At 37.7% G+C, this 72,089-nt stretch overlaps 2 protein-coding genes, 1 long non-coding RNA gene and 1 pseudogene across 6 annotated transcripts in view; 2 read left to right on the forward strand and 2 right to left on the reverse strand.

The window, feature by feature from the left end:
- Positions 1 to 3,596, forward strand: part of LOC137828728 (RING/U-box superfamily protein) — a 6,496-nt gene extending 2,900 nt beyond the window's left edge. Inside the window, exons 4-8 of the mRNA XM_068635415.1 lie at positions 931 to 1,512; positions 1,761 to 2,073; positions 2,606 to 2,771; positions 2,957 to 3,059; positions 3,206 to 3,596. Of these exons, the coding sequence (XP_068491516.1) occupies positions 931 to 1,512; positions 1,761 to 2,073; positions 2,606 to 2,771; positions 2,957 to 3,059; positions 3,206 to 3,323 (1,282 nt within the window). The 3' untranslated portion in view covers positions 3,324 to 3,596. The remainder of the gene's footprint in view (positions 1 to 930; positions 1,513 to 1,760; positions 2,074 to 2,605; positions 2,772 to 2,956; positions 3,060 to 3,205) is intronic.
- Positions 3,597 to 4,546: 950 nt separating this feature from the next.
- On the reverse strand, positions 4,547 to 13,940 carry LOC137829637 (uncharacterized). Of its 3 annotated transcripts, XM_068636487.2 has the most exons (8): positions 10,878 to 10,966; positions 10,535 to 10,673; positions 10,270 to 10,464; positions 9,921 to 10,043; positions 9,147 to 9,184; positions 8,897 to 9,053; positions 4,925 to 8,225; positions 4,547 to 4,835 (listed from the first exon to the last, which is right to left on the reverse strand). In XM_068636487.2, exons 1-8 carry the CDS (start codon positions 10,889 to 10,891, stop codon positions 4,825 to 4,827), a joined length of 3,978 nt encoding a protein of 1,325 aa, XP_068492588.2. In that variant the 5' UTR covers positions 10,892 to 10,966; the 3' UTR covers positions 4,547 to 4,824. The 3 variants fall into 3 exon arrangements, 1 of the variants encoding a protein (XP_068492588.2); XR_011084053.2 differs by lacking the exons at positions 4,547 to 4,835; positions 4,925 to 8,225; positions 8,897 to 9,053; ... (3 more) ...; positions 10,535 to 10,673; positions 10,878 to 10,966 and adding exons at positions 12,525 to 12,948; positions 13,194 to 13,237; positions 13,354 to 13,428; positions 13,830 to 13,940; XR_016523587.1 differs by lacking the exons at positions 4,547 to 4,835; positions 4,925 to 8,225; positions 8,897 to 9,053; ... (2 more) ...; positions 10,270 to 10,464; positions 10,878 to 10,966 and adding exons at positions 13,194 to 13,237; positions 13,354 to 13,420 and having other exon boundaries at positions 10,610 to 10,673.
- Positions 13,941 to 18,499: 4,559 nt separating this feature from the next.
- Positions 18,500 to 20,290, forward strand: LOC150025934 (uncharacterized). 2 transcript variants are annotated; one of them, XR_016523387.1, is made up of 3 exons: positions 18,506 to 18,784; positions 18,934 to 19,006; positions 19,871 to 20,290. It is a non-coding gene; the product is annotated as an uncharacterized LOC150025934 (long non-coding RNA). The 2 variants fall into 2 exon arrangements; XR_016523388.1 differs by lacking the exon at positions 18,934 to 19,006 and having other exon boundaries at positions 18,500 to 18,784.
- Positions 20,291 to 31,201: 10,911 nt separating this feature from the next.
- Positions 31,202 to 31,307, reverse strand: LOC150025935 (small nucleolar RNA R71; annotated as a pseudogene).
- Between the last annotated feature and the right edge of the window lie 40,782 nt (positions 31,308 to 72,089).

Consider the following 72,089-nt stretch of genomic DNA (forward strand, 5'->3'; position numbering starts at 1 on the left):
CTGTCTCATTATTTACTCAATCTTGTTAGGATTTTTAGAGTCTAAACTGATACAAAATAGAACTGGTCCTCACCCCCTATATTTTAGGCTTCTCCAAGATAAGACAGAAAAATGTTATACTATCCTATAATTTAAATGAAATTGAATGTTCTCTTTTAAATCCATGTTTTGGGTGTTTCTTCTGCCAGTACTCATCTTTGATAAGGAGTTGTAGCTTTTGGTATGGAAATAAAATATAAGTAATTGAGATGCTCTAACATCTGTGGCAAGGAGTAGTAACTTAGGCACACATTGGTGGAATTTTTATGGACTCCATGTCTTGTATTATAATTTCGTGCACAATGGTTGATTTTCATTCTAATTTATTATATCTGGGAAATAGTCTTGGTATGGGGAGGAGTATAATTTCTTTTGATATTTGTTTGTTGATGGTTTTAAATGAATATTTATATTTATTTATTCTGCAAGAAAAATGACATTTTTGGTCATAATGACAATGCACAAGCACAAATGCAAATTCTCAGCTAATTCTTTTTTGTGGTCGGTTACTTATAAAAGATTTCTTCTGTTCTGAGTGGCATTATAAATTAAAATTCATAATTAATTTATTATTTGTTAATCCCTGTTTATTTGTTTATGTTTGTTAGCACTTTAGTTTTTGTTCGTAAGTTTCTTACTCTATTTTCTGAGCTCTATATATTTATGCCCTTCGATAAGACACTGGGCTATACCATGTGTGTTCACTTGGCTTGTTTTGTTTATTTCCTTTTAACATTTTTATTTAATATATGTTTATAATAAATATTTGTATGATTATGCTTCTATAGTTTTCTATTCAAATATGGTATGTCGATGAATACTGTGTATACAATTTGTTCCTGTCATAGTCTAGTTCATTGTCATGCATTGATTCTTAAATATGTAATTCAGGGAGGGGTTTCGTTCAAGATTAGAAAATATTGTTCGTGGTCAAGCAGGCACCAATCCTGATACCACATCAAATAGTAATGCCTCTGAAACAAGAGGGGATGAAACCCAAGCAAACAGTCTGGTAGATGGCCAACAAGAAAATTATGAACAACTGCAGATTAGGAACCTGGAAACTGATCTGCGTCAGTTACCTAATGGAACAGGAACTTTGGAGAGTAGCACAAGTGAGAGTATTAGTTGGCAAGAAACTAATAACCAAGGAGGGAATTGGCAGGAACAAATTGCTGAGGAAGGGGGAGGAAACTGGCAACAGAGTCCATTCAATCAGACGAGAGATGGAAGGGCAGTCAGTGATTGGCCGCAGGAACCTCCCAGAAATTTAGCTGGGGAAGATCCTCATCCAAGGGAATCTCAAAGAATTTGGCACGAGGATAACACAAGGGAAACTGCTGCTAATTGGTCCGAAGGATCTTCTGGAGTTTCGAGGAATCACCGTGGGGTTCCTGTTAGAAGATTCAATAGATTTCATCCACCTGATGATGATAATGTATACAGTATGGAGCTTAGAGAACTTCTGAGCAGGTAATATTTCCTTTTGGATCTCTTGCCTCAGATGGATTTCAAATTGTCCCAATTGGCCTTTATGAAAAGGAAATCAGAGGAGTTTCTGCCAAGAGTGTCTTGTTTTTTATACAATATCTGTTTTACCCTTTAACAAATCTGAATGAGTAGGCAATTTATACATTGAGATTGTACTAAATGTGGTTGATACCTCATTTATTCTAAGCCGCTAAGCCTTATGATTGTTATGGATTTTTGAATTCTTTCAGGAGAAGTGTTTCTAATCTTCTACGCAGTGGTTTCCGTGAAAGTCTGGACCAACTAATACAGTCATATGTGGAAAGGCAAGGTCGTGCACCAATTGACTGGGATTTGCATCGGAACTTGCCAACATCAACTCCTGCTTCACCTGAACGGGACCCAGACCAGCAGGCTGGCGAACGAGACGAGGGTCAGCGTGAAACAATTAACAGACCTTCACTGGTGTTGCCATCTCCACCAGTGCCTCCGCCACAACCTCTGTGGCACCAGGATTTACATCAAACTGGATGGTCTCGCCATACCATGCATCGTTCTGAAATTGTGAGCATCTTTCAAATCTAAACTCCTTGTGGACTTCCATTCATGGAATGTCAAGTAGAATAGTATTATGTTGCTTTGTTGCTTTTACTCGCAACGCAACCAATTTAGGCATTTATTTGCTGAATTTTCAGTGGTCACTGCTAAGCTAGTAAGCAGTCACCTTAAGCTAGAAAATTATTAAATTTGATTGGGTTTAGGATGTTGTTCATACCTCTTCCGTTGCATTTTGTGTATTGATTACTACAGTGTTAAATGATGCCACATATATTTAGTAAGGTGTCCAAGTAAAATTATTCGTTGAATCTAACAAAATTATACTAAAATGAATTCTAAGTAGTTTATAAACTTAGGCTAATTATCGTTTGAGATATTTGATGTCATTCAGGTATTGAATATTGTTTTGCCTTTTTGACAATAGGTCAACTTATTTTACCTCTCATTTCTGGAGTTCTTTCTTGGCCTAAATAGTTTTCATACTGTGTTTTATTGAAATCCTTTTTGAAGTACTGGTATTGTTTCTGATTGGGAGCAGGAGTGGGAGATAATGAATGATTTAAGATCAGATATGGCAAGACTTCAGCAAGGCATGAATCACATGCAAAGGATGTTGGAGGCCTGCATGGATATGCAACTGGAGTTGCAGCGCTCTGTCAGACAGGAAGTATCAGCAGCTCTGAACCGTTCAGCGGGTGAAAACGGTGTGATTTATTTTCTCTTCTATCAATGCAGTCATGCTTTTGTTTTTTGTTTTTACTTCGTATGAAGGGTTTTATTCTTTTCATGATTGTTCAACTGTATCGGTTGACTTTATTTAAATTCAATTGTCCGTGCTTATCTTTCTTTATGTCCTGTTGTTCATATTATACATTAATTTATTTTGTAGGATTGGGTGCTGAGACATCTGATGATGGGTCTAAGTGGGGGCATGTGAAAAAAGGAACTTGCTGTGTTTGTTGTGATAACCATATCGATTCTCTTTTGTACAGGTATTTATACATCATACTGTACATAATCTGTACTGATGAAAAAAAATACAATCCTACATATAATTTCGGGGTCTGTACTTTATACTTGTAACTTTTCTGAACAATGGTTTTGTTTCTTCCTTGCTGCAAATTGCAATTTCTTGCAGATGTGGGCACATGTGCACTTGTTCAAAATGTGCCAATGAGTTAATTCGTGGTGGTGGTAAGTGTCCTTTATGCCGAGCACCAATTGTTGAGGTGGTCCGAGCATATTCCATACTGTAAAAAGGAAGTTAAAAGGACACGGAGATGAAAAAAATATATGAGGGAGTTGATGTCAATTCTCAAGGTCTCGAGGTTCTTATTTATAAGTGTTCAGTAGATGCCATTGTTTTTCTGATTATATATGGAACTCCACGAATTGTATATTTGGATTAACAAATGGCGCTGTTAATTCATCATTCTTACGTAAATAAATAGTTGCCCTGATTATTCTTTCCAAAAATATTTCGTTCAAAATTCCAAGCTTGTATATGAATAAAAACAGAATTACCATTAGGAACTGGTTATTTCTCATACTCTGCATATTTTCAGTATATTTTTCCTCAAATAATTCTCAAACGGCTTTGGCGAATTTAAAATAACTGGTGTTCAATTTTGTATGTTTTTGGTTTCTTTTAATGGTTAATTGATATTGTCTACATTCTTATTCTTACAATTATATTCAAAAGATTTATATGTTACTTATGCCTATGCCACACCAAAAGTATATTAGGTATTATATTGCTTGCCTTTTTATTTTTCTTCTGTTCTCTCTCGAAGTAGGCACATTCGTTCTAACAAAAGAAATGTTAATCTTGATTACCAATTGATTCAAAATAAGGGCTTGGATAAAATTTAATTTACTCTATTTTGGCCTTTAGGTCAATTGATTACTGCAATAATTAGTTTTATGTGTAATTTAAGCATTCCCTTGCGTTTTCTTAAATATTGTAGTAATTTAAGCATTCCCTAACGTGAACGAACATATAAGTTCTCTATTACAACAAATAAATAAATGCAAGAATTAGGTGAAGAAACATGTTGGAACAACCCAAGTTAAACTGTAAAATAACATTTTACCTCCTTTCAAGATAATACGTACACATCCAAAGCTATTTGCCTGCTACCTTACCTAAACGAAAGCTAATTTCCCGTGTGCTTATTTGATAACGTGATGTTGAGAAAAAGGATTTGCTAGGATGGCGACGTTATAATATAGCTACCACTTTTCTTGTTAGGATATTGATCGGCATGTCACAATATTGTTATTTAATTTTGGACGCATGACAAGAGTGGTTCCTTCCTGTTACTTTAACTTGTACAACGATCATCATTGAATCTTAGTAAATTCTCGATAAGTTCAATTAAATAGTTATTGCTGATTAGCTGTGAAGCGTTGCTCACAAGAAATTTTAACAAGATAACGCACGCGTAATTGGTGGCAAATAAAGTGGAGAAAACTGTGTAAAGGAGAAAGAGAATATGTATCCCCTGCAAGTTTGAAAGAACTAGTAGTAGGAATGGAGTTTCATAGACCTGAAAGCTAGGTTCTATGGCTTGAAAACCCATAGAATAATGATCTTCGAAATTAAGAAAAGTTAAAATCAACTACATTTTGATGACTTGCAGTCTTGTACAGAAAACAAGAAACAAAGAGAATGGTTTTAGTGTAAAGAGTGAGAGAACCCGCTAAGAGGAAGGATCTGGCAAGAATGGCCCTTCACTGGATTTGGTTCTGCTTCAATTATCCTGTCTCTGCAGTACCAAAGTTATGAACCCCATTATCTTTTTGGCGCCAATTTGAATGAATAAAAAATAAGTTAACTATTTTGTTCTGTGCATACCTTTAAAAGTGCTCAAATCATGTAGGGCAGTGGTAGAAGTACTGCAATCTTTGGCGTCATATTGGTTTTCTTTTACATCTTTCTTTTGTTTCAGCCTTTCTTCGAAATCTTTAACCTTGTTCTTATACTCTTCATTCTCTTGTTGAAGAAAATCTTTCTTCCTATGTAGCTCAGCATTGTCTTTTGTCATTTCGGCAATTTCATACTTTAACCGAGCATTATTGAGACAAGAAGCTTCTTTTGTTTTTAGATTCCATTGCAGCCGTAGGATTTTTTCCTCTAACTCAATTTTACTGCGCTTGCAGTCCTCCAACTCTGATGTAACTTTCTCAGTGGTTGAGATTCTTCGAATGTAAGATACATTCTTGGCCTTCAGCTCTTCAAACTCTAAGGATAGCGTCTGATATGAAGCTTCCAATCTTCTGAATTCAAATTCTGCTTCATACAGTGATCTCTTCAGGATAAAGATTTCATCCTGAAGCATTTCTGTTTTCTGAAGTTGAACTTCTAGTTCAAATATTTCTTCAGTTGCGTGTAGCCTCTCAAGTTCAGAGGCTTTCAGTTCTGCTTGGAGCCCTCTAACAGTACCCTTCAGTTTCTCCTCATTTGATTTGACGGTATCCAACAAAGCAACTACGTTTTCATGATTAACCATAAGAGTTTCTTGGTTTGCCCTGGAGGCTGCAAGCTCTTCAGTATTATTTTGCATCATGACTTTGTATTCAGCTTGAAGATTATCAAGCTTGGCTTCATGTAGCCTTACATTCTCCTGTTCTTGTTGAAGAGCAGCTTCAATCATAGCTTTATCAGCACATAAATCATAGACCTCAAGTACAGTATTAGAAGCCATCCTCTCGTGTCTATCATAGATACCAGATATCTGGTCTCTTAGGTGTTCAACCTCTCTCTGTAAGTAACCTACCTCAGCTGTTTTTTCTAAATTCATATGAATTAAAAATTTCTCTTCATTAATGAACTTTTCATCTTGCTTTCTGCTTTCCTCAAGAATGCAATCTATATCTACATTTATAGTTTTTTCTTTCAAAGCAATTTCTTCCTGCATGGAAGTAAATTGGTATTTCAATTCTTCAACTAGTTTTAACATATCAGAAAATGCAATATAGGATTCCCCCAGTTTAGAATCCAATACTGTACATTGGCCATGCAAGTCCAAGTTTTGCATTCTTAAGTCATCATTTGTTGTTTGAAGAGCTTTAGATTCTTCAATCAATTTTTCATTTGTAGCTTGTAATTCTAAGTTGGCTACTTTCAGAAAGCTGCACTCCTCGTGAGCTTCTTTCCATTTTTTCTGCATGCTCTCCTTTCTTTTCAATTCAACTTCTTGTGCCTCATTCAATTCTTCCATTCTCCTGATCTCAGCCTGGAGATTTTTTACAACATTTTCAGTATTCTCCAGTGCCAAATGAGTTGACTCCTTTTCTTCAATCAAATGTCTCATTTCAGCTTCTAAGTCAAGAACCCTTTCAGATAACTGTACCTTTTCTGCTTCTAGTCCAAACAAAACATTGCCTTCATCATCACAACTTTCAAACGATGGATTCCTTACATGATTTTTGCTAGAACCAACCTGTTGATTTTTAGTGTGTGGTGGAGAATCAGACATCAATTTTGCCTGTATATTTCTCAATTCCTGACTAGAAATGAGGAAAATATTTTCCTTTACACTGCAATCTGTAACTTCATTCTGATGTATAGTACCATCTCCGATTTTTCTACCAACCAACTCATCTTGAGAATTAATCTTGCACTCAAAGGAAGTAGTTTCAAGAAACTTCTTCAACAGGATAATGGTACATAGGATTGCCTCAGTCAATTCTTTCAAATCTATTTTTCCTGCATCTTTTGAAAGATCTGATAAACTGAAACAATTCTCATTTTTGGTCAATGTCATTTGACCCAGAAGATTCTCTTGACCCCTCAATTTCTCTACTGAAAGCTTCAGCTGCTTATATAACTCAAGGAACACTTCAGTGATGTTGATGGTACTACTATCAGAGCAAAACAGCGGAAAGTTAGAAGAAAATGAACTAGAAATGATCAGATTCTTTCTGGACTCTCCATGCTCACAATATTCAGCTTCAAGATCTTGCACCCTTTGTGTTAAAGATAAGATTTCATTGCCAAAAGCATAAACACCATCAGACATCTTCTTTTCAAAGTTGATGATTTGTTTCCCTTTCTCAAACAGCCTACTCCTCCATTTTGCCTCATTTTCTTCTAATGTTTGAGACATAAAACATCTTGCAGTTTGCATCTCTTGATCTTTGTCAATCAGAATTTTCTCCAGAAACTGGATAGTACTTTCCATATTTTTGTGCTTCTTCTGCATAAGTTGGTGCTCAAGTTTCAAGTTCCGGAATTCCTGTAGTTCAATCCCTTCATGCAGGCATCTTATTGCATTTTCGTAAGTGCCAAGATCAGCATCTGAACGAGAAAACTCCTTTTTCATTTTCTCTGGTAGCACTTCTTTGCTCAAACTAAAATCCTCTACCTCACTGTCTTCAAGCGCATGTCTATTAATTCCATCATCTTGAAACGGAAAGCAATTCATTGATAGACCAGAAATCTTCATTTCCTGCTTTTCTTTTATCTTTTCTAGTTTCTGTAGAATGGAAACAAGATCAATTTTTGGCTCCTGAGTTTTCTTTATCAACTCCAACTCACAATTAAGTCCTTTCTGATAGTTGATCTCATCCTTCAACTCCTTTATTGTATTATCCATCTCTTCTATCTGGAGCTTAAGATTTCTGCTATCATTTTGCTTTATCGTTGAGGTTAGCAGTTGAATTTCATCCTTCAATGTATTGATCTCTTTGCGTGATACTGACAACTCCATTTCAAGTTCTTTTTTATTCTTCGATTTCTTGTGTAAATGCTCTTGCAGTCTCTCCACATCAACCATCAACTTCGTAGCATTTTCTTCCCACATCTTTGCTTCACCATGAAGTAAATCAATGGTTACTTGTGCCACACCCAGGAGATCATTAGATGAACCAACACTCCTTGTCAACCTCGTGTCACTAGCATGTGAAACTTTCCCAAGCTCTTCAATTTTTCCTTGAAGCCGTGTCCCTGAACTTGAGGTTACTGGGGATGAATCTATTGATCCGGAGGTATCATATAGTGGATAGTTGCTATTTTCGGAGTAAGTTGAATATTGTCTCTCATTCATATTCTTCTTCAATCCACTGACATTACTTTGTTGGGGGAACTTCCCTATCCAGAAGGACAAGGAGCTCCCAGTGTCGTGATCTGAACATGTTGCCAGTGGACTTATTCTCTGTAACGTAGGAAAGACATTTTATCAATTTATTGTCTTAGAAGAAAGCCAACTTGAACAAGAACTTATCAAGAGAGGAAACAGTACAAAAATTAAAATGAAAAGGTGATTAAACTACGGTAAAAGAATCTAGTTAGACATTAAAAGGGAAAATATACTTGTATACACTCTGAGAGTTATGGGAATAATTAGTATAGTTCTTTTAAAAAAAAATGTTAGATTGGGACCTGGAGGTTTGCACAGGTGCACGTGAATATATTTTTGTAAGTATCATGCCTAATGATTTGAAGCAACTAGTAGGTTTGCTTTTATGAAAGTAGCAGGGTGTGTTTCAGATAATAAAGTGGAGACTAATTATTTCAAGGGAAAAGAGAAAGCATAAAAACGAAGGAATTGCAATACTAACACTTTTGCAATCAGTTTCGCTGCACACCAGCTGCTCTAACTAATTGTCCACACTTTTCGAGTTGATTTCTATGTTATGTACTGAAAATGATAGTACTTGATGACTTGTACAAAAGTACAAGAGTTTTCATTTACCAACTAAGTAGAAATATTGAACATTCCACTACTAGCATGTACAATTGATTGGCTAAAGACTGAAGCACATAATATTGGAAGGTATAAAAGGTTGATTACATGAAAGTTGATTAACTAAACAATCCACATACCTTGCTGCTGAGTTCTCTTCGATGATATGTATTTTCTAAACGGTCCCAATATGAAGATCCACTAGTCCTGCTGAATGTATTGTCAGATACATCAGATATACTGTTTACATCATCAGAGCAAACACTCATTTCTTCCACTAATGAATTTGCTTCCTTCCTGTGTTATTCCATAAGAATAAACACATGAATATATTTTTTATAAAAAACAAACATAACTTAAATCAGAATAGTTATTCTATAAACAGAAGACCTGTGTTTGCTTCTTTGGGTCAAGCATTGAATTTTAACCTGAAGAAAAGAGAAAGGATAAGATTTTTGACAGTTGTACAAAAACTTGGGTTGTACATGGAACAACTGATGGTGGGAAATAGTTGTAAATTTGGGATGCTAATTGTTTCCACTTGGTAAAGGAAATATTAGAGTGTGTTAGGTAGTAGGACTATAAAATGTTTCTCATACCTAGTTAGTGATACAAAACCTTGAGCTTTAATGTAATAGCTAAGTGAGAATCCTTATTACTTGGTAGAAGAAGTGTATTATGAAAAGTTTTTTTTATACTCATTTCTTTTAGCTTAAAAATATGAGCAAAGAAAGAAAGAGGAGAGAATGGGAGACAAGGGGAAAGAGGGGTAGATACAAGAAATGCAAGCCAGTTTTTATCTAAAAGCAGCAATCATGACTTTAGACAACAATCTAAAACCTTTTATTAATTTATAGATGTATGAATTGCATCTTAAAATACCTATGATCTGGATTTGTTATTGAGTATTAAAGTTCACTAGCAATTGAAATTAAGATGCTGTTCTTAACCACTGAATACGTTTTCAGATATTTTGGGAATCTTGGAGGTATTTGTACAAAAACTAAGCAACTTAGTTATCAAGTACTGTATTAAAATTCACTGGTAATTATAAAAGAAAGTATAAAAATGATGGAGTAAAACTTGGTGAAAACTGGTAATAGCCCGAGGTTATTAAGAAGGTTGTTGCATTTAATGACGTAATTCAAGAAAGAGAATTCTTACTTGTAAGATTGTCCCATGGGAGCAATGTTGTCTCAAAGGCAATGATGCAGTACTAACTTCTGGTTTAATGTAACTTGCTAAGTTAATGGTAGCCTCCCCAAGGGTCCCAAATCTTGCAGATCCCTAATAACCATGCAATTTCAGGTTCAGTATGTTATACTGCACAACATTTAGGGTGACCAAACACACTGCTAATAGGAATTTACCTTAGCACCAATAATGAATAGATTAAAGGTCAAATCTTATGATATGTTCGTATAAAATTGTTTTATACCACATATTAAATAAACAAAATGAAATGTGAAGCATGCTGACATATATAATCAAGCAATGAATGTAGCCAACAGACCATGGCAACAACAAGCTTAAGGAGGAAGCTTTCATTAGGTTGTAAAAGATCATGAGAAATCCACATGGTACTTAGCATGGAGTCTTCCCAATGACACTTTCCATTTTGTACTGATGCTTTGCCAGACTTGGCTATGGTTTCCCCTGTTTCTACAGAAATAATGGAAACAAAAATATTGTTCCACCCTTTTTCTATCTGCAAGACAATAATAGTAATAAGTTACCAGGAACCTTTTTACTACTAAGAACTAGAGTTAGAGAAAAACCTGCAGAGCCTGGAAGTCAAAGAATTTGAAATCCAATCTCTCCTGGCATTGATCTCTGCCATGCCTGCTCAAATTGCATGCTTTCTTTTTCCCCTTTCTATCCTTCAATTGTTTCCCGTTCTCATAATAGGCTTCAACACTGTCACATTGAATCATGTCATCTCACATAATTTCCAACAATAATGAGATGTGCCGAGCTTACATAATAACAGGAAAGAAACATGTTCTTCCCTATACAATTATTTATATATAGTATAACTAACGATTCACTTTAACAAGAAAGAAACTTGCTTAATTTTGGATTCTGATTTAGAATCATTGTGGATGTGGTTATGAATTATACCTTGACATTGACATGGCCCTTCCACTTGTATATGCAGTGCAGAGAGTAGTTAAGTGTGATATTAGCACAAAGGTAAGTAAGTTGTGAAAAAAAACAAGGTTATATAGAAATGGTGCTAACTAACCCGTTCCTTAGACGGCAAGAACTTCAGAAAGCAGATTTGAAAAAAAGTTGATTGAATAATGAAGTGAGAAAGGGAAGTAAGTAGTTATGATTTGTGATTCCATGCGGTCCAATGGTTACAAGTTTCGGTTTCTTCCTTTTCATCACTTTCAAAGATGGATGCTATGTATTAAATTGCCTTACATAATATTTATTTACAGTTAGAAGTCAGAATTATGTATTGTAAACGATTTAAAACCTTATTTGTAAAGTCTTAAACCATGGTTTAAGCAAACTAGACGACTTTTTTTGGTTTAAATTATGGTTTTAAGCCTTCCAAACACAAAACCACGTCAAGTAATTTTTATTTATGTTTTAAAATATCGCTGATTCAAAAATGAACCATTCAATATTAATCGATGACAAACGTGATTCGGAAAGGAAATTGAGCTAATGAGTTAAGTTTTCTCACAAAAATTAGTCATCAATAATGTTTTTTGATAGCTATGACACATTAATGATGATCAATATATATTCAAAACTTTGAATATAAATTGGTAGATAAGAAGATTACTGGAGATCGCAATGTTGTGTCTTTCATACCATTGAAGAGATATTAACAAGAAGGATAAACTAAAATAACTTATATATATACCACTTAATTTGAAAATCTTAGTTTTTATGATTAAATGTATTTTTTTAAATTATAAAGTAGTTGGTAGTTAATTAGATATTAATTTAAAAATTAGTTTATAAATTTTTATTAATAATAGAAAATTAGTTTATTAATTATTTTTTTTCTCTAAAATTAGTTTTCATTCAATATTTTTTATAAAAAAATATAAATAAATCTATCGTTTTCTTATATGATATTATTATATTTTATTTTTTTTATATAAATCAATAAGTATTGAAAATATATTACTGAACAAATTATATTGAGTATACAATTTCATGCCAATATATACATTATTGAAATAAACATTAAAAAGTGACTGTTTCCTTTTAAATGATTTAAAAATTATTTAATAAAACATATTTAAAAAAAACTCAAATATGTATTTATATAACATAAATAATTTGTAGGTAAATTATAAGGAGAATCGCTGATAACTTTCCTAGAAAAAAAAATCCAAAGTAATTCTGCTGATATACTAAATCCGTAGCAAAGGTTTCACAACTAAGTACACAGAAAAATCAACAAGTAATTTTTACGGAAAATATTGGTGAATCTGCACGAAAATTTCACAAATAATTTTTTACTCTATAATTTTATTATTATGTAAATAATACATGACTCTATAAGTTTTAAATTTAATTATTATTTCTTTATTATAATAATATTTAGTTTACAAAATTTAAAAAAATATTATTATATCATATATTTGAATTAATGGCTTGTTCTAAAATTTGACATATAAGAGCAATGATATAATTAATTTTAATTGGGTAAATAATAACGAGTTAATCTTCACAGTAAAACCTATAAACTTATATTAAAAATTTATCACAATATAATATATTATTTCAATTACACATCTGGTATATGAAATGCAATCGTATTTTATATATCATAACCAGGAGAGTCATTCTTACTGTTGCAATGAAGTAGCGAAGATGAAGAAAAAGAAGAATAATAAATGTTAAGATGCAGGAGAAGAAGAACCCACAGATCATTAGTGTTCCATTAAAGTCAGTACTTGTTCTTTAATCTCCTCTAACTCTTGTCTCATTTGTAGTTTCTCTTCTTCCTGTTTTTGGAGTGATTTATTTAATGCTTCAATTTCACTTCTTAACGCATCCACATCCTTTGCCTTTGCATAAACCTTTGATTGTTGAAACAAATATGTAACGCCAAGACCAAAACTCTTTCTTTTGATCTTTACGGTTGAATCTACCCTTCTACTTAAGTCAGATGGAACATCATTTTCAGACAATCATTATCAACTTGATTCTCTTCTGTTGTAATCTTATCATGAGAAAAACAGTGGAGAATAGTGAAATTTGGAATAAAAAGATGACATGCAATGCAACACACCAAGAGAGAAGGAGATTATGGAGAATGACTGCATGATCTAACAAACATTCAATTTCACCAAGAAGAATCTAGACACAAGATGAAAATGTATCCAGAAGCACCCAGAAGAGTTCATAGTGCTAAAACAAAACCAGTCATGATATAGAAGGTGTAAACCTAAAACATTACTTAATTACCTTAATTTCTTCAGTGGACTTCCGTACAAGGTGCTTTAAAACTCCTTTAAAACAAAGTTGCATGTCAGTTTGACAAGTCTTATATAACTACAAATAGACAACAAGACAAGAGAAGACGTCGTGCAGAGACACAACACAATGAAATAAAACGTTTGTTCACCTTTTGCGTAGTCTTAACTTGGCTTTACTACTATGGCTTGAAAGTTTTAACTCATCATTGTTCTTCCTCTGAAAGCTTTATTTCATCACAGAATATTGAAACCAAAACATCCAACGTCAATTCTGAACACTCCAATAAACAATAACAATATCTGATTTGAAGAAAATTTTTAACTTCATTGCTCCAACACAAAAAAATAAAGATATAATTTCACACACACGTGGATTGTTGACCGTTCATCTACATTTACATCCTGGCATTTAGTGATCAAGAAAGTACAATTGTTCATGGTGAGGATTTAGGGCAATATGCTTGGAATTGACAAATATGTACTAAATTAGGGCTAAGCTGCTGATTTTAAAAGAAATATGCTATTTTTATATGGAGATTCTTGACAAGAAATTATTGCGAAGAAGAAAGTTGTAGAAATATTCAGAAATGCGTTTGTAGTATAACGTTGTGGGGGAGAGACTCACAAGGTAATGAAAGAAAGGGTATGGTGAAGAATACGTTTCTTGAATTCATCGTTTGAACTTGTCACTGCCTCTTGCCTTTGGGTTAAAGCCCCCATATCTCTTTTTTCCTTCTATTATTTCTATTTTTTCATTCCAACACTTCTGTGTACAAGCCTTCTTTATATATAGAACCTGTCCTTGGCTTGTGATGGGTGCAATTGGCATAGGATATTGTAATAAGTTTTTCGAACAATTTAATCAAATACTTGTTTATTGTAACCTAAAAACGATCAATAATTTAAAAATGTTGTAAAACTGACTATTATATAATCCCTTTTCACTTGTTCATGTAATTACCAAAATTACAAAAATATTATTGGGTCACATTCATCTATTTTGTCTTTTAATATGAACTTTTCTTTTAGTTTTTTTTTTAACTCCTCCTTTCTCTTTAGTTGTCGGTTTTCTAATGCAATGACAAAAATGTCTATTAAAATGAGAAAATAAAAAACAGTAAAATAGATAATCATTTAAAATTACATTAAATTACTTTGGGTAAATAAACTTTAAATTACTATTATAAAGAACATAGAGAGTAAAACTTTTGAAATATGATAATATACAAAGTGCAAGGGATTAACATGGAAAGGCATCTCACAAAATATAGATGCAACGAACATCAAGTACACATACAAAAATTTCTGTTATTTTTTTATGATAATTAATGAATTAAATTACATAAAACATTTCAGAGATGTTTTAAGAGATGAGATTACTATAGATAACTTTTTAAATAGATAAATAATATAAAATTTATAAATGTTGTTTCTTTATTTTATTAGATTTTTTTTTAATTTTAATTTATTTGAATTTTATTTAAAATAAGTATAATTGGAATATTGTTTCTGTTGATAGAGTATAATCCTAAAAAGATAATAAGATGATAATTAACTTGTACCGATTATCAAAACTTTTATTCTTAGTATAATTTCCTTAAGTTGAATTGTTCATGTGTATATGTACTGGACACGAGTGCTCGTGTGCTTGGGAACTCTATTCAAGTATTTGGGTATCGTCAACTCGGCTTTGACCTCAAAAACGGATCATGGGCTCGGTCCAATTTCATTGGTAAGCCCGCTGGTGAATAATTAGAATAGAGAAAATAATAAGTTTGGTCATATATTAATATAAAGTTGTTAGTTAAATATATATATCGATATATATTAAAGCTGTTAAAATAGAATATATGTGAATATACACTGAGTTGTTAGTTAAATAAATATATGCATAAAACTGTTAGTTAAATATATAAAGCTATTAAATAAGTGGAGAGCACCCGAGAATAAAGGTGCACGAAATTCTTTTCTATTGTTAGCATAGTTAGTAAAGGTGCCCGTGAACATAATATTTTCCTGTTGTTAACACCCAAACATGAAAGGTGCACGTGAGCAGTGGTTTTCTGTTATTATTTTATGCTTTCATTAGAGATTATATTCTCGTCAGTGAAATATGTTAGAGAAATAAGTATAAAAGGGGCTTGAGACCCCGATAAAGGTATGATGTTTCTGAGAACTAGAAACTGAAATCGAAGTGTGATCAACAGGTAGAATCCCTCTGTTCCAATGGAGCGTTGTTCCAGTACGTCAAAAGGAGACAAACTAGAAGCAAAGTTTGTCCATCCAGTCAACCTGAGGTCAATCGACAAGAACAATATATATTATTTCTTGTTGATAAAAAAAATCTCAATATATCCAATATATGTGTCAAAGAATAAAAAATTTATAAAAGTTTAATATGGGATTAATAAAATAGATTAAGGGATCAAGTAACTTAGCTAGGGTTATAGGAAAATCTGACCAAATTTAGGGCATTCGTGAATTATTTTCATGTTCTTCCTATGTATTATATATTGTAAATATTATATTAATACAAATTTTAGTTGTTGATAAAAAAAATCTTGATTTGAGTAAGTAATGCATTGACTAAAGGCTTAACATGTTGTTTTATTAAGAAGAGATATCAATATAGGGTTTTATACTTGGGATTCATGAGAGTTTAGCGAAGTTTCTAAACATGATAAAAAAATGTTTGCTAATAAATATGTTACTTCTAAGTAAAAGAAGTTGATTTTAGTATCTATTTTAATTATATATTAAACTAAAAATATGGATGCAAGAATTGCATGTATAAATGTGGATGCAAGAATTACGTAGGAAGCATTAGGTGTTTGTATTAATTTTAAAACACAAGTGAAGTGATGTGTTTTCTGGTGAAAATATGTTTTTTAAGTTGATAGTATTTTTATGGGAGTGTTTATGGTATGGATACCTAAGATCATATTGTTGTTCAGAGTCATAGTTATTAAACACAAAATATTGTTTAATAGTTGTTTTAGTTTTATTAATTAATTTATTTTAGTTCTTGTTACTATAAGAAAATTATTAATATATAAATTTTATTAATAATAAAAATTATTTAGATATATGTTGTAGTACGTTACATGATATATAAATTTGCATAATTTAATTGCTTTTATAAAAATATTAATATTTAATTCTTTATAAAATAAAATATTAAATATTAAAGAAAATATATTATTATCTCCCACTCTATATAGGTAAGACTTTTTAAATATATATCATTACAATATACTTTACAAATTATCTCTTACATTATATTTTTACTAAAATATCCTTAATTATTTTATTATAAATGATATAAGTTAATAATATATTTTCTCGTCTCCTAGATGAAGAAAAAGACTAGCACAAATTAAATATTAGGTAGTATAAAAAGTGAGATAATGAGCCATAATAGTTTTAAAATTTCAAAAAGCTAATATAAATTTTATTATTTTTAAAATTTTATATTTAGGGAGGGACGTGGTGTTTTTTAATAAAAAAATAGAAAACATTTTTTATTTTGATTTTTTTAATAAACAGCCTTAAAATACATTTTAACAAATATTTTATATTGACAGTATGCTAACATATATATTACATATTTTTTTTATCGGCAACATATATATTACATAATCTACCTAAATTCTATATATACTAGTATAACTTATATTGACGATGTAAATATTATATATATATATATAAAAGATGACTTTATATTAATTTAAAAATTATTCTTTAAGAGAATTTTAATTTACAACTAATATAAAAAAATTACACTCATAACAGAAAATTTACTCAATTTTATACTTACGTGAGTAAGATTAACTGTGATTTTTCAATAGGGTTGTCTTCTCGTGCTTCCAATTCCAAATTTCTTATAAATTTCTAATAATTGGGATTTGGAACACTCTATTAAGTAAACAAAATCTCTTGGGAGATAATAAAAGTTGTTTGGGGCAATTTTCATATTTGGTTGGCTCTTCATGCTTCCAATGCCAATAATTGGGATTTGGATTACTTTAGAGAACAATGCAAAACAATCAGTTCTGATCTTTAAAAAATTATAATGCCTCCTTTTGTCGATTAAAGTGATTATGAAAAAAATTATTACTAACACTTCCCTAATTTACTAATGTTTAAAGTTAATCAAAACACAAATTAAAGAATATCGAAGGAATATAAAAATATCCCTTAACTGCTTTTCAGATGTTATATCTTTGTTTTTTATGCTAATTTTAAAATTTAAGATAACATTAGTTAAGGTTTTAATTTAACCCAACAAACCACATTATTGATCGCGCGTGTAAATAACGGGTTAAGAATAGGTCAAGGCAGAAGAATCCACAATCATTTTCTTTTAAATATTATTAATATCCAATATTTATAACATATATAACTACAACTTTTTCATTTAACATACATAATTTATATTCCTATTCTTTTAACTATGTTTTAAAATTTCATGATTTTGAATCTCAATCTTTTCACATTTATAACAATAGAAAAAAAGAAAAAGAGTAAAAAATCTACTAAAAATAATTATAATCTTTTCATATAAATACTTTGTTTTACTTCTTTAATATTATTTATTTTTAAATTAAACTACACATAAAATATATAAAATAATATTATAATTTTTAAATAAATAATCAATCAATTATTTTTTTTATAATCAATCAATTATAATAAATATTGACATATTTTATTTTTAATACAGACAATAAAAAAAATATTTTAAAATAAATTTTTTATAGCTTACTACTAAACTAAAAATTGATGCTACCGAAATAAAAATAATAAGTAACACGTTGGATCGACCAAGCGAACGTAATAAAATAAAAAAATTTAAATATACAAAAAATATATTATGGACCTAGCATACTCTACACGCTACCTCAAAAAAACAAAACAAAATAATACAATAACGCATTGTATCGGTCAAGCGGATGTATTAAAATATAATTTTTTAATTTTTGAGATTGTTAACCTCCAATGAATGTGTACTAATTGAAAATTGGATTGCAACTACTAAGAATTGGAGGTGTAACAAGTGTCAATTTGTACTTATAATTTTTTATTTTTTAATCAATTAACAACTTTTCTATACATTCAAATTAGGTCCTACTAAAATTTGATTTAAGAATCCAATGTAATTAGGTTTATATTTAGGTTCATATTTGCTAAGAAACACAGGTACCCATTATACTTGTAATGGGCACAGACAAGCAACCAATAATATATATTTTTTTAATTAAACCACCGTGGGCTTAGCCCACGGCTGCATTGATTTTTTTATAGTTTCTTCTTGCATCCTTACGTTTTTCTTCTTGCACCCCACAATGTTATGCAAAGATAAAATTTTTCCTATTATTTTTAAAAATCTTAAAAGGCATTTAAGACCTACACTATTATTTTCTTATTCCTTTGTTACAGATTGCACAACCACACTCCACAGACTCCATTCCTCTCTCAACGGCATTGTTCAATCTCGTGTTTCTGTTGGTGGTTTAGGTGGTGTCTCGATAACTTGGTGGGAGAAGAGTGATTTCTCTTGACGGTTCCCTGGATAAGAAGGTAAGTATTTCGGATTTGTAGTTCCATTTTATCTTCAGATTTTTCGTTTTTGCAGTTTATATGTATTATTCCAGACAATGCAGTTCGGTAGTTTAACGGAATAGAGAATCCGTATCTTTTTTTCGCATTTTGGATTATGGAATCTGCAGAAATTTCAGATTGGGGAATTAGTAAATGTACCGGATTGATGCTTCTAGTAACAATTCCGGATTGATTCTTCTGGTAACATTCTGAATTGGTGCTTCCGATAATTATGTGTTTTCAATCAAGGTTTTCTTTTTTTTCTTAATCATGCAGATTCACTACCAAGTTTAAGGTGATAAGGGTATTTAAGCAAATTGACATTTTCTTGCCCCTGATTTAATGAGATGAAATAGTTAATCTGATCATCCATTATCTCTTTTTTTTTAAAGTTTTTTCTTTACTTTACTGCTTGTGGGACCTGATTTTTGTTGAATTTGATCAGAATCTATTCTGAAATTTGTATTGGCTCGAGCTAGAAGAGTTTTGGGGTTGGACTAGTATGCACTCATTCATTAGTTGTAACCAAACTTGCAATATATTTTTTCAATTAAGGTTTTCTTTTTTCTTAATCATGCATATTTTCTATCATTTTACTAAGGATTAATTCCAGTGGAGATAATAAATTTAATTAAGGGAAAAACTTTGTTAAACTATTTTTTTATTAGTAACACTTTAAACATTAGAGTTAGACTATTAAATATTTTGTCAGAAAGGAATCCTAGTCCACGCCACTTAAACCAATTTCATTGGTTTTATATGCTTTAGGACGACTTCAAGCATTTCAATCAAGATAATACATTTTTTTAAATAAGTGATTTAGTTTCTTTAGTTTTGATTGTTTAAATGAAATTCTTATTTGTTTTTAAATGAGTGATGTACTTTATAAAATAGTAAAATTTAGTTTCACACTTTATTTGTAGTTAAATTTATAACTATAATGTTAGATGATTAACATTCTAGATTGGTGGATCTGTAGTAGGTTTTTGGATTTTCGAATACGTAATGTGCATTGTTTGTAATTTGATTTAACTTGAATGGTGTAATTGAACAAAAATGGTGAAGACTAGGGGAAGAGGTTCACAAGGTGATCATCTATGTCCCACAACCTCTGTTCGAAGAAGAAGAAGATATGTTAATGAAGAAGAAGACATGTTAATGAAGATTAAGAACATGTTAAACATGAAGATGCAGAACATGTTGAACCTGAAGAAACCGAACCCTAAATGGAGGTGGAGGATGAAGGCGCACCTCAAGTAGAAGGTGAAGGTTATCCCGGAGGTCTAGTGGATGGGTTACTGTTGACCATGTGGCCAAGCAATTTAGTTGACGATGACATGTACGGTGATGATGATAATTTTAGTTGTTGCTATGTTTTTGTAATTTCATGAAGAAACACTTAGTTTGCATTTTTTTTAATTTGATGAAGGAACAATTTGTTTACATTTTTTATGAATTTGATGAAGGAATACTTTGGTTATGAAATTAGAGAATTTATTCTTCCGCATTTATAATCAATGTTAACATATTCATTTATCAATGCAATTACAACTACAAATGTCGTCTAATGGACATAATTTGTGTAAAAACTTGCATCTGACTAGTATAATATGAACACCAAGCTTTGGCAATTAGATAAGAGTGAGTAGACCATAAAATATCTGTTGGTGAAATTGGACAACCTTCTTGCAACTGAACCTGTTAAAAGTTGTAAGCAATGCCATTAATTATGTTTTCCAATGATTCCTAAATTCATTAAGAAGGAAGTTCAACAAACCTGAACAAAATGATTTCCATGAACATGTCCAATACAGATGATGTGGTGATGATAAAATCTATTGGAGGCTGAGATCTTAATGGGAAATATTAATGATTGTTTAAGAGATAAACACACAACAATCACATTATATTGATTCACAATAACGTATCCCATATCTAGAATTGTCATCCACTTATCTGTACTAATTTGCAAATAGAAGAAAACATAACAAGTTAATCCAACTCATATACCATTTTACAATAAATAACATCATTCAAAATGAATAGAATTACCATGTGGTCAACTAGAATTGAATTTTTTAAATATTCATATCGTTCATCCCTGCCAAACAAATCAATATATTCTCGACGCCATTGACAAAGTTCTTTATGCAAGTTCATGTGTACTATAGCCTAAAACTCCTCTCACATACCCAATAATGCAACAACCGCATGATAGCCACAATGATCGTCAGCCTTAACATCAACAATAGCAACAATGTGAGGATGAATTCCCACAAAAAATTGATCTAGCATTGGGTTTGATTTGGTCGGAGGAGTCTCCAAAATGAATCCCTTACTATATTTCAAAGTAGAAGAACTATCATGTTGTGGAAGAATGACATCAACATGTTCAAAGTAAGAAGGAATTCGCTTTGTTGATCTACCAAATTTACTCCGACGCCCTTTTTGTGCACCTTTTGTTTTGACTTTCTCACTTGGTGGACACAAAGATGTCTTATCTGGATAGGCAATCTCACGTAATTTGGCTTTGATGGTAACTTTACTAGCCATGTCAACCTCATTGAACCGATTCATGATGACAATCCACTCTTGTTGGATAGACAACTTTGCTAAAGTATCACCACTTGAAATATCTAAAAAGCTTGATCATGTCCAAATGAAATGCATTGGCTACAATGGTATGCTACCTTCATGAAAGGAAGCCAATTCACGAGCACAAGGAAGGCCATGAGTAGATCTAATGGTGCACCCACAATGAGATTTATTTAAACCAACATATTCAACTCGATCACTCTCTTCTGCAATATACTGCAAAGCATATTTCGATACAAAGCCAACCAATTTCTTATATCTTGTTACATTAAGGACATGACTCACCACATTCAAACTCTTTTCAAATGAAGATTTAATTGCATTATGTTTCATGATGATCATCTTATTCATGGAATCCCAACAAAAGCATGTCTCCCATTAACGTCTCAAGGATCCTCTTTAAACTCCAATGTGAAGCCTCAACCCTGTTACTTGTCATGTTATCGAAGTGCATGAACTTATTCGTCCAAGTCTTAACAAACTTTTCTTTATGTGGATTTAACCAGGTACTAATCACATATTCAGTAAATATAGGTCATGGTGAACAAAAAACATTAAATGCCTTTGCAAGATGTTCATAGGACTGTACATTTCGACAATCAACAATAGCTCCCCAAGATTCCATCACTTGGTCCCATGCCTCTTTTGGATGAACAATCATTTTACATTTTGCTTTAACATTTTTATCAATGTGGAAACGACATAACAAATGAGCAGCTTCAAGAAACACAACATTTATTGCATTCATTAGAGCAATATCTCTATCACTAACCACAACCTTTGGGTATGAATCAACTCTAAAAAACAAACCTCTCAACTACTCAAGGGCCTATACAAAGATATGATGACATTCTAATGCGAGTAACATAAATGCAACACTGAAGGTTAATCTTGTTGAGGTAACACCAACAACTTCAAACAAGGGCATCCTATACTTATTAGTTTTGTACGTATTTTCGATCATCAATACAATGTTAAATGCATTCAATAGCTTCACTGAATCAGGGTGTGTCCAAAATAAATTTTGCACAACATTCGTCCCTTCCTCAAACCTAGACCATTGGACATACATATCTTGCTCAAGTAACATCATCAATTGTTGCATTTCAGTTCTATCATCTCATTATGATTTTTTGTACAAATATCGTGCATTGTAAACTTGCTTTATTGTGGTTACATTTTTCTCATTATGCTTTTTCATTGTTAGTAAACTGTTTATGGGTTTCACTGCACTGTTTGTCATGTCCATAAGCATTAACTTCTCACTGCATGTGAACCTACCAGCATATGGATGACCAACCAATGTATTTGCCAACTCATGATTATAAGACCCACAAATTAATTTCAATATTCATCCTTCACCACTCTTTACTGGATACCCTCGAAATGTGAAAGACAATCACATTTCCTAGTTCTACTCTCAGTAACTTGTAAATCCTTCTTATATCATCTATATTTACCTCCTCTCTCACAACCTAATAATAGAAATGTCTTCCTTCCTCCTTAACCAGTTAAAGTATCCGATCTCAATATCACAATAAAAAAACCAATGTGAAACATAACTTTTCTAACCCACATCAAGAGCTCATCCCGAGTACGAAATATCTACAAAAGTTATCACAACAAATTAATTTATTTACCAATTAATAAACAACCTAAACATACTTTACAAACTTAACTTTACCTCATCTGTAGTAAAAACATTTGTACATTCATATCCCTTCGATATATTGTCTAAAACACCCCGTCACCCAGAAAACAAAATGATTCACTTTTGGATTGATGAATCCATAGCAGACTCCTGGATCCCGATTTCAGGTAACCATAAAAACTCCATAAAAACTTAATTCTTACCTCTAGAAGTCAAGCAACACTTCGGGAACGCAACTCACTCCTCCACCTTGCTCCATACAGCTAAAATCACCCTCCACCAGCGCTTGAAATGAATGAAGAAGAAGAACAGTATCAAACCAACTCCACCACAATATCCTTTTTAAATAAAAGGTCAAGGCCAATTTTAAAATTTTTAAAATTGGGAAGATTGAGTAAGATAAAAGTAAAGATACAAGAAATAACTACCATTTATTTTATATGTTAATACTGCATCTGGTAAGCGGATACTTAACGTAGTCATTAGCATGAACTACTCACGCCATTTTATTTTTTTAATTTATTTTTGGTTATGCTAAGTGGTATTATAAATTAGTAATATATTATCAGTAATGATCCACGTTATTATTATTTTTTTTTAAACAATATTATTGCATTTGTTTAAAGAACACTAGAACCTTTTCTATGTCCTCTTTGTGTGGGTTCATAGAATGCTAAACTTAAGAGTTATGTGAATTTAATGTTGTTTTTATTGACCTTACTTACGTCTGCTGCTAAGATCCACTCTACTCCATTAGGTTCCGTGTTGGAGGCTAAGTCCATGCAATGTTTGGGTTTGCATCCACTTTTTTTTTTTTTCTCTATTTAACTCCCTCTAACTTTTCTGTTTGTTGTAGTGTATATTAAACTTATTTATTTGTTGTACTAAAAATTAAATATACAAATATTTATTATATTGAATTGATTATTTATTTTAATTTTTATTTAAATGATGTATAAAATTAAAATTAATATTAACATAATAAAAATTTGGAAACAGTACAATAATGCCTATTTCTTTGTTAGTTTATATAATATTAATATTTTGTTTTTCTATTTATTTTATAGGTAAATTATTATTCCAAAATGCAAGATAATACATTTTAATTTTTAATCAACATTTATTATTTAATATTTAGTAGAAATAAAATTAATTAAAATGTTTTCATATTTTAACGGTTGGCCTTTTCAAGCTGTAATTCATCTTTATTTTATGGCTTGTCAGCTCTAGCATAACCAAAGAAAAGGATGAAAGTTGCAACTTCTTTAATTCTTATAATTTTGTTTATAATATAAACCTTTTCTAAGTTTTAATTTTATAGAAATCCAATCTAATTTAAAATATATTTAAAAGATGATTTAATATTAAATCCTGTTGAATAGTTGGAGAACTACTTCTAAATATATTAACAAACCTAAATTTATATGTAGGTTAATATATTTAAATTTTAAACAAAATAATAAATATATAATGTAAAAATATTATGGTATAAATTTAGTATACTAAAACTATAATATTAATACGATCATACCATATATTTATTTTTCTTCTTCTAATAAATCCTATATAATATAGTTTTTAAACAATAAAAAGAATTTCGAGATTTCCTCGCAAAAAACAAGGTATAATAAAATAAATGTAAATAAAAAATATAACATAAAAATAAAAGAAAGTTTTTGTAAAAAATAGGAAATAAGAAGGTCGGATTGTATTTTTAAAAATTACGCAGTTTTTTGGTAATATCGTCTATCTGCATTGTAATACAATACAAAGGTGAACAAACTAATAAAATTTTTCACAAAATTGATTTTAGTTTTTCTTTCATTCTTTAGTTAGTTAGAATAATATATAACATGTAACATAAGAAATTAAAGGAAATAAAATATGCTCATTATTTTTATATTGGTTTGTGTAATCACATTTTTATATTGGTATGTGTAATCACATAGATTATGTTTAGTTCTTAGTCAACCAGTGAAATTTGACTAGCATACTCATACTGCTAAGCACATGCAAATATTCTTTTCACAAGTCACTTTTGATTTAACTAAACATTCTTTCAACAAATCACTTTTGATTTAATCAAGTATCTTTCACCAAGTCACTTCTAGCCTAATCAAGTATTTTTTGAACAAGTCACTTTTGCCTTAACGAAGTGTTCTTCTAACAAACCTTCTAGCTTTTACAACACAAGGTTTGAGTGATCAACATATCACGAGCTTAACTCACTAGAGAGGTGATATGAGTTGATTTTAGGATTGCACATTTTAATTGATTGCTATTTGTTTATGATTTTTTAATTTAGCAATTATGGTGAGAACCCTAAGAAGATTCCCACTGGACACGAACTTAACCAAGTGGTTAAGTACGTGTGAAGGTTCACTTCAGAGGGGTAAAGAGAAAAAACAATTATAAGGTGACAAATGATGCAGGACAAACTATAGACAAGGAACAATAAAGAAGAAGGAGAAAGTAAAGAAAAAATTAAAGAGGAGAAGAAGGTGTATATGGAAGGGAGGATGGCGCAAAATAAAGAGTAAAAGTGGAAGGGATGAAGAGAGCTTATGAGAAGAAATAAAGTCACGCCACTTCGAATAGAGGGACTCCAAGATGAGTGATGCAAGAGCCGCCACTTGAGATATTATTCACCTAAGATAAAACCCAAATAACTTGAGCCGCCACTTGAGATATTATCCACCTAAGATAAAACCCAAATAACTTGAGCCGCCACTTGAAACCCAACCAAGATAAGACCCAACATGAGAGCTCACAAGTCTCACAAAATCACTCCTGCAGAGTTACTATTCAAATTCAAATTGTAAATACATGAGGCAAGACACCCTATTTATAGAAAGGGTTGCCTTGGTGGGCAAGATAGGTGAAGGTAGAAATGGTCAGGGAGAAGGGTTGTCTAGGGTGTTGACCATGGTCAAAACCGCACCTTTAGGCATAGCTTCTAGAAGGTAGGTTAAAAACCCTAATTCTAGGTGCCTTGTCTTGAAAAAGTGGACTTAGTACAAGCCCATTTCGCTAAGTACACTCTCTTTTATGCTATGTGAACTCACTCTAGCCTATTTTGCTATTTGGACCCCAAAAGTGAGTCCAAATTATTTACAAACATGTTTTTTTTTTTTTAAGAAGACCAGAAGAAAGAACCGTTGAGGTTCTAGTCTATGCCAAGTTCTTCTTCTAATGAGGTCAGTCTGATATTTGATGGAACATTGACTTGATTGCTTAAATGACTGCCAACAATGTGAATTATCTCTTGAGTCCTTGGTTATCTTCTTCACTACTTGTATTGTATGAATAATTATGCAGTATTAAACACTGATAAGGTAGATCATGTTCAAACTTTATTATAATTATAGAAGTAATGGTCCTACACCATGTCACTCTGAACAAAAGTACAAGAAAACATGTTTTTTTAAATCCTTTGTTAATTTGGAAAAATAAAAATTTTTTATTTTTGCAGTACCGTATATGATTTCATTGTCCACATTGCATCCGTGGCATAAGAATTGAGGATGAGCTTGGATATCATCGCTACACCGATGTAAACTTTAATCGACTTTTATTGTGAATTTGGAATAAGTTTGGTTTATGACATAATATTCTATGAACTATTATTAATTTTATCATACTATTATTTATTATATTTATTTAACTCATCATAATGATAACTTTTAAGGAGCATTTGTAGAAAAACTGTGAACTATTATTAATTTTATCATACCAGATTGTTGGAAAAAGGAATAGCATATATAACTAAATATAAGAGACACATTAAGTACCGTAATATATAAATAGTAATACAATTTTAATTTTTTTTACAAGAAATTCATAGTTGTATTAGAATTCTGGTAATAGGTTCATTTTAGATATAACTAATTATGCATTAGCTGAAAAAAAACATTATCTAATTTTTTTTTAGATGATATCATTATTTATTTTTATAAATTTTGTTTGATAAAAATTATTAATATAATGAATTTACTTTTTTATAATAAGAATTAAATCTAAACCTTTATGTTTATTATTCTAACACCAGTCACTAAATGGATCTTAATGAATAAGATGAATGAATTAGTAAGTAATATGTATTTCTTATATTAATATAATTATTTGGTATTAATACGAAATTATACATATATTGTATTACGAAACACTAGAAAGTAAATAAAAAAAAGTTGAAGGGTTTGAGAAAATCGTTGGACTATTTTGGTTCAACATTTTTATTATTTATCACCTACTTTTTTATATATGCACTTCCTAGAGGTAATAAGGATTTGAAAACTGTCAGGAATAACAGGGGTTTTAAAACTGTTGGGACTAACGGGGGTTTCCAAATCGTTGGGAGTAATGGGGGTTTCAAAGAATCGCCAGTAAGTAATTATTTTCTAGGGGTTTGTAAAAACCGCTGGTATTTCGTTATCGACGCTGAATCTACTAAGGGAAATGCAAATCGCGAATAACGTATCTACTTTACGGGACTTAAAACCGCCGAAAACGCCAAAAATAATCCCCATTGATTTTTTTTATTTTGTAGTGAGACCTAAGAAATACTTTAGTTGTCCAAGGTCTTTAATTCTAAGAGCTTGATTTAAAGAATCTTTGACAACCTTATTATCAAACATACAAATTCCTAGCAAGATGATATCATCCATGTATACAAAATAAAAGAAAAGCTAGTTTTCTTAGTGAATAAATTTATTAGACTTAGATTGAACAAAACCAATGTTTTTAAGAAATTTAGTGAGTTTAGACAACCATTGTCTATTGGTTGTTTTAAACCTATATATAGACTTCATTAACTAAAAAACTTGATTAGGCTAAGTAAATTTTATTCCTTTATAGTAAAAACCATATAAACTCATTCAATTAAATCACCAGATAAAAAAACATTATTTACATCAAGATGTTTTAGATATCAATTTTTATTTGCAACAATAACATGAAGAACATGTGATATGAGTTGATTTAGTAGACTCACACATTGAGTTATTAATTTCATTTTGATTAGGATTTTAATTAACAAGATAAGGTGATGACTCAGTGAGGATCGCCATTGAACACCAACTTAACCAAGTGATTAAGTAAGTGTAGAGGTTCTCTTCAAAGAACAAAGGAAAATTGACTCACACAATGGATAAGAATGCAAGAGGAAAATTAAGAAATTAAAAGAGACTAGAATAAGAGTTTGCAGAAAAGAAAGAGAGGGATTGAGAGACTAAGGAGGAAAAACTTAGATGGTTGAAGACTTCCATGGAGGTGGAGGGATGAAGGAGTCACACCACTTGGAGGAGGAGGAATCCACGATAAGTGATGATTGGAGTCGCCACTTGAAGCATCTTTGTCAAGATAAGACTTAGAGAAAACTAGTTACTAAAAAATGCATTCTAGCAGAGTTTCTTTACTCACAAAATGTGTTGTGAATTACAAGAGGGGGTGACCACCTATTTATAGTGTAGGTGTCATGAGGTTTAAGGATTGGAGGGAAATTCAAATTCAAATAAAACATGCTTAAGCTCCCTAATTTTGTGCCACTAAACATGGATCTAAGAGAGTCATGCTTCTCACATTTAAACACGTGATTAATGTGGGAAGTGTGACTAGGGGTTGCATATGGGAGACCTTATAGATGTTAGGATTTCTATATGGGCCCTGAACAAACCCAATTTTTATGCTTTTTAACACCTCTTAAAAAGATTAAAAGAAAGAATAGTTGGTATCCTGCCCATGCTTTGGTGTTCTTCTCTTGATGATCTTCTGAGGGATGGTGGGGCCTTATCTCCTAGCCTGAGATGCTTGACCTAGGCTTAAATAGTCTTTTTTGCTCTTGGTCATCTTCTTGTAAAATTAGGTTAGTTTAAATGGTGATGCTCCTTTCATGGTTACATCATGCTCCCCGTCCACGAGTTTAGAACTCCTATAGATAACATAGTTATATTATTCACATTAAAGATAATAATGTTTATAGATGTGTGAGGTGAATCAAATTTATGCACATTTATCTTTTGAAGCTCTTTCGGATCACATGTGGTTTTTGTAGAGAATATTTAGGGATAAAGTGAATTTGATGTGGAATGCCTTTTAGAAGATGTAAACTTTTAGAAGGATTTTGATAAACATCCCCAAACTTGTCTAACAAATACTTTAAGTTTTTATATATGTGTCTTAATATAATCTTGTGCCCATGGAAGTGATAAGTGTCATATTTCAGTAATATTTCATATTAAAATACATGCACTTATGGATATTAATTGATAAAATGACTATAATATAACACATATTTTATGAACTTAAACCTTATTACATATTATTTATTATAATTTGAATAAGAACGATTTATTCCGAAATTTGTGTTAATTTCAAGATTTTAGGAAAGAATATAGATGAAAGGGCAAAAGCATAATAGACACAGTTAAAAAGGGAAGCTATAATGCTCCAACACTTGCCCAAGCCAGAAGCTCCCAAAGGATCTCGCCCAAGCGAGCCCAATCTCACCCAGGTGAGATCGGTCTAGTAACGTTGGGTCTATTTTCGTCCAACTCGCTCAAGAGAGCCCAATCATGCTCAAACGAGAAGTCACTTAGCCCAAGCCTAACTAGGTTAAATATGAGGCATGAGGCACAACCCTAAACAATCAATTGGAAGAATCGAAGGTGTTAGAAACCCTAGAGGAGGCAACCATCAAGGAGAAACATACTGGATCTTATTTTCTTGCTTTCCATAATTGTAATGGCCAACATGAGTGGCTAATTCTATGCTTTGGGATTAGGACTAATTTGTTCAAACTCTTATGTATTGAGGTGATATTTAAATATAATATTATGTTCTTGATAGATTATTGGTATTGTCATTTTATTTGTAATGCTTGTTTACCATGATCAAGATCCTTATATTTGAAGGGAAAGTACTTCTAAGTTTCTGACCTAAATGATGCTATAAATAGATTTGAAATGTTAATTGCTATCAACATTTAATCTTAATGCTAATGAGTTTTTATAAATATGTGAAGAATTAATATTTAGGGGACTCTTTTAATAATTTTATATGCGAGGAATCGATATAAATGACTTTTATATGGGCATCAACATCAATCAAAAGACAAAATATTACTATGCTTTTCAAAATACAAAAAAGCAAGAAGGATGAACCCCAATCCCAATTTTACTAATTGAACCAACAAACTCTTTAACTTGTTTTCTCTACAATTCTTAACAAACTCCCAACAAACTTTATTATTTTGTTTTCTATTTAATGAATCTTATACTTGATAATTCAACTATTCCTTGTGGGTTCGATATTCGTCCTTAGGGACAAATTATTACTTCTAATGCGATACACTTGTCCTAAAATAGTCATCAAATTTTTGGCCCCGTTGTTGGGGAAAAATTGAATTTTTGAATAGAAATTTCTAAATATTGTGAATATTTTAATTGCTTTAATTTTTTTATTGTTTCTATTTTGTTTTATTTTATTTTTTAGATTTATTTATTTTATTTCACTTGTTTTCAATTTTAAATTTTAAAAAAAGTTTATTTTTTTATTGCTAGTGAATCCTTGTGCTAACCCTTGATTTAGTTGTCTTATATGATATTAAGAGATCAAATTCCCAAAGACCAATTATTATCTGAATAAGAGATTTAAAGAGCAACTAAAAGAAATAGAAAGACAAAGAAAAAAGAATGACAAAGAGACACTAGAGAGGAATCCTCAACTACTTCTTCTTTTCCTGTTAATATTTTTCAAGAGGAAAGCAACGTGACAGAAGAGAAAGCACCACCTCCTAGGAGAACCCTTGGGGATTATACCATGAAGCAGGGACCAAGATATTTTTCTAGTATTGTAATACCTGCTACCACCAGGGACTTGGAGATGAAATCTGCTTCCCTTAGTCTTATCAGTACCCATCAATTTACAACAATTGATCATGAGGATCCATATACACATTTGTCTACATTTTATGAATTGTTAACAATGGGCTTTTAATCAAGGGATATTGAAAATTTTATATGCGTTTGTTTCCTTTTTGATTGGCAAGGAAGGAAAAATAATGGCTTAAATCACATCCAAATTAGAGCCTCACTAGCCGAAAGGATGTAGAGGAAAAAATTCTACAAATATTTTTCCAATATCTCGCTACATCAAAGCAAAGACTGATATTTCTATGTTCATACAAGGAGCAGATGAAGTCTTTTGTGAAACATGGGAGATATTTAAAATGATGTTGAGAAAATTTCTAAATCATGGGTTTGAAGACATTGCTCAACTGAGCATTTTCCATTATGATATCAGATATGATACTAAGATGCTCCTAGATGCTACAACTGGCGGCACAATGAGGGTTGTTGATGTGGAACAAGCGACAAAAATTATTGATGCATTGGCATCAATAGATTATCAAAATCAACATAACAAACAAGGTATTCAGAAGAAAGGGTTATTAGAGTTGAATACTTCAGATGTACTCTTGGCTCATAATAAAATGTTGACATAACATATTGAAACATTAACCGCACAAATGGCTAAATAGCCCCAACAATTACAAGTTGTGCAATCTTCTTAGAGCCAGAGTCAACCAATAAGGTGTGATTTTTGTGGAGGTGATCATCTTAATGGTCATTGTTCTTACCAGGGAAGAAGGCAAGCTGGTTTCTACAAAAAAAAGTTCTCGAGGTTGGAGAAACAATCAGAATCAAAATTTTGGGTGAAAACAAGATAATGGTTCATCCAATAAGCAAATTACTTTCCAACAACAACGACAATCTAGTTATCTTTCATGAATAAACTTGAAGATACCTTGGAGAAATTCATGAAGGCTACTATCGCCAGTCAATAGAATAATATGGCAGCAATAAGAAATATAGAAGCTAAGGTGGGCAGATTGCCAAATAAATAGAAGAGGGACAAAGTGGTCAATTTTCAGCCAACATCCAGACCAACCCAAAGGAAAATTGCAATACAATTGCCACCAAAAGCGGTAGAATAACAGAAGAAAGGGATAGTAATAATGTAGTTGCTAAAAAAGGAAGGAAAAATGAGACCGAAGGGGAGAGAGATGAAAGAGAGAGAGAAGAATATGATTGAGGAGGAAAAGATAGAGAAAAAGAATGAAAATAAGGAGAGAGGTGTTCTTGTAAAAGATTTATCATAATCTCATGCTCTTTCAAAAAAAGAAAAGGAGGGAAATTGTTTTGATAATTTGCCCCCTAAAAATTATTTTGCAGGAACTCCAAAGCAAAAGTCAACAAGTGAAGGAGTTACGAGGAAGAGGAGTTATATTAAAGAGAGAAATATAAAGTTGGAGGCTGGATGCAATGCCATTATTCAAAAAGGCTTGCCTTTAAAATCCAAGGACCCAGGAAGTTTTAATCTTCGAGTGTCTTTAGGTGTTTTATCTGTGGAAAAGGCCTTACTGGATTTGGGGGCAAGCATAAATTTAATTCCTTTGACAATGCTGAAAAAATAGGTGAATTTGAGATTAAACCCACCAAGATGACACTACAATTATCAGATATATCAATAAAATATCCTTATGGTGTGGTTAAAGATGTTCTTGTTAAGGTGGATAAATTCATATTTCCTTTGGATTTTTTTGTGATGGACATGGAAAAAGATGATGAGGTTCCCTTGATACTTGACAGACCTTTCATGAAGACTGTCAGAGTCATACTTGATGTTAATGAGGGAAAGCTTAAAGTAAGAACTCGAGATGATGAGGTAACTTTTAATCTTTTTTATGGTCTAAAAACTTCTAATGCATGAAAGGAATGCTTACAAAGAGATACAACAAAGGAAGCTTTTCCTGATACTGAAGAGCAATTGGACCTCTCAAATTTACTTGAGGAAGATGTACATCATCACAATCCAAAGACAAAAGAAGAAGATAAAGTCCAATAGGAAGTGACTATAGAAAAGGATGAATATAGACAAGGACAACCCATAATGCTTAGAGAGGCTAAATTACAAAAAGGGTTGAAGAGAGAAGGGTAAAGATTATGGGTTATTAAAGAACTCACGACTGATGGAACTATTGAACTTGAAAGCCCATACTCAAGAGGAACTAAAGTTTTAACGAGGAAGTTGTTGCAACAAAGGAGTCGTCCACCTTTAAAGAAACAGACGTCAAGTTATATGACTTTAAACAAGCGCTTACTAGGAGGCAACCTAGTACGTATTTTTAGTTTTATGATAATTTGTTATTTTGTTTTGATTGTTACTTGTAAAAACCTTGTTTTTATGCAGAGAAACTCTCCTAGGCGTCATATGTCTCGCCTAGGCCATTTTAACGAAGTAAAAATCCAAATTTTTCTTTAGGGAACCTTGCTCAGGCATAGTATATCTCGCCTGAGCGAGTTAAGCAAAAATAAATAAAAAAATAAAAAAATTGCTCTCTAGAGTAATCTCACCCAAGTGAGACAAATCTTTCTTAGGCGAGGCGAGTTAAGCAAAAATAAATAAAAAATAAAAAATTTGCTCTCTAGAGTAATCTCACCCAAGCGAGACAAATCTTTCTTAGGCGAGATTCCAGTTATACAATCTCACTTGAGCAAGACATATAGTTTGCTTAACCGAGTTTGACAGTCCAAAAGTACAAAATTCAAGGCAACTCAACCCCGATATGCCTCCAGATCAATTTGAGGCTTATGTATGTATCTTGGCCTAGGGACAACTTCTATTATTTAAGGGGGGCAAATCCAACAAATGAAGCAGGGTCATCTACAATTGTAGATGAAGACTTTAATACAGAGTTGGATGACTTCCTAGGAAGAGAAAATTGAGTAAAAATATGGATTTATTTTTTTCGTTTTCTTTTTCTTTTCGATTATTTAAATTTTGTTTTATTTATTTATTTCGGTTTATTTGCTTATTTGCTTATTTTATAATTTTATTTGTTGATTTTGTTTTAAATGGCTTGTATTGGTATTCTTGAATAATTTTCTTTGCTTATTTTGTTAATTTTATGTCTTGAATTATTTCTCTTGAATAAATTTAAGTTTTAATTTAATTATTGAGTAGTTTTCTAGTTTTATTTTTCTTAAATAAATAAGAACTACAATATTAAATTTGAATTGTGAAAAAAAGGACTTTGTGTTTAAATATTAAATAGTGAAATGAATTAGACACAGGTTAGAAAAGAAAATATGATTGAATCCCTATTCAAAGGTAGTTGAATTTGTGATACATGAAAATTTAGCAAGATGATTAATTAGAACAGAGAATGACAAAACAGTACGGAATAAGACAAGTTAAACCAAGTGAGTGTGTGAACCTTGTTTTATTTTGTTGTTAAATCATAGAAGAGCATGAAGATGTTGAAACCTAGTCGAATCGGTTCGACAAGGGTCCGAGTTGACTCGACCTAGGCCTAGACCGACTCGACTCGATCTGGGTTTGGGTTGACTTGGCTCTACATGGGCCCGGTAACGACTCAACCATGGCTCGGGGCGACTCAGTTCAACATGGGCGCGGACTAACTCAACTTGATATGGGTACGAACCATCTCAACTTGACATTGGTTTGGACTCACATGACTTGACATGAACCTTGGCCGATTCGACTTGACATGGGTCTGAGCGACTCAACTCGATATGGTCCTGGGCCAACTAGGATCGACATGGGCCTAGGTTAACTTGGCACAACAAATGTCGGGCTGACGCGACTCAACATACGCTAGGCCGACTCAGCTCAACATGGGCCTAATGCCGACTTGAACTTGGCCCAATGCCGACTCGACATGGAACCGGGCTGACTCGGCTCGACATCAGCAAGGGACAACTTAACTCGACATGGGCACGGGCCGACTTTGCTCCACATGGCCTGGACTGACTCGGCTCTGACCGACTTAACTCAATATTTGCTCAAGCCCACTCAAATCGATATCGTCCCAGGCCAATTTTGCTCGACATGGTCCAAGGCCCACTCGGATCGACATGGGCCGGGTCGACTTGGATTGACATGGACCCAGGTCGAGTTGGATCGACATGGGCTTGGGTCGACGTTGCTCAACATGGTCTCAGGCTGAACCAGATCCCTCATGGCTTGGGTTGGCTCAGCTCGACATGGGCTTGGGCTGTCTCATCTCGACACAGTCCTGGATTAACTCGGATCGACATGGGCCTGGTCGACTCAGCTTGACGTACGTCGAGCCGTCTCGGCTTGACATGGGCCCAATGCCGACTCAACCTTAGCCAAGTGCTGACTCTACATGGAACCGGGCCAACTCAGCTCGACATGGGCACGGGCTGACTCTGCTCGACAATGGCCTAGGTCGACTAGGATCGAGATGGCCTGGGCCGACTCAGCTAGACATGGGTCTGGGTCGACTTGGCTTGACATCGGCCTCGACCGACTCAGCTCAACATCGGTCCGGATCGACTTGGCTCGACATGGTCTTAACTGACTCGGATCGACATGGGTTGGGACGAATCAGATCGACATGGACCTAGGTCGATTCGAATCGACATGGGCTTGGGACGACTTTGCTCAGCTTGGAACTGAGGAGACTCGGCTCAACATCGGCCCAGACTAACTCAGCTCGACATGGGTCTGGGTCGCCTCATTAAGACATGGACCCAGATCGACTTTGGTTGACATTGGCCTGGGTCGACCCGAATTAACATGGGTCCAGGCCTACTCAACTTGACATGGACGCAGGTGAACTCGGATGGACATGGGCCTGGGCCGAGTCGGCTCGACATGGGTTTGGTTGACATGGGCCCGATATCAATTCGACTTGGGTTCTGGACCACTCAGCTGGACTTGGGCCTGGATGGACTCAGATCGACTTTGGTTTTACATTCAAGGCGAGCAACCACCAAGCTGAGTACGAGGCCTTGATAGCAGGAATGCTGCTAGCAAAGGAGTTGGGAGCTCAACGCTTGTTGGTGAAAAGTGACTCACTACTCGTAACCGGGAAAGTCACAGGTGAGTATTAGGCCAATGACCCACAACTAGCCTCATACCCGAGGTAAGTGAAGATCTTAAGAGCGGCTTTTTCTGCATTCGATCTTGTTCATGTCCCTAGAGAACAAAACTCTCGAGCATACTTGTTGGCTAAGTTAGCTAGCTCGGGAAAAGGAGGTCGACAAAGGTCGGTAATCCAAAAGACCTTGAAATCGCCCAGGACAACCGCAAAAGGGTTGTCCAATGTTGACCACCTAGAGGTCTTGGAGATTAGTCCAAAGGAAGGGAGACAACATCAACCGATGATCCAAGAAACCTTGAAAGTCTCAAGAATAACCATCCATGAGCTGCCCGAAGATGAACCTTTTGAGGTTATGCAGATCAGTACCATAGATACTTGGTTAACGCCTTACAAGCAGTATCTTGCCGATGGATTGCTCCCTTCCGAGCCCGTAGAAGCTAAGATTGTCATGAGGAACGCATGTCAGTATACCCTTATAGGACCTATTTCATTACGGTTATACTCACCCACTCCTCACCTGTGCAAATGGAGACCAATGCACCCGGATAATGTACGAGCTTCACGGGGGCATTTGTGGCAGCCACATTGGTGGACAAGCTCTCTTATTGAAAATCATTTGAGCAAGGTACTATTGGCTGACGATGAACGAAAATTGCGGTAAATATGTCCAGCGATGTGAACAATGTCAGAAGCATGTCGATTGGTGTCATGCACCAGTCGAGGAGTTGCGATCGATTTACAGCCATGACTTTTCCATACGTGGGGGATAAACATTTTTTACCCTTTCCCTTTGGCCATACGCCAGATGAAATACCTCATTGTCGCAATTGAGTACTTTACTAAGTGGATTGAAGCTGAACCAATAACACAAATAATCGCCCACAATGTCCAACATTCCGTGTGGAAGAACATTGTGTGCTGCTTTGGGATTCCGAGGCACTTAGTATCTGACAATGGAACCAAATTTGCTAGCCAACAGTTGAGAAAGTTGTGCACGGAGCTTGAGATAAAGCATATCTTTGCCTCGGTAGAACACCCACAAACGAATGGGTAGGCTGAGTCGACCAACAAGGTCCTACTGAGGGGACTGAAAAGGACGTAGGAAAAGGGAAAAGGAAACTTATCAGAAAAAATTCCAAGAATTTTGTGGTCCTATCACACTACCCCATAATCAATAACAAAAGAAACATCGTTTAGTTTAGTATACGAGTCAAATGCTATGATACCAGTGGAAGTCCAAGAAAATTCTCCTAGATTCTAAAGTTTCATCGTTAAAGAATCCAGCGAAGGGAGAATGATGAATTTAGATTTGCTGGAAAAGGCACATGATCACGCTCGTATAAACTTAGAAGCCTTAAAAAGAAGGGTGGAGCTAAGGCACAAGACCAAGACGAAACCTCAAAAGTTCAAGGTTGTCGACTTTGTCATGAGGAAGGCCCACCCCTATCAGATTGAGAACAAGTTGTCTTCGAAATGTACAGGCCCATTCCACGTAGTCGAGGTACTAGGAAATGGTGCGTATAAGTTGGAAACCTTGGAGGGAAGAGCCATCTCACGAACGTGGAATGCGATAAATTTGTTCTTTGGAGAGATGTGTGAAATAAGTTAATTTGAATTAAATAGCGTAGTCACCCAAGATGGAATACAATAAGACGACCCAACTCGGTGTAAACACGATTACCCGAGTATAAGGGCCATGCTTGATGAATTGGTTTAAGCGGGTGACGTTGTCCGAGATGGCACATGGTAAGATGACCTAACTCGAAATGAATGAAGTCACCCGAGTATAGGCACCCTAGGACATGAATTAATTTGATGAATTATCTAATTTGGCACACAGTGAGACGACCTAACTCAGAACGAATCAAGTCACCCAAGTATAAGTGCCTTGTGATAGATGAATTAATTTGAATAGGTGAATTATCTGATTTAGCACATGGTAAGATTACCTTACCCGAAACGAATGAAGTCGCCCGAGTATAGGCACCTTGTGATAGGAGATAGTTTAAACAGATAAATTATCCAAGATAGCGCATGATAAGACGACCAAGCCTGGAGTAGATACAACTATCTGAGTAGGCGCCCTGCAAGATGAGATATCATGGAATAGATACAGTACTCACACTGTAAGATATCCCAATTCAGAGGCAATGTCGATGCCCAGACAAAAAAAGGGTACAAGTCAAGTTGAAATAGAAGGTTATTCTAACCAAGAGGGTGTCACTCATCAAAAGGTTAGTCTCACCGTTAAGAGAAAGTTTCATTGCTTTCTGCATTTAGTTTCACCTAAGTTAGCAAGACCTATTTATGTTAATTCTGTCGTGTTCGGGGTGTGAGGTCAACTTGATTGAAAAAACATGTTTTCAATTTGCATGTTCAGACACTACAACTCCATGTGGGCAAACCATGTAGTAACATGCTAGACACGCTGTGTTTAAGTGAAAAATCACTTTATATGGCAAAGCGTTCGGATACACATTGAAGCACTATAGGTAAAATCTTTGATTTCAAAGTAAATAACATGTTCATAATTGTTTAAGTTTCAAAACGCTAAATGAACATTGGTGAAGAGTTAAAGTGTCCAGTAAGTTCGCCAAACAAAATTAGATACAATCCATAAGAGTCGAGTCAAGAATCCCCCACTAGTTTTCCATTGACCACGGTCTTGCCCAAGTCTAGCTCTCAGAAGTCTATTGTGGGATGGACGACCATTGCCTGCTCCAAAGCAGCTTCCAATCCGACGAGGTAGGATTGAGCGACATACTGCTTTAAAGAGTCGGTGGCCTGGGTAAGATCTTCCTCCTTACAGGTTTTCAACCTTGTTTGAAGGTTTGCTCTTCTCTTCAGCCATGCTTAGTGTCTCATGGGTCTTCTCAGCCAAAGCCACATCCAAGCGATTAGCTTCAGTTCGGAGACGTTTGACTTCTTGCTAAAGACCACTCAAACGGTTAACTTCAGCTCGGAGGCGTTCCACTTCTTTATGGAGTTTCATGTTCTCCTCAGCTCTTTTATGATATTTTACCTTGACATTGACTAGACAAGCCAGAGAAAATGCTTGTTCAAGTAGCTTCTCGGCATCGTGACGAAGGTGATCTTCGTCATGAGCCATCAGTATAGCCTTATCCTTGCTAGGTAAAAAGAATGACTCGTCATGAGTTGGGACATTAAAATTGAAATCCCATAAGCTTTTTCCTCGCGAGCTTTTGCCTCGCACTCTTGGATGGTGATAACCTCTTGGTGGGGGGCTCGGCCATCCGAATGGGAATGTTCGATAGGAGAAGTTGTTTCTGGTCTCTTCCTCTCAAAGACAAGGCCTGAGGTGGTATGCTCGTCCTGATCAGATTGGATTTGAGCAACACCAGCTGAAGTTTTTCTCTTTTGCAGCAAGGAATCCTTGTGCAAGCTCGCAGCTTCCCTCATTTTCCTGGTGAGCTCGGCCAGCTCAACCTTACTAATATTGGAAATCATGTTATCTGCAAAAACGAATAAACATTTAGAGGTCATGGATTAACTTTTCCCTTCAAGGGTGAGAAAGGAGATGTACCAATATAGGCTTTGAGAGCATCAGGGAGATATTCTTTAGTCAACAGTGTCAGAGTATCAAAGACGACTTTCAGATTCACCAAAAATTCAAAAATGCCTTGGTCCCTTAGGGGCAGATCTTCCAAGCGTCGAGCACTCTGGAACCGAGGATTGGGTGTCCAATACAAAGGAAAGTCATCCAGTAGGGACGGATCTCCTGTCGAGGCTCGGACTTTGATAAATCGACCTTTGAAATTTTTGTAGGATGACTGGAAAAGAGTAAGCAAACCTATCCCAGGAGCACCGTTTAGAGAAACCCATAGTTGGCGACCTGAGTGTTTAACTTTGAAAAAATATAGGAAGACCTCCACAGCTGGCAAAATGTCGAGTTGGGAACACAAAATTATAAAACCTCAGATGAATGCCCAGCTATGTGGATGTAGTTAGGTAGGTCTGTTAAAATTATAGGGCTAAAACAAGAGGGGAGTGAATTGTTTTTGAAAGATTTTCGCAAGTATTGAAGGTGGAGTGAAAAGCTATGAAGAATTAATCAATTAAAAAACTGTCCAACCAAATATAAAATTGTCTTAAGCTTGATGCAGAAAATCAACATGTTTTTACGAAATAACCGGTTAGTTTTATCAGCACTTTTATCAAAACAGATTTAAAGCAATTTAAATAGTTTAAGGATAGAGAGATTTACACAGAATGTTTATACTGGTTCACTCAACACCTGAGCTACATCCAGTCCTCAGACACCACTGCGAATTCACTATGTAATCAATCACAGATTACAAACTACACACACCAAGAGTGATGATCTTGAACCCCTCAAGAACACACACCACTCCTTGGCAAAAACCACACCAAGAATGTTGATTTTGAACCCCTCAAGAACACACAACACTTCTTGGAAACACCATTACAGAAATACAATTATTAAGAAGGAAGGGAATAGAATAACTCTGGGTAAATCACAAGATCAAAGATCAGAATACAAGACCCAATCCTATTCCACACACTTGAGATGATCCAAAAGCTCTTTGAAAGCTTGAAAACTCTCTTTGATTGATCTCTCTCACTTAGTTAATGCATAGGAGCATAAAAACCACATTTTTATCTTTTAATCAAATGGTTAAAACAGTTACAACAAAAGCCCAAAAGCAGTTGGAATAATTTAAAACAGAAAAACCATTTAACAGAATTATGTTAAGGTTTTCAGCAAAACAATCGCTTGATTTTTTGAAATAACCGATTGATTTTTATTTGATAGCATTAAAATTCACTAAGTGTCAAATAACGTGTTATTTCAAAATTTTAACCTATTGAAATTTGTTTGACAACAAAGGCAAAGACAAAGCTTTCCAAATCATTTTGAAATCCAAACAACCTGTTATTTTGAAATTTCAACCTGATGAAATTTTACTTCCTTATAGAAAATGAATCTTTTCAAAATTTTAAAGATTCCATTGAGCTTGGATCAACTTAAGGAGGGAATTAACAAGTTTCAAACAACTAGACACACACAACAACAACAAGATCTTCAAGCTTTCCACTTGGATTTGGAGACATCAAAGCATCTTGTTTAACAATCTCCCCATATTTCATGAAGACAAATCCTTGGTTTGCTTGTGATGTTCTGTTTGAATTTGTTAGTACCTGCAAAACATAATTTGTGCATGTATCAGAAGTAATCATATCCATATATCATTAGCACCACAAAACTAGCTTTCACTAGGTGATTCTCATAAGGAAAACGAACAAAATCAGTGTGAAAACTAGTGAAAACAAGGTGCAAAATCATAGTTATGCAGTGATCCTGTCGTCAACTCAAGCGTGGAGGAATTGCTTTGTCGCTTCCTTACCCCGCCTATGCAACTGTGCTATCCGCAAGAATGCTCTTAGAACCTTCTCCAGGAACTTCAAACGCAACCTGCAAAACACACAGACGGCGCCTCTAGCGGCCGTTTGCACTCCGACGCTCAAGTTAGGTCACAGAACCACCAACAAAAAATGTCACTGAATCTCTCTCTGATTCTCTTTTTTCTCTCTCTGTGTGTCTGTGCCTAACAGAATTCTGTTACGCTATCCTCTGCGTGTGTCAGAATTCTGTTACGCTATTGTGCGAAAACGTACCACAATGAGTAAAAACGTGGGTGTGTGTGTGTTTTCTGTACCTTTCACGACGCGGAGTGCACCTTTATCTTGGTCGCGCCTCTCCCATATGGTGACACGTGGAGGCATGCAACTCACATCTAACCGTACACGTGCCACTACCTGAAGGGCTCTAGCGCATCTCTTTGTGTGCCTAAGTTATTCCTTTGCGGAGTAACTTAGCGCGTTTCTTCCATCTGGGTGAATCGCACACTCTCAGGAGAACGCCAGGTGTGGCTGGGCTAGGCACACTCACCAAGCATTGCTCTCTGCATAAACGATTTCCCCTTCACGATGTCATGCACGTAATGGGTTAAGAGAGTCACCAATCACTGACCGGTTTACTAACTCCCTCAGGCCACTCTCGTGCACGATTCTACCGGCGAGCAGCTCCTCTTTCTCTGAGATATGATCATGCGAGGTCCATGCATAACGCTCTCGCTGGGAATCTCAGTCCCAGTTTAACTGCGTGTAACACGAAACCCCGATGACCATGCACCCGATGACAGATCGGTGCTCTATTGCTTCTCGCGTTCTCCCCCCAGGTGTTTATCTTGGAACTGATCTGTCGGTGGCCACTCGGTTACTGACCACCGATCACCGTTCTGGGTGATCTCCTCCCTGATTTCTCTGCCACATGATCCACGTGTCACCCTGCGAGTGGTCCACGTGGTTATCTGCTATTGACGTCATCGACTACCGATGACCGACCGGATCACAAGCCCCCCAATCTCGAGCTGTGAACTCGTTCTCAGCGAAGAGACTAAGTGGTCGCGCCCTCGGTCCACGTGGCAAGTGGGGCCACATCACGTGCCACCTCACGTGTTGCCTTTTAACGTTATGATTTCCTCCCTTAATCTCGCGACATGTGGACGTATCAACGGCCAGCGTGGAGTGTCGCTAATGCTTCCCTTATTCAAATAGGCGCGCGCCTTCACTGTTTCATTATCTTCTTCAATACTCCAACTCTCAGACTTACTTCAAATCTCCTCTCTGCGCGCCCAACTTTCTTCAAGCTCTCTACCTCAAGACCTTCCGCGATCATCTAAAGGTATGACTTTTCTTCTTCCTTGATCCATTTAGGTTCTTTTCACCGATTGCATTCACCCTTTTCACTACCATGCATTCATCTTCTCTGTTTTTCTTCTTCTCAACCCGCGCTAGGGTTTTTTGCGTTTCTCACTTCGCTCTCTACTTCTCCCTCTTCCTCTTCTTCGCCTGGACCTTTCTTTCTTCTTCCCTTTCTCTGTTTTTCACCGAACCATTCATCATTCCCTCTTCTTCCGTTCATCTGACTTTTTGCTTTCCTCCATTGCAGTTATCTCGCAATGGCTCGCTTGAAGCAAACTGCTCGCATCGTTGCCTCATCCTCTGGTGCACAGCCTTCAGCAAGTGCACCAGCATCACCTCCACCTGATGCAACTTCCTATCAGGACTACGCTAGGGTCTATGACTGGGCTCCCCTGGCATTGCTGGCCGAAACTTCCACTCAACTACCGAAAGGCCACCTCAAAACCCTTCTGAGCAACGACCCTGATGAGCCCTCCTGCGCCATCGACAGGGAGAATGATTTCAACGTTCGTATACGCATTCCTCCTCGAGGGATGCCAATCTGCGCGGACGATAGGGCTACCAATGGGGTGCCCTTCACCTTCATATACTCTGCCATCTTCAAAAGGTTGAAGCTGCGCTTGCCCTTCACCTTCTTTGAGAAGGAGCTGATGATGGAGTTGAACGTCGCCCCTTGCCAACTCCATCCGAATGCCTGGGCTTTCATACGGGCATTCGAGATCCTCTGCAACTACTTTGGGCATAACGCCTCTGTAGACGTCTTCCTACATTTCTTCGAGGCGAAGAACCCTGGGGATAGGTCCTGGGTCAGCCTGAATGGAGTTGCTGGACGAGTGATCTTGGGCCTGTACCAGCAATCGTTTAAAGATTGGAAGGGCAGGTTCTACATGATATCTGCTACCCAGCAAAGCCCAACGCTGCTCGAGGGGTTTCCCCTTTATTGGGTTCCTGGAGTCGAGTTTAAGAAGCCCCGGGGCCTTGAAGCCATGGCTCCCTACGAGCACGAGCTGTGTAGGTTGCTCCTAGGGGCAAAATATAACTCGGCCCTTCTCATCAAACACGAGTTTGATGTGGTGTCTCTGAAAAAGTACATAGGTAGGCTCTTCTTCTTGCACCTCTTAGAATACCTGCACACTCTCATGCATACTTGGATAACATTTTATCCACTTGCATAATTATGCCATCTAACTCTTCTTTTTACCCTTGATGTAGACATGACTTCAGGGAAAGATAGGAGGAGGGCACTACTGGAGCTTGCCCGGACCAGGGGTGCCAAGGGGACTGGTTCTTCCTCCTCTTCCACCGAGCCCATCGCGACTCCACCTCTCTTGGTCGCGCCAGCTGAAGGCCCCGAGCCAGAGAAGAAGAGAAGAAGGCTAACAAAGGCCTTTCCCGCAACTGTTGCGGCCGCTGCTGCTCCTACCCCCTCAACTGAGGAGGAGAGTTCTGGCTCTCCTCTTATACATCGCAAGAGGAAACACGAAGAGGTTGGGGGGGCTTCATCCCTTAGGCCTGGGGAAATCGAAGTGGTGCAGATCGAGGAGGGTTCACCCCCACCTCCTCCTACTCAACCTGCCCCAGCACCAACTTCCTCCCCCTCCCCTCAGCGCCTACCATCTCCAACGCCCCAACTTTCGTCTCCAGCATCACTTCCACCCCCACCCCCAGCGGGCCAAGCTATTGGTCAACCCACTCCACCTGCTGGGAGTGATTCTGCCCACTCGGGGGGTTTCCCAAGACTTCCTGCATCACCACCACCGCCAACCTCTGCTGCTACTGCTGAAGGTGGTGAGGCCAGCTCGCAGCCAAGCAGCTCTGGTGCTAGCAATGAAAACTTCAGTCGAGTCATTGCCTTGGTTCGACATTTCATACGCAGCCGGGAGCATCTCGAATGGAGTGGGCAAGAGGTGGACATGTACTTGGCCAAGCAGATAGTGCTTTCCCTAGAGTTTTCCACCCAGCACCGCAAGCAACTGGTCCTGGAGAAGGGGGTCAAGGAGCTTGAGCACGACAAGGAGTCACTGCAGAGTGACTTTGAGGCTGCCCAAGGGTCCGTAGACCTGATGAGGGATATGGTGGAAAAATCCAGGAAAGAGTACCTATCGCAGGTCCAGGAGACCATCAAGACTGAGATCTTGATGGGGCAAGCTGTCAATACTCTAGACAGCGAAGTGGTGGAGCTGAGGAGCAAGATAATCAACCTGGAGGCTGAGACTTCCTCCCTACGCCAACTGAACTCACAACTAGCGGGGGATCTCAAGTCTACCAAGGAGGAGGCCACTGATGGGGGGAAGAAACTTGAGAAGGCAGTGAGCGAGCTCTCTGCAGTGAAGGTCGAGCTTGCCGAAGCAAAGGGCAAATTGGAAGAAGTTGCCTCTTCCATTGCTTCCCTCACCACTGAGAAGAACGCCTTGGAGACTTCATAGCAAGAGCTCGAAGCTGAGAACGCCGAACTTATGAACGTGAGTGCTGACGCCCTTGCTGATGGGTTCGAGCTGGCATTCGAGCAGATTCGTTGCGTTCTTCCAGATTTGGACCTTACGCAGTTCAGCATCTACCACGAAGTGGTAGATGGCAAGCTCATTCCTCCTTCTTGAGTTTTCTTCTTGTAATTTCATATTTCTGCACAATTCTTGTACTTGAAACTTGTATAGACCTTGGTGTGAATATATACTTGCTTCAGCCATATGTTTCTTCTCTCGTATCTTCTTAAGCTTCATCTTTCTTTTTGCACACAACTAACTGTTAACTAGCTTAGGTTTAACGCGATCTGTGCTCTTTGATCTTGGCCTCTACCTTGATCACGACTAACAACTCCCTTAGCTTTGTCTTTAATAGTTCTTCTGCATAGTTTCGTACTAGATGACTGACTAGGCATAGTCTGTCTGCTTCGGCTTGTTGTGTAAGAACTTGTTTGGAAAAGCTTCCTCCGGCAAGGCACTACCCACTAGCATATCCACCAACAACTCATCAGTCATCGTTCTTCGGTCTTCACCTTGCTTCTCTGTCGCTCTAGCGCTAAGTGCATAGAGGACTTTGACATTAATCGTCAGAGGTGATGCCTTGTTTTGGGGGAAGAAGAGTGTTTCTCGATAGCCCCTCTTACCTTCCCCAAGATCATCAACCTTGGGCGGATCGGGTCGTTCTTTCCCTGCCTCACTCTTGGGGTGAGAAGGGTTTAAACTAAGAGCTTTACTGGGCCAACATTGGTATATGCCAAGTGGGTAAGGACGTTTGTCGAAATCCTTCTTTTCCCTCTCTTGGTCTTACTAGCACCCCTGGCTTTTCAAACCCTAGTCGCCTGCACTCACGCCTGGGGTGAGGAGGACTTAGGTTAGCGCCTATACTCGCGCCTAGGGCGAATAAGGCCTAACCGATCACCTGCACTCGCACCTGGGGCGAGGAGGATTTTAACTTGAAAACTCTCGCACACTTGATATGCTGATAATCTTTTCATTGGGTGGCCTCGTTAAAAACCCTCCTTAGGGAAAAAAGTGCCCCCTTATCTGTTCAACTGTTTTCAGTATATACACTGAGTGTGTCTTTAGCGCAAGAACGCAACTACTTTACAACTTAACTGAAATAAAATTTCAAGAGGGTGGCGTTCCACGTTCTGGGGATTGCTCCTCCCTCCAGAGTTTCCAGCCGATAAGCTCCATTTTCCAATGCCTCAACCACTTTGTATGGACCTGTCCACTTTGGAGACAACTTGTTTTCCATCTCACTCTGATGCGCCTTTCTCATCACCAGATCACCTTCCTGGAAACGCCTGAGCCTCACCTTGGAGTTGTGCCTCCGTTCTACTCTTCTCTTGACGGCTTCAACACTAACTCTAGCTTCTTCTCGCACTTCGTCCAGTAGGTCGAGATTCACCTTTCGTTCTTCGTTGGATTCTTCGGCAATGAAATTCAAAAACCTGGGGGAGCTCTCCGGTATCTCCACGGGAATCATGGCATCTGTCCCGTAGACAAGGCTAAAGGGTGTCTCATGGGTGCTGGACTGTGGAGTGGTATGGTAGGACCATACGATTCTGGGGACCTCCTCTGCCCAGTTTCCTTTAGCTTTCTCTAGTCTTCGCTTCAGCCCCCTGAGCAGTACTCGGTTGGCTGACTCCACCTGCCCATTGGTTTGTGGGTGTTCCACCGAGGCGAAAACCTGCTGTATCTTTAACTCCTCGCACATCTTCCTTAGCTGATGACTTGTGAACTGGGTGCCATTGTCGGAGACCAGCCTCTTGGGTACTCCGAAACGACAGACAATGTTCTTCCAGACAAAGTGCTCGACTTTCTGTGCGGTGATGTGCGCGACTGGTTCTGCTCCACCCACTTGGTGAAATACTCGATGGCCACGATGAGGAACTTCATCTGCCTTATCGCCAGGGGAAAAGGTCCTAGGATGTCGATTCCCCATGTGTGAAATGGCCACGGGCTATGGATGGACTTCAACTCCTCGGGAGGTGCCTTATGCCAGTCTGCGTGAAGTTGACACTGTTTGCAACGCTGAGCATACCTCACGCAGTCTTCCTTCAGCGTTGGCCAGTAGTACCCCGCGCGGAGGATCTTACTTGCCAAAGCGCGACCACCTACATGACTTCCGCATACCCCCTCGTGTAGCTCTGACATAAGTCTAGTGCATTGCTCGCCATACACGCAGATCTGCACAGGATGAGAAAACCCAAATCTAAACAGGTTCCCATCAATCAAAGTAAACTTACTCGAGCTCCTCTTTATTCTTTTTGCCTCTGTCGGGTCAAGTGGGAGTACACCATCTTCTAAGTACAACTGGTACGGTGTTATCCATGTGTCGGGCTCCCTAACAGCGCAGACTTCCATCGCCTCATCGGTCTTTGCCGGTCGCGCTCTAACCCTCGGCGCTTTCAACGTCTCCTGAGTCAGTGAACGATGACCGATCGTCAGACGCTCCATCAATTTGTACACTTGAAGTACCTGGTTGTCTGAAACGAACGCTCGCGGTACCTTCAAGGTCTCCTGAATGATGGTCCTCTGTTTTCCCCCCTTGCCTGAGCTGGCCAGCTTGGCAAGCAGGTCTGCTCTGGCATTTTGCTCTCTCGGCACATGAACTAGTTCAAACTCGGTGAAGGACGTCTTCAGGAGCTGTACGTATTCCAGGTAAGCTGCCATCTGGGGATCTTTCGCCTGGAACTCCCCTGTAACTTGCCCGGTGACTAGCAAAGAGTCACTCTTAGCAACCAGACTTCTTGCTCCCATTTCTCATGCTAGCAACATTCCTGCGATCAGGGCTTCATACTCCGCCTGATTGTTGTTAGCCTTGAAGGCAAAGCGGAGGGACTGCTCGATCAGCACTCCGTTCGGGCCTTCCAAAATGACCCCAACGCCGCTCCCCTGTTGATTGGAGGAGCCATCCACTGATAATACCCATTGGAAGTCTAAACCTTCTGAAGGTGTCGCGACCGACGACAGCTCGACCACAAAGTCGGCGAACACCTGCCCCTTTATCGGTCCTCGGGGCTCGTACTGAATGTCGAACTCTGACAATTCCACCGCCCACTTGACCATCCTTCCTGCTACGTCTGGTTTCTTTAGCACCTTTTGGATGGGCAAATTTGTCATTACCACTACTGTGAAGCTGTGGAAATAATGTCTGAGTCTTCTCGCTGAAAATACCACCGCCAGGGCAGCCTTCTCGAGGGCTTGGTACCTTGTTTCAGGGCCTTGCAGTACCTTACTCACAAAGTACACAGGCTTCTGAACCTGATCTTGCTCTTGCACCAGGACTGAACTGACTGCTCTCTCCGTCACAGCAAAGTATAGACGAAGAGGGGTGCCCGCTTGTGGTTTACGCAAGACTGGTGGGCTTGCCAGGTACTCCTTCAACTTGATGAAGGCCTCCTCGCACTCCTGTGTCCAAAGGAATCTGCTGTTGCGCTTAAGACATTGGAAGTACGGATGACATTTCTCCCCTCCAGCGGACATAAACCGGGATAATGCTGCCAACCGATCGGTGAGTTGCTGCACCTCCTTCACCGTCGTTGGACTCCTCATCGCCATGATTGTTGCGCACTTCTCTGGATTAGCTTCGATTCCACGCTCTGTCAGAAAGAAACCCAAGAACTTCCCAGCCTCCACGCCAAAAATACATTTCTCAGGGTTGAGCTTCAACCTATACTTGGCGATGGTGGTGAATAATTCCTCCAGATCGGCCACATGATGCTCATTCTCTCGGGATGTGACCACCATGTCATCTACATATGCATGCACGTTCCTTCCAAGCATGGGCGAGAGCACCCTATCCATAAGTCGCTGGTAGGTAGCCCCCGCATTCTTCAGCCCGAACGGCATTACCTTGTAGCAGTAGCAAGACCGTTCAGTCATGAATGCGGTCTTGCATTCATCCCTGGGGTGCATTCTGATCTGATTGTATCCTGAGAATGCATTCAAGAAGCTGAGTAGCTTCCCCCCCTGATGCGCTATCCACTAGAGCGTCTATACTGGGTTGAGGGTAAGAATCTTTGGGGCATGCCTTGTTGAGGTCCGTGAAGTCCACGCACATCCTCCACTTGCCGTTTGGCTTCTGCACCAGTACCACGTTCGCTAGCCACTCAGGGTACTGGATCTCCCTGATGTGCCCTGCGGCAAGGAGCTTTTGCGCTTCGTCGTGGATCACTTTCCTCCTTTCTTCGTTGAATTTCCTTCGCCTCTGACGCACAGGTCGAACTTTAGGATCCATCAACATGCGATGGCAAAGGAAGTCAGGGTCGATTCCTGGCATGTCAGATGTTGACCATGCGAACGCGCCCATGTGCTTCTCGATCACCCCGGCGATCAGCCTTCGTTCTTCTTCGCCGAGCGATCCTCCCAACTTGAACCTTTTCCCCCTTATATCTACTTCTACCCACCCCTCAGCTGGGTGGGGTCTTCTCTCGCTGGCGATGACCGCCCTCGCGATCCCTGACTTGCGAGGAGTGATCATGCCCTCCTCCTCCGCTTCCACCTGAGCTACCTGGGAGCCCCCCAGCGTAGCATCCTCCATCTCCTGATCGCCATGCGTTCCCCTAACCACCGATCGCTCTTCGAGCACACCTGGTGGTGGTGTTGAGGTGACATGGCATATGCTCCTCTTCTGCCTGAGGCTGTTCTCATAACAGCGTCTAGCCTCAGCCTGATCTGACTTGATGGTTATTACGGTCCCCTCCATCGATGGCAGCTTCAGCTTCATGTGCGTCGTCGATGGCACTGCACCCAACCTATTGAGTGTTGGCCTTCCCAACAAGATGTTGTACGCAGAAGGGGCGTTCACCACCAAGTACTTTATTCTTTCGGTGCGAGCTGTTGTTCCATCGGTGAACGTCGTCCTCAGCTCAATGTACCCCCGCACCTCTACCTGATCCCCTGTAAAGCCGTAAAGACACCCGGTATACGGTCTTAGTTGATCGGGGGACAGCTGCAACTTGTTGAACATCGGCCAAAACATGACGTCTGCCGAGCTCCCTTGGTCTACGAGCACTCTGTGCACTCGCCTTCCTGCTGTGATGAGGGAGATGACCACAGGATCGCTGTTGTGCGGTACAACGTCCTGTAGATCAGCTTTCTTGAAAGTGATGTCTACCTCGGGGAAATGGCCCTCGTCTATCGAGTCCACGGCCATAACCGATCGAGCATACCTTCTTCTTTATGATGCGGTGCACCCCCCACCGGAGAAGCCTCCCGCAATTGTTTGCACCTCCCCGTGCACAGGGATTTCATGCTGCCGTTCTTCTGCCTGGGCCCCCGATACGCGATCATCCTGCGCCTCCCGCAGGTAATCTGCCAGGAACCCAGACTTTACCAACTCTGCCAGCTGGTGTCCCAACGCCAAGCAGGAGTGGAGTGTGTGGCCAAAGGCTTGGTGAAACTCACACCACTCGTTCTTCTTCCTCCCAAGTACCTTATCTGTCTTCTCTGGTACTCGGAGTCTTGTAGCTATCGCAGGAAGGGCGATCAGATCCGCCAACTACACCATGAAATCGTACCTTGGGGGTGCATTATTCTCCCTTGCACGCCCCCTGCCCTGGTCCTTCCTGGGTGCATAAGGACGAGGTTTCCCCTGCACCTTCTTTCCCTCCTTTGCCTCATGCACCCTCGCTTGCTGCTGTTGCTTCCCCTGTCCTCCACGCGGCTTCGGTGGTGCAGCACTTCCTCTTTTCTCAGAAACCTCTGTCTCTGCCACTATGTGCGCCACCGCGCGTCGCCGGATCTCCGCAAAGGTGTTGGGATGGCTCCTGATGAGCGACTCACTGAAGGGACCAGGCAGCACTCCCTTCTTAAACGCATGCACCAGCATATCCTCGTCCTTGCTGGGCAATCTAACCACTTGTGCTCCGAAGCGGTTGAGGTAGTCTTTCAGCGACTCCCCTTGATATTGGCGTACATCAAACAGATCGTACGACACCACTGAAGGTGCTCTGTTAACGATGTACTGCTCAGTGAAAAGCTTCGAAAACTGATGGAAGGACGTGATATGACCCTCTGGCAGACTCACGAACCATTCCATGGCGATTCCACTCAGTGTACTCATGAACATCTTGCAGTACACGGCATCTGAGCCCCCAGAAAGCATCATCTGAGTGTGGAACGCCGTCAGATGCGCTTCTGGATCTTCTACCCTCGTGAACGACGCCTTCACTCCCACCAGGTTGGGAGGCACAACGGTTTTCATGATTTCAGGGGAGAATGGCATAGGGAACGCTCTCGGAGGCGATGGTGACATCGACATCCTTTCTTCAACTGCGCGTTCCTTCTGCGCCTGTAACGTCCTTCTCAGCTCCTCATTAACACGATTCAGCTCATCATTCCTGCTCTGCGATGCAGCCAACTCCGCCTGCATATTCTCTTGTTCAGCTCTCGACGCTGCGACATTGTCCTGCAGCCACGCATCATCTCCAGGACCTGCGCCATTGTCACAGCTCCTTCCTCAGCAGATGGCGCAGGTGATGTTTGTCTGGTTCTCCTCATTTTCTCAGCAAAATCTTTGAGAAACTTCAGAAACTTTGGTGTGGATGGGACCACGATTCACAGGGCCCCACGGTGCGCGCCAAATGATCCTGTCGTTAACTCAAGCGTGGAGGAATTGCTTTGTCGCTTCCTTACCCCGCCTATGCAACTGTGCTATCCGCAAGAATGCTCTTAGAACCTTCTCCGGGAACTTCAAACGCAACCTGCAAAACACACAGACGGCGCCTCTAGCGGCCGTTTGCACGCCGACGCTCAAGTTAGGTCACAGAACCACCAACAAAAAATGTCACTGAATCTCTCTCTGATTCTCTTTTTTCTCTCTCTGTGTGTCTGTGCCTAACAGAATTCTGTTACGCTATCCTCTGCGTGTGTCAGAATTCTGTTACGCTATTGTGCGAAAACGTACCACAATGAGTAAAAACGTGGGTGTGTGTGTGTTTTCTGTACCTTTCACGACGCGGAGTGCACCTTTATCTTGGCCGCGCCTCTCCCAGATGGTGACACGTGGAGGCATGCAACTCACATCTAACCGTACACGTGCCACTACCTGAAGGGCTCTAGCGCATCTCTTTGTGCGCCTAAGTTATTCCCTTGCGGAGTAACTTAGCGCGTTTCTTCCATCTGGGTGAATCGCACACTCTCAGGAGAACGCCAGGTGTGGCTAGGCTAGGCACACTCACCAAGCATTGCTCTCTGCATAAACGATTTCCCCTTCACGATGTCATGCACGTAATGGGTTAAGAGAGTCACCAATCACTGACCGGTTTACTAACTCCCTCAGGCCACTCTCGTGCACGATTCTACCGGCGAGCAACTCCTCTTTCTCTGAGATATGATCATGCGAGGTCCATGCGTAACGCTCTCGCTGGGAATCTCAGTCCCAGTTTAACTGCGTGTAACACGAAACCCCGATGACCATGCACCCGATGACAGATCGGTGCTCTATTGCTTCTCGCGTTCTCCCCCCAGGTGTTTATCTTAGAACTGATCTGTCGGTGGCCACTCGGTTACTGACCACCGATCACCGTTCTGGGTGATCTCCTCCCTGATTTCTCTGCCACCTGATCCACGTGTCACCCTGCGAGTGGTCCACGTGGTTATCTGCTGCTGACGTCATCGACTACCGATGACCGACCGGATCATGCAGCAACTAACTAAATCATATAAACCCAATTTTAAAGCAGAGACTTAGCAGTATACAAACCATATAATTCTCCCCCTATTTTTCTTCACAAATAGAATAAAAGAAGGGGTAAAAACAAAATTAAGAAAAACCAGAATACTAGTGTGTGTATACGGACACTGACACGACATGGATATGGACACAGAGATACGTATAATCTCTAAAATGTAGGATACGGGGACACAAATCTATATATTATATAATTTTGAATTATATAAATTGAAAATTAATATTTATGTGCAAAAATATGTTCCATATTCTTTTGGGAGCAAGAAGATATTTTTCATGACTAGTTCAAAATAATTTGTTCTTATTTTTATAATCATAATAAAAATTTATACAATAAATTTTAGTTTTTAGAAAGTTATTTTATTTATACCTTTTAAAATTGTGTTAGAACCATGCTAAAATTTTCAAAAATCCAACAAATATTTTATTTGAATTGAACACTTCACCGATAAGTATCCTACGAGTGTCGTACGAGTGTCGACACGGATACGTGTGTCCGACACGGATACACCATTTAAGAAGAAGTGTCTGAGCCTCATATTGCAACAACAAACTTGTGATACCTATATTAGAATTGTAGCAAAAATCTATGGTGTATCAGAGCTATGACAACAGCAGAATCAAAGTACCATAGATCCCAGAAATTTCAACAAGGAGACCTCAGTTTCTCCCCTTATCTTTTCTTCATCCAACAGTACCCAGCAATGGAGTACTTCAAAAGTTTCATCTTCAAGTTGGTCAAATGGAGTACTTCAAGTTTCATCTTCAAGAGTTGGATTTGGTAGAAATATTATCTCTTCTGTTAAGAGCAAACCTTCCAGGCGTTCCAAAGATACATTCACAAATATTCATCAACCCCATGACCACCAATGTGGTTGCCATTCGTAAAAAGCTTTGAATTTTAAGGAAAGCAAAGAATAGATCTCTTTATTATCTGATTCAGAGGCACAATAAATGCATTTTTGACCCACAATGGGTTTTGAAAGAAAAGAAACAGCTGTAATCATGCATAAGGCTTCATAACATCTTTGTTCAAATGTGCCAGAGGTAAAACAATCTGTAGTTTCGTGAAAACAATCGGTTGTTTTTCTGAGACAACAAGAAAATGTATTTTTCAAAGCAAATCATATTTCAAAGTGATGGGAAATACATAATGAAATACATTCATACCTTTGCATTACCTCAACATGTTTAGAATTTGATTTGGTCTTATGAAGCCAAAATCATAGGATGAACATATACAACTTACTTTACATAGGATATGAATTTTGACTTGTCAAGAATTTGAGTAAGGTGTATGCTCTTGAACCATAATAAGAAGCATCACTTTTATTAGTCTTCAACATAGCACCTGTACTTGAAAGGTCCTGCAACACATAATTTATACATATACAAAGCAAGTATAAAAGCAAGATAACAAGACGCATACAAACTAGTTTTATGCATATACAAGCAGAAAAAGTAGAAAAAAGTGAAGTGTTCAAGTGCTTTCAAATGCAGAATTGCAACAATATAATGCACTGTTTTAAAGCTATCTATACAACCAAATCAAGCATAAAATTCTCCCCTATTTGTTCTCACAAATAAACAATGATAAGGGTTGTACAAAGCATAAATCAGAATGATAATACAATAGTCCAACAGTATAAACAATGTTGACATTTCAAAAATAAAAATTGATATAGAGCTTTTAAGAAAACAAGTGCAAATTTTGAGGCACACTCAATGTATATTTGTCCAAAAGCATGATTTGAAAAAGAGAAATAGGTTTAATCATGCATAAGCAAACTTGGCAGCATTATACAAAGGTGCCAGAGGAAAAACAATCAGTTGTTTTACTGTGACAGCAAAAAGAACATTTTTCATAACAAAAAATTACCTTTTAAATTGATGAAAATGTAGTATGTAATTTGTTCATACCTTTGCACAGAGAATCCCTATAGATTCACCCAAAAAGAAGACTTTGAGATGTTCATATGGTCACAAGACACACTTACATAAATCGAGAAATGAAAACACACATACTCTTTATTCTTGGAGTTTCTCTTTTGACCAACCACTATGAATGTGCCAAGGATGTCTTGACATTCAAATAACTCTGCAAGACATATACAATTGAAAAGTGTAGGTACAAAGATTTACTTTGCTCTTGATATTCTTCCCTTTAGCAATCATTTTCAAGCCCAAAAGTGATTCTTGGTTGCCAAGGATACCTACAAGAAAAGATTAAGAAGCAAGATTTGGTCCCCTTATGAATTTGGGCCCAATGATGTTAGTAGGGGCCTTAGGAACCCATTTCAAAATACCTTTAGGAACAGAAAACCTCCTCACTCTGCAGAATCTAACAGTATGACCATTTTTCATGCTGTAAAAGCAAATTTTAACCGGTTGTTTTGATAAAACAACAGGTTGTTTTTTAAAGAAACTTGAAAAGGGTTTTGAAACAGATCTATTCTTGCCGTTTGGATTAAACCCCAACCCTGCCTTACCAAAAACACATTTTTGAGAATCAAGAACAGATTCAAGATTGGATTGGCCTTTGGAAAACTTGTCCATAGTTTTTAAAAGGTAGTGGACTTTCTTTTCAAGTGATTCACAATTTTCACAAAAGCTAGAATCACATTTGCAAGAAGAGTTTTTGTAAATCATTTCCAAACTTTCAAAATCTATTTTTGAATTGTTCAACTCTTCTTCCAAAGTTTTGACTCTATTTTCCAACCAGCTGTTTAAACTTCTTAATCGGTTGTTCAAAAGGGTCAACATATTAGCTTCTTCATGAGTCTCTTTAAAGGCCTCAAGAAGTTGGCTATACTTTTCAACATTAATGGAAGAGCTTGAACTTACACTGCTTGATTCAAATTCTTACTTTACCATGAAACAAAGATTGGCTTCCTCATCATCCTTTGATGAAGATGAATCATCATTGTATGCTCTTCTTGATTTGTCTTTCTTCTTGTAGCTTCCTTTCTTTTTGCTCACATTGCTTGGACATTCAGCCTTGATGTGTCCCTGTTTACCACATCCAAAACAACTGCAGTTTGTAGAATTAAATTCATTAACATTCTTGGTATTGTACTTGTTTGATGGCTGGTTTTTGTCCTTGTTGTTCTTCACATGCCTTCATGGAAATCCTCAAGGATGTCTCACATCTCCTTTGCAAAAGCACATTTTGAGACCCTGAAAAACTCATTGGAATTTAAGGCAGAAGAGATGATATTTTTAGCAATGCAATCATATTGAGCCTTTTTAGTTTCACTCTCAATCCATTGGGACCAAGGTTTCTTAATGAAAACATCATATTTTTCAATTTTAGGAACAAAAGGGCCATTCACAATAGCATCCCAGATTCCTCTATCAATTGATTCAACAAAAATTTTCATTATAACCTTCCATAATTGATATTCCAATCCACAAAACAGAGGTGGCCTGTTTATTGAAGCACCCTCCCCAAAGGGTATTTTTTCAGCCATTTAAAAAAGGTTTAGGATCAAAACTTGAATGACATTCAAGAATCTTGCTCTGATACCAATTGTTAGAATTATCAGGCTAAAACAAGAGGGGGTGAATTGTTTTTGAAAGATTTTCGCAAGTATTGAAGGTGGAGTGAAGGGCTATGAAAAATTAATCAATGGAAAAACTGTCCAGCCAAATATAAAACTGTTTTAAGCTTGATGCAGAAAATCAACATGTTGTTTTTACGAAATAACCGGTTGTTTTTATCCACACTTTTATCAAAATAGATTTAAAGCAATTTAAATAGTTTAAGGATAGAGAGATTCACACAGAATGTTTATACTGGTTCACTCAACACCTGAGCTACATCCAGTCCTCAGACACCACTGCGAATTCACTATGTAATCAATCACAGATTACAAACTACACACACCAAGAGTGATGATCTTGAACCCCTCAAGAACACACACCACTCCTTGGCAAAAACCACACCAAGAATGTTGATTTTGAACCCCTCAAGAACACACAACACTTCTTGGAAACACCATTACAGAAATACAATTATTAAGAAGGAAGGGAATAGAATAACACTGGGTAAATCACAAGATCAAAGATCAGAATACAAGACCCAATCCTATTCCACACACTTGAGATGATCCAAAAGCTCTTTGAAAACTTGAAAACTCTCTTTGATTGATCTCTCTCACTTAGTTAATGCATAGGAGCATAAAAACCACCTTTTTATATTTTAATCAAATGGTTAAAACAGTTACAACAAAAGCCCAAAAGCAGTTGGAATAATTTAAAACAGAAAAATCACTTAACAGAATTCTGTTAAGGTTTTCAGCAAAACAATCGCTTGATTTTTCGAAAAAACCGATTGATTTTTATTTGACAGCATTAAAATCCACTAAGTGTCAAATAACCTGTTATTTCGAAATTTTAACCTGTTGAATTTTTTTTTACAGCAAAGGCAAAGACAAAGTTTTTCCAAATCATTTTGAAATCCACTAAGTGCAAACAACCTGTTATTTTGAAATTTCAACCTGTTGAAATTTTACTTCCTTTTAGAAAATCCATCTGTTCAAAATGTTAAAGATTCAATTGAGCTTGGATCAACTTAAGGAATGAATTAACAAGTTTCAAACAACTAGACACACACACAACAGCAGCAAGGTCTTCAAGCTTTCCACTTGGATTTGGAGACATCAAAACATCTTGTTCAACAAGGTGCTACGTTCAACTCGGTTAATAACTCTTTTTCGAAAATGGACAAGGGAAGACGAAGTAAGACCTTTTTAAAGAACGTAGCATAGAAAAAACAAAATGGACCACCAGAATTTGATGACTCATCTTTACATATAGGCTCTCTTCCCTACACTCTACTACTTTTACTAAACTTTCATGTTTTTTGCTCCGACAACCCCCTGATTTCCTAAACTCCCTATTTAGTAAACGACGAGTATATTAAGTGGTCTCTTTAAGAAGTTCCTTTTTAGCCCAGGGATACGCAAAACTATAATCCATCGTCGAAGACAACTAAAGCATAAATAAAGATAGAATACGAATATTATTCAGGACCAGGTAGGATGAATCGAATCGACAAAACTAAGATTCATTTTTCAAAGTAAAATCAATGAGGTAAATGATAATGATCTAGTGAGATTGAGTGGATAAAGCATACCTGGTCTTCCGGTGGGAGATGGGGGTGCGAGGTGGCGCAAAGAAGGAAAGGGAAAAGAGCTCAAGCACAGTGATGGGTATGAAGTGAAAAAGTGAAAAGTGGTTGATTCGAAGGGAGAACAAAAGGGGTTATTTTGGAAAAAGTAGAAGTTGAAACGATAGGATTTTCCCACCGTTGATAATGTGGCACGTGTTCGCACCAGATTTAGTATGGTGAGATGCCTTTTTAGGAGATGCTTCGGCAATCGTGCCCCAGTTACCCTTGTAAGAAACGTCATGTCAGTCGTTGGTGCAAAAGAGCCTCTTCGTTTCGTCAAGATCGACTTGAGTCTAGGGGCTTGTGTACTGGTCGGACGTACTTGGGTCTTCGACCCTAACACTTAAGTGTAGTAGCTCAGTTAGATAGGCCAGTTTAAGAGATTTATAGCTCGACCTAAGGTGTGTAACGGGTCTAATGGTTTGTCATGAGGTCGACCCAAACGTTTGGTAGTCCATATCAAGAGGATAACTAAAAGCAAAACCACATGGTGAATAACTGAAGTAGTGAGCGTATATATATTTTCGATGTAAATAAAAGGTGTTAGGAATAATGTCACATTGTACTCGATAAATAAAGATATATGTCAACAGAATATTCTTGTCGTTGAAAATTATATTCTTGCTGTTGAAATTATATTTTTGTTGTTGAAGTTATATTCTTGTTGAAGGAATGTCTATAAAAATGGGGCTAAGCCCCTAAGTAAAGGTAAGTTTTTCTGAGAACTCTACACTGATACACATTTTATAGTTTGAATGCTCTCACTGACTTGATCGTCGGATTGTGATCAACATATGAAGTTTCCTTCGTCACAAAGCGTCTTCATCTCGGTTTAATACACGAAACAAAGTTGCTTTAACCTGGAACTCACTACCAAGTCCGACCGAAGTCAACCGACGAGAACAATTTTCTATTTATATTTAAAATTTAAAATATATAAAAAAATGAAGGCTAAATAAAAATAGGTTTGTTAAGGCCACTTTTTCATCCTGCAGTATCCGCAAAGGGCGAGAAGTTGGGGCTACGATGTCGTTTTAGACAGGGGTTCCATGATGAAGCAACGACTCAATAATTGACAAGCGGGTATATAAATAACAAGGTTTGTGAAAGGAAGTGAAAGGAAGCGAAAGGAACATAAAGGAATTGAAAAGAAGTGAAGGAAAGAGAGTGGTGTTTGTTTGAGTTGTGGTGGTTTTTGAAATGGCAGTGTCGCAATCAGAGAAGAAAGTGGTGGTGATAGGAATTAACGACAGAGAAGCGAGCACGTACGCCATCAGGTGGACCCTTGATCACTTCTTTCTGAGCCCAATCTTCAGGCTAGTTCTCGTCCACGCCAGGTCCATCGCCTCCTCCACGGTGGGCTTCACTGGGCCTAGTATGTTGGTTCTCTCTCTTGCTTCTCCCACTTTCTTACTTAATTGAATTCAGAACCTATTCCTTACTGTATGTAATGTAGGTGCCGGTGAGATATTTTCGATTCTGGATTCAGATTTGTGAAAGACTGCCAGAAAAGTTGTCGATTCCGCCAAACAACTTTGCATTGAAAAATCCGTAATTTCATTCTTAACGTTCTTCTATCACTCTATTCAATTCGTTCTTGATCAGTTATCACCATTGGTATGATCAGATTATTTCTCAGGTACATGAGGTCGCACTGGAACTAGTGGAAGGTGTATTAAGGAAATAATAATTACCAAATTATATGTAATTATTGTATGTAATATTGTACGATATTGTACCCAATTATATGCAATTAATTTAATAATGATAGAATCACATGATTAGTGGATCCCTACCTAATCAGATTGTAATTTGGAGAGAGAAAGTCTCCCTACACTAGTATATATTCCCTATACATGAAGTGATGTAAATATACACATAATAGAATAAAAACTTCTTCTTTCTTCTTACATACACTTTTCTTCTTATATAGTATCAGAGCATCGATCTTGGTGCTCTAACAACCTCTCCATTTTTATCCACTAAATAAGAGATCATGTATGGCAAAGAAGGTACCAGTAACGAGTCTGATAGAAACCTCGTACAAGGCTTTACAGCCGAGCAAATTCAGCAATTGGCAAAGGTATTTACTCGCTCAGCAGTAACGGTAAAAGTGACACGTTTGTTAGCGTTGCAGGTCTGCTTGCCCATAACTCGTCTATAATTCTGCTTTTACGAAACCATGGATTTTGGATAGCGGAGCAACCAATCATTTTGCATCTGATTCACAATTTTTCACACACACTTCATCCTCATTTATTCGAAATGTTAATTTGTCCATAGGTTCAACGACACCCATCTCATCACGGGCACAATTAAATTCAATGACAATATCACTCTCAAAGATGTTCTTTGTGTTCCTTCTTTTAATTTAAATATCATGTCCATTAGTAAGATAACCAGTTCACTAAACTTTGTGTTGTTTTTACTCCACATGGTTGCGTTTTGCAGGACTTGGCTACGGGGAGGATGATTGACTCAGGTAAACAACACGCAGGCTTATACTACATGTCCCCTCTTCCAAACCAAGCCCACGCATCTCAAATTTCGACTGACCCTGATTTATGGCACAAGCGCCTCAGACATCCTTCTCTGGCGTGTCTACAACTTGCATCTTCCTTACTACCTATCAATAAAAATGTCATTCGCATTCATAATAATTGTAGTATTTGTCCCAAAGTTAAACAAACAGGGCTACCTTTTCCTTTAAGCACAATAAAATCTCATTCTCCATTTAATCTATTGCATTGTGACATTTAGGGTCCTCATAAAACCCCAACTCATTTTGGAAAACGTTTTTTTCTCACTATAGTCGATGACTATACTACATGTACTTGGTTGTTTCTTATGAATCACAAGTCTGAAACCCAACATCTCTTAGAATTATTCATTACTTTTGCACAAAATCAATTTCAGGCATCTATTAAAATCATTCGCGTTGACAACTGATTGGAATTTATTTCTATGCGTAATTTTTTTCTCAAAAAAGGTATTGAATGTCAATGCACTTGTGTCTACACTCCTCAACAAAAATTGAGTAGTAGAACACAAACATAGACACATTTTAAACACAACACGAGCCCTCCTATTTCAGTCTCATTTACCATTAGAATTTTGGGGGAATGCGTTTTAACCGCCACATATATCATTAATCGCTTGCCAACACCTTTACTAAAAAATAAATTACCTTTTGAGATGCTATATAATCGCCCACCTTCACTTTCTCACTTAAAAACTTTTGGTTGCCTCTATTATACAACTATTGTTTCACCTAAGCAAAACTTTGATCCGCGCGCTCGACAATGCATCTTCATTGGCTATCCTCTCAATCAAAAAGCATACAAATTATTTGATATAGATGCATACAGTTTTTTTACAAGTCGGGATGTCATCTTCCATGAAAGTGTTTTCCCATTCTGCCAACAGTCCCAGACACAATCCTCACCTCCATTACAAGGTATTTTGCCCACTATTGACATTGACTTACCCACTCATGTCCAACATTCACTCGATCAACCTTTTTCTCCTACTCATCACCATGCACATGAACCTCCATCAAACCAACCTTCTTCTCCTACTCGTCATAATGCACCTGAACCTCTAGTAGACCAACCTTATTCTCCCATGCCAAGAAGTCTAGCACCCATTACCAAACCTTCTCCAACCGACCTTCCTGTTTGACGATCCAGTCGCACATCAACCACACCTTCCTGGCTTCAAGACTATGTAACGGGATCCCAAGCCAATCATTCGACCACTGCCCAAGACTGGCCGAATGGAATCAGGTATCTTATGCTTCATATCTTGCTAATATCACAGTCACCAAAGAACCTCACACTTATGCTCAAGTTATCCTTGATCCAAATTGGCAAAAAGCAATGGACGAAGAGCTTTCCGCCTTGCAGCTAAATCAAACGTGGACATTGACATCGTTACCCGCTGGGCATAAATCCATCAGATGCAAATGGGTTTATAAAATAAAGTACAACTCAGATGGCAGCGTCGACAGATATAAGGCGCGCCTTGTCGCAAAGGGGTACACTCAGATTGAAGGTGTCGACTATTATGAAACTTTTTCACCAACAACAAAATTAACAACTTTGAGGTGTCTCCTCACCAATGCAGCAGCCAGAAATTGGTTTACTCACTGGCTAGATGTGCAAAATGCCTTCTTACATGGCACATTGCATGAAATTATTTACATGGACTTGCCACCCGAGCATCATCGATAGGGGGAGAACATTGTATGTCGACTCAACAAATCCCTTTATGGTCTCAAACAGGCATCCCGAAAATGGTTTTCAACATTTTATCACGTGATTAAATCTGTAGGATTTCAACAGTCCAAGACAGACTACTCTCTATTCACAAGACAAACTACTCTATATTCACAAGACATAATGACTCATCATTTACTGCCCTTTTGATTTATGTGGATGATATTCTTTTGACAGGAAATGATTTGACAGAAATTGAACGTGTGTTAAAGACTGTCTATTACAACAATTTCGCATTAAAGATCTTGGAGACTTAAAATATTTTCTAGGGATTGAATTTTCCCGTTCCAAAGCTGGTATTTACATGTTACAAAGAAAATATGCGCTTGATATTTTGTAGGATACAAGACTCACAGGTGCTCGTTGAAAAATGTCCAATGGAGCAATACCTAAAACTCACACCAGATGATGGAGAGTTATTAAAGGATCCCGTCAAATACAGGCGACTCGTGGGACGACTGATATACGTCACGGTTACTCGGCCTGACATAGCATTTTCGGTTCGGACCCTAAGTCAATATATACAGATCCACAGAAACCTCATTGAGATGCCACAATTCGAGTCCTAAAGTACATCAAAGGATCACCGGGACAAGGATTGTTATTGCCATCCGAAAACAAGCTGACATTGACATCTTATTACGACTCAGACAGGGGAGGTTGTCAGACAACTGGATATCAGTATCTAGGTATTGCATTTTTCTTGGTTCTTCTATTATTTCATGGAAGTAAAAAAAAAAAAAGACAAACATATCAAGATCATCAGCGGGAGCAGAATACCGCGCAATGGTCAATACTTGTTTGGAGATAGTTTGGTTGCGATATCTGTTGCAAGATTTAAAGGTGCCATGTAACTTGCTAGCTTTTCTGTGACAATCAAGCGGCATTACATATAGCAGCAAACTCAGTATTATTTCATGAACGCACAAAACACATTGAGATAGACTGCCACATTGTGCGAGAAAATTACAAGTCGGGATAATCAGTCATTCATATGTACCGACACAGTATCAACTCGCAGATATTTTTACGAAGGCACTCGGCAAGGAATAATTTTTGACACTACGACACAAGTTGGGGGTTCATGATCTTCACCTACCAACTTGAGAGGGAATATTAAGGAAAGAATAATTATCAAATTATACGCAATTATATGCAATTAATTTAATAATGATAGAATCACATGATGATTAGTGGATCCCTACCTAATCAGATTGTAATTTGAAGAGATAAAGTCTCCCTACACTAGTATATATTCCTTATACATGAAGTTATGTAAACATACACATAATAGAATAAAAACTTCTTCTTTCTTCCTACATACAATTTCTTATAAAGTGATCCAAGAAATGTTCTTTGTATGGTTGTGGAAAAGTACCATTCAGCAATATTGGTCGTCGGTAATCATGGTCATGGGGGCTTTAAAAAGGTACAACCTTGGGTGATTGTAGTATAATGAACACTCTTTCTAAAAAAATAGGGTCTGCAATGAATAAAACGACTCAAGTTTTGGCGTTTTCAACAAAGTTTATTTGCCAAGAACATGAACAGAATCAAATGTAACTCTAACTTATTATATTCTGTCAACTTTTTTCTTGTAAATTGAAAATCTTGATCATATGTGATATCAAGATTGGTTCAAATCATGGACGTGTAATGGTTTGAAACTATCTATTCATTTTGTTTTGGCCCAAATTTTCTTTGTTATCTGTATGCTATTGAATATACTAAATTTGGTACTGGTAGCAGACTCTTTGTATGATCATTCAATGTTTTTGTATGATCATTCAGTTCAAAACTTTTTCTTTTGCAGGGCGGTTTTAGGTAGTGTAAGTGACTTTTGTGCTAATCATGCTAACTGCACTGTGATGATCGTGAAGAAGCCAAAAATCAAACACTGATCTGCATTGCCCGCGTCTATGTAGTACAACAATAAACACAATCCTTTCAGGTAAAGGAAAAATAATAATACTCACAAATTCGTAGCTATGCTTGTTCTATGGCTATGGCATACTTGTCACTATGGTTTAATACTTCAAGATACAGTTTACTTTTAAAGATGGAACTCATGGAACTCTTTCGACTTTATTTTGTCCACGAAAAGTTGTTGAAGTAAATATGTTTCCATTACTTGTTTCTTGATCCCCATCTTCACTTAAAAACGCTACTAGCTTGAACAATTTCTAATTATTTATTTATTTATGGTCGTGAGGGTTTCTACGAGCAATTTTTAAGTTTTGATCGCCCTCTCAATTTAAAAAATAAATAACATAAATTAGTTATACTCGTACTTTTTATACACAGTCTCAAGTAAAATATAATATGCTAAATAAATTAGTGTAAAACAAAAAACCTTAACCTAACATTATATTGGTTTGAGATTTTCAACCCATTCTCAAAAACACTTATAATCTAACTTAATTTGTTTTTTAACATTTAAAAATAAGTTTAGATTGCAGTTTTGTCTTCTTATTTTAAAAATAAACTTAGATGTACGTTTTAGCATATTTTAAAGTGAATGACTCTTGTTTTCTTTTTATCCGCAATGAATTAATGAAATAAAATAGGACACTTAAGGGGTGTCCCAACCTGTATACAAGAACACTTTTAGCTTAGGCGGACAGAATACATAACACGGTTAAAAGATAGATCTCTTAACACTCCCTTGCCCCGCATATCAGACAGATACTACATAGAACAGGACAGTCCAAAACTTGATGGTTACTTAGGAGTAATAAACTCCCTTTCCTTCTTTTACTTCAAAGCAAAGTACTCCAACGTTAAGACACGACCTTAAACTACAACTCTTGAGCTATATAATGCAATATAATGTTGTTCTGGATCCATAAGGCCTTCATTCACAAAACAAATGGTCGTGCCAGACTGTGTGACAACTCCACAACGTGAGTTCTAATATTCCCATTGCACACCCCTGCTCCAGTGCCATGCTTCAACAAACCAACCTTGGATCACCTAAACACCGATCCACCCACACACCATGATGTAAGCTACTTTGAAAGAATATTTTATGTTTTATTCAATTTGTCTTTCATCTATAGCAATGATACATATATATAACCATAGCATTAGAACCGTACAGAACCGTACAGATTCTTTTTCTAACATAACATCTGTAATTAAGACTAATTATAGACCCATTAATAGTGATTATATTCCTATAATTAAGTCTAATTATAGACTCATTAGTAGTGATTATATTCCTGTAATTAAGTCTAATAATGATTTTGTCCGGTAATATCCCCTCAAGTTGGAGCATGTAAGTCTTAAATGCCCAACTTGACCAAGATGGCTCAAACTTTTTAGCACCGAGAGCTTTGGTGAAAAGGTCAGCTAGTTGTGTATGTGTGGGCACATAGGATGGAAGAAGGCGCTTGTGAATGATTTCATCTCGAACAAGGTGGCAGTCAACTTCAATGTGTTTGGTGCGTTCGTGGAAGACCGGGTTTTTAGCAATGTGAAGTGCTGCTTGACTATCACAATAAAGACGAATTGGGTCAGGATGAGGAACATGTAGAGAAGCGAGAATGCCTTTAATCCACTTTAATTCTCGGGTGGTCTTAGCCATTGATCGATATTCAGCCTCAGCAGAGGAGGCAGAAACTGTTTGTTGTTTCTGGGTTTTCCAAGAGATTGGGGAAGTGCCGAGTTGAATAAACCATCCGGTGAGAGATTTCCGTGTCAGTGGACAACTTGCCCAATCAGAATCACACCACCCAAAGAGTTGTAAGTTGTTCTCTCGAGGTAGGAGTATTCCTTGTCCAGGATGCCCCTTTAAATATCGAACAACACGAAGAGCAGCTTGCCAATGCTCGGAGCGTGGATTTTGCATAAATTGAGATAAAGCTTGGACACTGTAGGCAAGGTCAGGTCGAGTGAAACACAGATAAATTAACCTCCCAACAAGTCTACGATAAGTAGCCGGGTCAGAAAGAAAAGAACCAGTAGCGGAGCTCAATTTGTGATTTTCTTCACATGGTGTAGTGGCGGGCTTCGCACCCAACAATCCGACTTCAGTAATGATATCTAAGGCATATTTCCTCTGACAAAGGAAGATTCCGTTGGGGGAGCGAGCAACTTCAACCCCCAGGAAGTACTTGAGGCGGCCTAAATCTTTCATATGAAAGCATTGATTTAAGTAGCCTTTAAAACATTGGATGGCAGTACCATTATTCCCTGCAATCACAAGATCATCAACATAAACTAGCACAACCAACTGTATGTCATTATTATTGAGAGTAAACAGGGAATGATCCTTCGGGGATTGTTGGAAGCCGTAACGAATGAGAGAAGAAGATAGTTTAGCAAACCAACACCTGGGGGCCTGTCGGAGGCCATATAGAGACTTTTGAAGCTTGCACACTGCCCCTGGTTGAGATTCTTGGAAGCCAGGAGGGAGTTTCATATAAACCTCATCATCAAGATCACCATGGAGAAACGCATTGTGAACGTCCATCTGATGAAGCTCCCAATCTTTTGCGGCTGCTACTGCTAGAGTTGTGCGAATGGTTACCGTCTTTACGACAGGAGAAAACGTCTCGTTGTAATCCAAACCCTCCACTTGATGATAGCCAAGAATTACCAATCGAGCCTTGAATCTTTCAATTGTTCCATCCGAGTTGTATTTGATTTTGTAGATCCATTTACACCCAAGTGCCTTCTTTCCAGGAGGGAGAGCAGTGAGTTTCCAGGTGTCATTGAGTTCGAGAGCATGAATCTCCTGTGCCATAGCATCACGCCACTGGGGTTCTCGGACCGCTTGAGAAAAGAACAGGGGTTCCTGCTCGGTGTGTAAAGAGGCAAGAAAACTTTGATGATGTTTAGAAAAGGAATCACAATTCACAAAATCATGTATAGGATACGAAACACCTGAGGATTCTGTTGAAGGAGGTGACGGAACAAAGGGGCTTGACGGTATCGTGGTGGCTGCGACAAAATCGCGTAACTGTACGGAAGGCAGCTTCGCGCGATGCCCTCGCCCAAGGGGAACCGCGGCCGTCAGCAGTGGTGAAGAAACCGACGGCGTCGTCTCCGTCAGACGCGGCGGTGGATCCGCGGGTAGCGTCGAGGCTTCTATACACGGATCGGAGTCGTTGATAGTGTGGTCGAAGTCATCTGTGAGGGTAGCATCCTCCTTGGCTGGGATGGGAGATGCAATGGGTTGGTTGACGATTCATTCATCTAGGTTTGAGGAGGCAACTTCATGAAGAAAATGTGGGTCCGTTCCAGTTTCTAAAGAGTTGGCAATAATTGGGTTTTGCAATGGTGGTGCAGTGTCCATCTTTTTGGCTTCAAAATATGGAAATTTATTTTCGAAAAAATGTACATCACGAGAGACAAAGAAAGTTTTTGTTTCCAAATCAAATAATTTCCATCCTTTTTGGCCATATGGATACCCGACAAACACACATTTTCGGCTACGACTATCAAATTTATCCCGCTGTCTATTTTGATTATGAGCATAACATAATGAACCAAATACTCGTAAGTGCGCGTAACTGGCTACACATCCATGGATCACTTCATAAGGGGTTTTTCCTTTTAGAATGGAGGATGGTGTGAGATTGATTAAGTAGCCTGCAGTCAAAACGCATTCCCCCCAAAATTTAATGGGAAGATTGCCTTGAAACCGTAATGACCGAGCAACATTCAGAATATGCCGATGCTTGCGTTCAACGCGTCCATTTTGTTGCGGGGTCCCGACACAGGAAGTTTGGTGAAGGATACCTTGTTGAATGAAATATTGTTTTAGACACATGAATTCGGTTCCATTGTCAGAGCGAACCATTTTAACACATTTGTTGTATTGCCTCTCAACGAGTGTGAAAAAAAATTTCAAAGTCACTGATACCTCTGTTTTTTCTTTAGACAAATAGATCCAAACTGCCCGTGAACAATCATCCACAATTGTCAAAAAATATGAAGCACCACAGGATGAAGGAGTTTTATAAGGACCCCATAAGTCACAATGAATTAAATCAAAAATATTTAAAGCTTGATGCGCACTTAAGAAAAACTTATCTCTCGTTTGTTTCGATTTTTCACAAACTTCACAAACTTTATTCAACTCATCACGAGTACATTTCCCACTTATATCAAGAAGCATTTGCACAATCTTAAATGACGGATGTCCTAATCTTTGGTGCCAAAGTGCTAGTTGATTTTCCATCTTGACATGACATGCTTGAGTCTTCCGTACCCCACGATACCAATAAAGCCCATCTTTCCGTTCACCTGCTCCAATCAGCGTCCTCGAAGTGCGGTCCTGTATAATACACAATTTATCAGTGAATGTTACAACACAATTTTCTTCATCCGTCAATTGAGGTACTGAAAGTAAATTGCATTTTAATTTGGGAACATAAAGGACATTTTTCAATTCAAGTCCTTCTTCAAGAGTCACTGTTCCCTGTTCGCAAGCTAGAACACGTTCACCATCGGGTAACCCTACGGGGCACCCTTGTATAGTTTCCTTTTCATTCAAATTTTCCAGTGACCCGGTCATATGGTTTGATGCCCCACTGTCAATAATCCACAAATCCCAAATGCTCTTACCAGTCATTTTCTCTGATTCATTTGATTTTTGTTTGCTGATCATATCAACCAGTACCTTCCATTGTTCATTGGTCAGACCTGCCATCTCAAGTTTCTTGTCGTCATTGTTGGCTTGACTGTTGCTTCCACTAGCGTGTGCCACATTTGCACGTGTCGGGTTACCTTTGTTTCGCATCCCTTGGCGTCCCCTGCCGTTCCATTTGCCTTCACTTTTTGGTCTGTCACCCCACCATTCGGGATATCCGATCAATTGGAAGCATCTCTTCATGTCGTGACCATTTTTACCGCAATGACTGGACGTCATTAATTTTTCTACCATATCTCCACGCCCTTTTTCTTTGTAGTTGGCCTGCATCGCGAGATCCACGACCAACCCCCTTTCTTCCGTTGATTTGGCCATCATTCTCACTCTTTCTTCTTGTACCAACATAGCATATATGCGGTTCAGAGACGGCAATGGGTCTGAGGCCAGAATGTTTGATCTTACTGTCCCGTAGCTTGCGTCATCCAACCCCATAAGGAGTTGATGAACCTTCTCCTCCTCCCTTCGTTTTTCCAACTGAGCACCAATCCCACACTTGCATTCACCACACGTACAAGATGGAATTTTGTCACTGTTAGCAAGCTCATCCCAAAGGACCTTCAATTTTCCAAAGTAAGTTGCCACCACCATTCCCTCCTGCTTGCATCTTGACAAGTCCGACCTTAGTTGTTGAATTCTAGGTCCATTCACGACCGAGAATCTTTCTTTAATGTCTTCCCACAAGTTATGTGCAGTCTCAGCATATGCTACTGTGGATCGTAAGCTTGGTTCAATGGTGTTTAGAATCCAAGAGACAATCATGGACTGCACGGTCCACCAATCTTCAAGGTCGGGTGCCTCATCCTCTGGTTGGATATGTGTTCCATCAATGAAGCCCCATTTTCTCCGGACACGAAGCGAGATCTTTACTGCTCTTGCCCATTCGTCGTAATTTTCTCCGCGCAATTGGACTTGCGTGATTATGTTTCCGGGATTGTCACTCGCGTTGAGATCATATGGCGAGTAGGTCTTCTTAGCCCCTCCTCCTTCGTGCTCTGCTTTGTTGGCATTATTCTTTTCTGGTGCATCTGCCATGGTTGTGCACCGTTGCCTTTGCTTTGTGTTTGTCGGGTATCAGAGTTTTGTGCTCTGATACCATGAAATAATATTTTCTGTTTTATTCAATCTGTCTTTCATCTATAGCAATGATACATATATATAACCATAGCATTAGAACCGTACAGAACCGTACAGATTCTTTTTCTAACATAACATCTGTAATTAAGACTAATTATAGACCCATTAATAGTGATTATATTCCTATAATTAAGTCTAATTATAGACTCATTAATAGTGATTATATTCCTGTAATTAAGTCTAATTAAGTCTAATAATGATTTTGTCCGGTAATATACTTCCATACCAGACCATCCTAACCCAACCAGTAACAAACCAAAAACAGCTGCATGAACCAGCATCCCATCCCAAACTGCCACACTTTCATCTCCACACTAACCCGGACCATCCCAGTCATACTTGACTCACAAGGTCCAAACATATTACGGCTGCTAATCCCAACTAAGCTACTACTTCTACAAACACCAGCAGAGGGGCAAAGGTCATGCTACTGGGGATAGAGAAGTGCACTCTTCCCTTTACAACATAACCAACCATAGCAGCATAAATCACATTAGATCAACCTTGGAGATTCCTTGCCACTGCTGCCTAGCAGCTTCCAAGACCACTTCACTACCTTGTAACACAATTTCCAACTTGCTTGCCCTCACACTAGAGTTCCATTTGAATTGACCTTTTGCACCATCAGATTCAAACTGCCGCAAGAGGCAGAACACCACAAATGATGAAAAACTTTGATAAGCAAGTGCAGCAACACAGATCACATCTTCGTGCATAGATCAACCCCACCTTCTATTCAACAAACCAAAAAAGTACTAAAGCTGCAGACATATTGGTAAAGCAACAAAAACCACAAAAAACCATGTGCCTAGTGACCCCATCAGCTAGCAGACCTATACTTATTAGGCCACCTTGCTTCACCTAAAGATTTAAGCTCTCAGCATACATGCCTCCAGAAACATCAACGGTCACACTCCCAAACCTGCATTAGAACAAGTCCAAACCACCGTCTGCACTACCCATGTACCTTCACCCTCACCCCAAGCACAAGCCTTTTCCATCCAGTTTTACCACAACCAACTACTATGCCCATTGGCAGTTGAGTTACTATGCGTCAAGAGCCATGCCAACTTTGCAGAGAAATTAGCCAAACAAGTATCTAGATAAGAAGAGAAAAGTACCTTCCCGTGGAGGATTGACACTCACCAGCTCGACCAGATAGCAGCTGAGACAGAACCTCAGCATACTGCTATCACACACCCCACCTCAAAATTAACCCGCACCTCCAAGCCTCTATTGCTTCCTATATTGAGCATTTATTGCTTCCAAGCTACTGCACCCTTAGTTATACAGCAGACAGACTTGTATTTCTGGATCACCAACCCCCTCCCTTACAAACCTGCTCCCTCATAATGATGAACCAATCAGAATCTGAGCAAGCGAGACAACATCATCCAGAAACTCTTCTTATCACTTCTCCATCTGGACTTATTGCAACCACCTTCCTACTTACAAATTTTAAAGCAGATATTTGGGTTGAGAACCCAGTCAACGAAGGAGTGATTAAAGGATTGCATCTTATGTTTCATCCACATCCAAGTTTTAAGTTGCACCTTCTGGAAAATCTCCTCCGCGTCTACTACCCCTTGCTGAAAGACGATCAGGTTCCTTTGATCCCAGATGCATCTGACAACAGCTATCCATACTCCTTTCCAAATCAAATTTTGGTTGTTACTAACTTGGAACATGTGGAAACTAAGGAAATGTGACTTCAGGTCATTTTGCTGGACAAAGGAGATATCTAACCACCGAAAACACATAGACCACACCCTTTGAGCGTGACAACACTTCATGAAGAGATGTTGAGAAGACTCCTCCTCATGCAATTACAAATTAGCGTTGGAATATTTTTCATCGTAGTATTATTAGTTTTAGAATTTTACTCAAAATCTTTATTTTACTTTTGACATCCCAAAGTTGATAGCAAGAATGAACATTTTTAGTAAAATAAAAT

The sequence above is a fragment of the Phaseolus vulgaris genome, chromosome 7 (genome assembly GCF_051622355.1).
Source record: "Phaseolus vulgaris cultivar YP4 chromosome 7, ASM5162235v1, whole genome shotgun sequence".
Taxonomy (NCBI): domain Eukaryota; kingdom Viridiplantae; phylum Streptophyta; class Magnoliopsida; order Fabales; family Fabaceae; genus Phaseolus; species Phaseolus vulgaris.

What these genes read in the sequence shown, in the direction of transcription:
- LOC137829637 (XM_068636487.2), bottom strand. An exon ending in CCCATGGGACAATCTTACAA is followed by an intron (nt 9,185 to 9,920) that starts GTAAGAATTCTC and finishes TCTTTTCTTCAG; the next exon opens with GTTAAAATTCAATGCTTGAC. An exon ending in ACCCAAAGAAGCAAACACAG is followed by an intron (nt 9,054 to 9,146) that starts GTCTTCTGTTTA and finishes GGAATAACACAG; the next exon opens with GAAGGAAGCAAATTCATTAG.